The 72,089-nt window shown below is 40.1% G+C and overlaps 1 protein-coding gene across 1 annotated transcript; it reads left to right on the plus strand.

The window, feature by feature from the left end:
• The first annotated feature begins 1,200 nt into the window (after positions 1-1,200).
• Positions 1,201-28,338, plus strand: mfng (MFNG O-fucosylpeptide 3-beta-N-acetylglucosaminyltransferase). The gene is made up of 8 exons (XM_080518100.1): positions 1,201-1,808; positions 10,767-10,812; positions 11,974-12,076; positions 16,010-16,163; positions 21,835-21,920; positions 24,241-24,406; positions 24,487-24,572; positions 27,360-28,338. The coding sequence occupies exons 1-8, from the start codon at positions 1,449-1,451 to the stop codon at positions 27,409-27,411; spliced, it is 1,053 nt and encodes a 350-aa protein (XP_080374226.1). The 5' UTR covers positions 1,201-1,448; the 3' UTR covers positions 27,412-28,338.
• The last annotated feature ends 43,751 nt before the right edge of the window (positions 28,339-72,089 follow it).

Here is a 72,089-nt window from a genome sequence, read left to right on the forward strand (position 1 = left end):
AGAACCGCTTAATGGAAGAGCACCCCCATTTTTCAAAGATGTGGAGCATACAAAGAAAGAACAAACCTCACTAATTGGGGGCCTGCCCTGGAATTAAAAAAAAAAAAAAAATAGACTTTCAATGGTGCCTTCTAATGAATTGTGGACTACGAAGTGCTACTATACAAAGTAAATATCAAATACATTTCTCTTCAGGGGCCACATACAGTCCAGTTTCATCTTGAGTGGGCTGAACTGGTAAAATATTGCTATAACAACCTTTAACTTTACACTTGAAAGTTTTGTTGTGGCACAGTATATGTGACAACATTATCATTTTGCAAGATCAAACCGCTTGTACTGAAAATGACTACAATCTCACCATTAACAATATCTCACAGTGGGAAAACCCACTGTGAGATAACTTTCATCAGGCTCAAAACTGCTGTTCATACCACAAATGCATGTTCCTAACAGAATAGAAAAAAAAAAGAAAAAAAATCCAAAGCAGAAGGTTTAACAAACTGATTCACACTCTTTTGATGTGGAACTCCACATTGTCATCAGGTTTGTCTTAATGATCAATAAAATGGATCGAAGTCAGGGGTGTCAAACATTTTAGTGCAGGGTTCACATAAAAGACCAATTTCATCTGGCTCAGTAAAATAGTACCTCAGAAACCTTTAAATCTTAAGTTTCTTGTGGTGCATAGTATATGCAATAAACATTTTTTTTATATTTTTTACAAAACCAAACAATTACTTGAAATAACTACAGTCTCAACATAAAGCTAGTTTTGGCCAAAGGACCTTATGTTTTTTTTTTCTCCTTGTAAGAAACAAAAAACAAACAAAAAAAAGACAAAGTGAAAAGACAAATCTGATGGTCCATGTAGAGAAATGCAAGCAGAGGGAGAACTTGCAAAATCTGCACCTGAACCTGGCTATTAGCTGAGGTATTTGCAATGTGAGCCAATAACCAGCAGATTTCCAATAAAGCATAAAAAAGTGAAGAGTGAATTTGGCTACATCCAATACACCACACTCACCTTAGGTGCTCATTCTAACTCTCCAAATTAGACTTAAATCAGGTGGTTGGGTGTTATTTGTTTTGAAAGAGCTGCAGGAACTCCGTTGACGTGGTTTTTACTATGTGACACTAATGACAATCAGTGTGGGCTGAGCTGCTGCCACTGAGGCTGAGTTATAGATCTTAGTGCTGGTGACTTTTACGCAGAAATTGAGAGAAAATGCGTCTCCTTAAGCCCGGCAGATTTATCCAAACTACCTTTATTTATGACTAAAATAATGATAATAATCGTTCTAAACTGGCGAGATTTCTTAGATCGATTAACAACGAACTGTAACTTAGAAATAAAGACGGAAGCGGAACCGCTATAAGTAGAAATGAGGAGAGCAAAGGCGAGTTTTTAAAGCGGATTTAACTTTTTTTTTTTTTTTTTAACTACAATGTATACGAGATGGATTCGTCGGAAGTTTCCCGTGTTGATTTTCACCTTCTTCATTATTCTCTACGTGGATTTCCAGCTGCGCACCAGCAGCCTTAACAAACTGGTTGTGGTGAAGCAGCCACCGTCCTCCGGCGCGCTCCTCCGCTCCATCGGCAATCCTTCGTCCACCTCCGGGGGCGATGGAAACGATGCGCATTTTACGCACGGGGACCGGGGCCCCCTTGTAAGTGTCGCCCCGGTCACACAGCCTAAATTGAAGCAAGAGGACATCTACATCGCCGTAAAAACCACCGGCAGGTTCCACCAGACGCGACTGACACTGCTTTTGGAGACTTGGATCTCCAGGACCAAAACGCATGTGAGTGGTTTTTTTTTTAACGCCAACGTCCATCTTCTGGACTCATTCCAAACCTGCAAAAAACAAAACAGACAACCAAAAGAAACCAACCCTCATATTTACAGCAGAATATAATTAAATATAAAATAAAATACATTGATTTATTAGAGGGAACGTTTGCACACCCAGGGGAGCTTCACATCCATAACGTCAGCCGTTAATATTTAGAGTACTGATACAAATAAACTTTTTAACTGCCCACTTTGTGTATTAATCTCTTCATCTGGCTTCTGTTATGCAATTCATATTTGTGGCTTCATTATCAGGTCTCCTCTTGGTTCCCCTGTTCTCTTAAACATGTTTTTTTTTTTTTATTATTTGTTTTCTTTCCCCTGTTTCTTTAAGTAGCAAGAGCTTTAAAAAAAAATTTCATTAAAGCAAGTCCAAGGATATAAATGAATCCAACATTTTCTGTTCAAATTACTTCATGAGAAGTTGATGCTTTTGCACAATAATTATTATTTTATGAGAATTGGATGGCGCTGCAGATTAGGGATGGTGCCCTCTTTCAATCTCAGCCCCTGGTTTGAGGATACTCAGGCTCCCTTTACAGAACACTGTTTTCAAGTGAAAACGCAACTTTTTGAAAATGTTTGGACTACGTGTCCTGATGGATTACTGCGCAGGTTCACCATGGTAGTAAATAGTCCTTCTGCACATGTGCCAGGAGATAGACTCTCCGGTCGTCAACAGAATCAATAAATGCATAAAACCCAAAGATCAAAAAATGAAGGCAAGTTCGACAAATTCTACAGGCGACTTAATGCAAACTTGCTTAATAATTGCAATCACATTTATGAACATGAGGAGACTGAGACAAGTTATAACAAAGATTGATCAGAGGAAGAAACATGCACCAATAAGTAAATCTGTGGATGTTCATTAGTTTTGAAAGTCAGTGAACATATCTCTGATTATTTTCTCAATGTGTTTCTTTATATATTTGAATGAAGTGGTTCTTTGTCAATCACCTGTTGGATTTTGTACATCTGGGTTTTTATTGACTTTCATTAACTGCTGCTATTAGACTGAGGGGTGTGTTTTAAATATTTAAAGTGTGATTTTATTATCATTTACATTTTTTGATTGATTAGTCATTCACAATTCAGTGAAATGAACATTGTCAAACATGCACAGTTTATATAAGGGACTGGCACAATCAAATACACCCAAAATGAGGACTTTCTTTAATGCAAGAACATTAAAGTTAGTATATTTCAGGTGCCACATACCACCCAATTTCATCTTGAGTTACCGGATCGGTAAAATAGTGCAACTTTAACCTTTAGATTTAACTTTGAAGTTTTTCTTTGTTGTGGCACAGAGTATACCTGATGAAAATGAGTACAGTCTCAACATGAAGCCAATTTTAATGAAACCTCAAGTTGCAAAATACAGTGAAATGTCAAAAAAATGTTTCCTGTAGATGCTGAATTAAGCACGTTGTTACAACTTCACCCTGACGGCATGACTTTGAGGCTTGTTTGAGAGCTACTGTTAAGAAATTTGTTTAAAAAAAACCTCAATGTTTTCTTCGAGACTCTTAAAGATTTTTACGTGGTGGTTTGGTGGACTGGATCGAAAATGGTTGAGTTTAAGAAGATTCCCTCATAGATACTTTCAGGCTCAGAATCTCTGAATTAACAGCTTTCATACTGAGTGCTGTGTGTCTGATCTACTGATTTTCCGTCTGTCTTTGGAATTGCCTCAGGATTTAATAATGGTTTGATCATTTATTCAAATAAAAGAAGGTGGGGTAAAAAAAAACCTGTAAGAAAGCCTTGAATGTTACTTTAACAGCTCTTACTGCACATAATCCAAGACAAGAGGATCAGGTGTAGGAACAGAGACAGTACAAGCATGTTAATCCAGTGTTTACACTTGCTTTAATAGCAGGAACGACAGTTTGAAGATCTGCTGAAGAAAATCTGTCTTTTCCATCTGTCTCTCTCATTGACATTTAACTTATCTGTGAGGCTTTGCGGAATCAAGATACACATTGTCTGTCAAAAGCATGATTTGGCTTTTTCTTCAGCGTCTTTGATCTGAATATCCCAACCTGGCCAGTGCAATCAGTTATGAGTTGATCTCTGGATCAATAAATCTGAAATGTTGTGAGCGTGAGTGAGAGAGTGAATGTTAGATCACTAGAAATAACACCCATCAAAAAATGATGAAATGTGTATTGTGAATTGTGTGGATGCTTTAGTTCTTGACAGAACCCCAGTCTTGGATCGCCTAACTTCATTTCTGCTTCACGTGGCTGAGAGTTTGCTTATTTTAATGAAAAAGATTAATCTCAGAGTGAAAGAGGAACATATCTGAAAGTCTCTTCCTCTTTCACAGCAAAAACACGCACGTGTTCCTTTTCGATTCCTCTGTAACTCGGTCAGCTGATATATTTAAGGCACAAAGTTAAGGCGATATTCAAAGATCTGAACACATGAGTAAAGATGGAAGTATATACCAAATGCACACACACACACACACACACACACACACACACACACACACACACACACACACACACACACACACACACACACACACACACACACACACACACACACACACACACACACACACACACACACACACACACACACACACACACACACACACACACACACACAGGAAGCAGTGCAGGCAGGTTGTCTGGGCCGAGGGGAAACAGCCGCCGTGCTGCGACTCTTTCAACAATACTGAAACGGAAGCTGCTCATAGAACAGGAAGCGGAGAAGTTGATTGCAGAATTTCATCTCACTTACATAAACACCCACAACACGGTCAAGAAAAGGTTTTTCATTGTTACAAAATATGGCATCTCATGTCTTCGCGGCTTGTAACAGGACAGAAACTGTATGTGCTTCATGCAAAATGTATTTTGTTGATATCCGACATGATCACCTCACTTTGAACTTCCTCCTATAATTCTCTGTTGCTGATGAGATATGATCTGACACCCGAAGAAACATTTAAATCATGCTGATAGGTTAAAAGTTGGCCACTTGTAATGCAAATGTCATCATCATTGCGCCAACAGATTTAACTCTAACTATTTTATCTTCGTCTACCAATATATTTAGCATGTTGGCATGCTACAATATATTGCAGGAAAGGTCTCATGTTATGCAAAATTCACTTGATGATTATTTTCCAACAGTGATGTGTCCTCATAGCGGGTGTACGAGGCCCCAGAAGTGAAGAAAGTCTGTCACGTCTCTCACTTGCTTGCTCCAGTTTTTTAGCGAACGTGTGCTCACACAGGCAAATTGGACATTTTCCCTTTATGACATCATGTGGGGAAATAACCACTCCCTCTGGTAATGGATACTCACTTTGACCCTCCTACAAGTAAATGAAAACTTATAAAGATTATCGATATGAATAAATACATTCTGTATCATATGAAAATCTAACAGTAACAGTGAGAAGGCGCTGGTTCAAATCCAGCTGGGGCCTTTCTGTGTGCATGGGTTTCCTCTGGGTTCTGTGGTTTCCTCCCACAGTTGCCAAAAACATGTACCGTGGGTCCTTGAGCAAGACCCTCTGTCCCAACCAGCTCCCCCCTGAGGGCGTCTCTGTATGGCTGCTCCAGATGGGTCATCCGTTCAAGACACAGAAAAAGCCTGTCCTCATTAGAGCTCAGTAGAGGGACTTTTAGACTGGATGAAATTCAGGACCAAAGCTGGATTTGGAAAAATACAATGTTGTTGGACCTCTGACACCTGTGTGAAATTGTTGAAAAACTAAATAATATGGGACCCCTTTATTTTAGCTGCTAAAATTCACATAAATCTTGCAGTAGATGTGCTTGAATTGAACTTTTTTCTTTTTCTCACAGTGGTTAAAATTCTTGTTAAAGATTTTACGGCACTCAATGTTGAAACATTTCATGTCAAGGTGGCGCCTTCCTCTGCTGACATGGTTCTATGGCGATAGTTAGAGCTGTGAAGGCTGTTCTTACTGCCGTTTTAGATAACGTTCTGAGTGAAACTTTCGCTTTCTGACTATTTGCTGAAATCCCTCAAACTTTTCTGGCAGAGTTAAGGAGCACGAACGTCTCTGAGCAGTTATCTCCAGCGAACAGCCTCTTCTGAATAATGGTATGTCAGAGTTATGGCTCTGCTGGATGTCCCACCTCCTAAAGTCACTGCAGGACTCCACAGTTTGGCACAGTTCATCAGGAAGAGTTGATCAATACCTGTCAAGAAGAATTTCATTTGATTCTGTATTTCGTTTGACAAATGGCACTTCAATTTCTTAAAAAAAAAACCCAAAACAAGCAAACAAGTGAAATCCTCAACATGTTTTCACTTGTTTTATGAGATGAGGAGAGACATGTTAATTATTTTCCCTCTACTTCTGCAGAATAAAAAGGAATAACATTGATTTAAGAAGCACTATTTATCTTTGTCGTGTTAAACATTCTTGTCGGTCCAATATCAGTGACAGCAACAATTGCAAATTCATATTGCAATTGTATTTGCAATTTGTAGTTAGCATGTTGGACCACAAGTTGGTGTTGTTGTTACTGCTATTGCCCATCTATATGGAGCACTTTCAAAAAGTTGCATTTTCCCATTTCAAGGGAGATGAAGTCAGAGAATGTTAGAAAAGTTGCATTTTAATAGAGTCTAAGAGTCTAAGAGTTTTGCCTTGGGAGTTGCTTTCAAAAAGTTGCCTTTTCAGTGGCTCTGAACACCTTTATTGTGTAACGAAACACCCAAAATGCAACGAAAGTTTTCCGTTTTCATTTGAAAACGTTGTCATATCAACAGGGTCTTAGTTTCTTGTTCAAGATCACTTCAGCATATGTACATGGCAAGATTGGGGATCAAACCTGCAACCTTATGATTGTACGACAACATTGCTTTACCACATCAACCAGAAAGAAAAATTGGTTTAAAAGGTTGAATTCGATGACCTGCTGGGTTTCAGTCGGCAGAGCCGATTGTCTTCCATTTCCAAGGTTGGCGGTTTCATCGCCCATCTTTCAGTTCATGTGTTCTGCTTCTTTCAGTGGCCAGTATCGTTTGGCCTTTAATTTCGATGTGGTTTTCTCGTTCAGGGTGTATGACATGTTGCATTGCTGGAGAAGTTGGAATAGCCAGAGCGTGGGCTGGTTGAAGACTTGTAGAGTGTTGGTTGAGCTGTGTAGTAACATTGAGACGTGGCCCGAGGGGAGCGACTGTCCATACTCCTGGAGGGGTTGTGAGACCAACGAGATGAAATACAGTTGAAACTCGATTCCCACCTGATAACCAAAGAGATCTTTTTATAGAGTACAAGCTTCTTGTGTCGGTTCAGTGTCCCCTTTAAACCACGTGTACCGCCAACAAACAAGTAATAAAATCTTCTTAAGTAAGAAAAGTTTAAGATTTTTCTTTTTGCTTTCGACAGAGTTACGTACAAGAAGCAGAACCTCAGAAATCACAAAAATATTGATCAGATTCCTTATTGAGATATATAGCAGTCATTTTCTGTAACAGGGTCGTACAAATCTCACTTAATAGCCCATTAACAGTGTAAAAAACAAGTCGAGATTTATACATCCCTGCCCGACCTCCATGAAACGTCCTCGCAAACTCTGTTTACGAGCCGCGACGATCTTCGGCGCCGCCATTTTAGTTCCTCAGCGCGGGTTGGCTGATTTCAGTGTCGGCAGTTTCGTCTGAGTTATGGCCAGAGGAGAGGAAACTAATTGCGACGGCGCCTTCCTTCTCGAGGGGATTTAGTGGCGTAGGTGGCAGCAGTTGTCGTGGTGATAGTGGAGAGGAGGCTTGATCCAGGTATCTCATTACTCGTCCTTAAATGATGGAAAGACGACATGGAGGGGGCGAGGAAAAGGGTCCTTTGGGAGGACGAGTGAAGGAGGGAAGAGCGCTGTCGTTATTGAAATGACCAGAGTGAAGATTTAGAGGGTGTTTAGTGTCAGTGTGTGAGTATGAGAGAGTATGAAGGCTTGATGAATCACCTGAATTAGTGCAATGAAACAATAATTACAGCTCGAAATGCAGACGAGAGAACATTTTCAGTATAAGTCACTCAGCGACTTAGAGAGACACACAGAGCGTGGTGCCGACATATTTATTCAAACACGCACATCGGGAAACCTCAATACATCCAGAATAGACCATTTCCCCATGGTCCGATTCTAACGCTGGTTTGTTCATTGTACCGTGTGAGGGACTGGGTGTCCTGACTACTTTCTATTGGAGAAGCTTTAGGTTTTTGTGCCACTGGAGCTTTTCTGTGGGATCACACAATACAGAGCAGGTGGGGCTAATTATACACATCAATAAACATTAGGTTGCGAATGATGTGTCTCTCCTCTGACTGTTTAAGTGACACCAATCATTGTGAACCAGTTAGACCCCACATCCGTCTCACCAGAACAGCTTGACTTTGCTTATATTTCTTGCTCTCAAGAAGTAACTTCTCAGAGTCAAGTCACTAAACGTTAGAGCACTAATTGGCCTTCTACCCAACACCATCCCTGATGAGAATCCCCCAAGTGAATTCAGAGCCCCATTGAGGGTATTCCGGATGACGCATTCATGATGCTTTGGTCATCCCAAGAGATGTCACGTATCGTTGTGTTCATTTGAGTTAAGGATCTCTCTCGAGTTGAGCTTCCACATATTGAATGACCTGGTGGCCCTACATAACCCCACCATATAAACTATTTATCTCTGTACTATTAAGTATTTCGTTCAAATCTCTTCATGATTGCTTAAAATCTAAGACACACAATGTGTCATTTACTTCAAATTTGCTGCTATAATTCTCTTCAATTCTGTTTATAAAAGTGCCTGATCACAATTTGGCTCCTTGACAACAGTGACCATGTTGACTTTAGGGGGAAATCAGCAGATTTTTCTAACTGTGCATTATATGACAATCTGAAGGACACACACACACACACACACACACACACACACACACACACACACACACACACACACACACACACACACACACACACACACACACACACACACACACACACACACACACACACACACACACACACACACACCTGGAGAAACCAGTATATTTGCTGCTCTCTTGTGGCCACAGTGAGAAAAACTTCAAGTTTTTTCTTTTCTTACATACCATATTTCATTCATTCATCCTCTATACTGCTTTTAGATCGTGAGAGGCTGGAGTAACTAGAGGAAACCCACACACACGTAGCCAGTAACATGCAAACTCCTCACAGAAATCTATTTGACCCCATGCGATTCTTGCTGTGAGGCGAGAGCACTGATCACTGCACCACCTGCAGCCTCTTACACACTGAAGTGTCAACATATTTAAATTGACCATGCAAAATAAACTGATACTTTTATGTATTTCATGAAAGAGTTTAGCAGATTGAGCAGATTGTCCTTTTATAGTCTCATATATGTTGAAGCCCAGATTAGTATTCTCTGTTGCACAAAGCCGACAACAGTCATTCCAAAAAACACAATTTGATTTGATTTGAAAACAGTTGATGGACATGTAAATTATTAACAATGTAACAAAGTAACCATGTACAAATGGAAAATATTCTGCAAATACATGAAAAGACGAGACAAACAAGTGCTGGACATTATTGTAAGTGAGTAATAGGCAAGATAATGCGATTATAGAATATCAGTGAAGTGGTAAAATTAAAGTTTCTTTTTACAAGCAATTTTCAAACATATTGAATGAAATATATGTGATTGAATTAGATATACATGATTGGAATCCCTTGGGATTTGCTTTTTTTTTTTTAACAGAGTCTTCAGTCAGACACATCTCTTATGTCATGTAAGCACACACGCGTCATTTAGTGTTTGCTTTACGGTGGGAAAATCCTTCCCTCACATTCCATATGCAAACTCAAACAAGACTATCTTCCCTGTCAAAGGTGACATCTATATAAAGCTCATCAACAGACTCATGGCACATGTATCATCTCCCTTTTATTCCCCTGTCATGTCCGACTCTGAGGTCACGAAGTGCTTTACTGGCAGAGAGAATCGAACACAGCGCGGTGCAGCTCGAGGGAACCCCGTGGACAAGGAATGTGATGCAAGAGTTGCTCCTCCACGCCCCTTGTGCATGGCTCCCTGGTGTCAGTGACTCATGTGCTGCAAAGATGCAAGCGGAAGGTGCAAGAGGAGGTTTTTCTGCTCTGCTTGGAAAATTTAAAAATAGATCTTCAGGGAGGAGGAACAACAAAAAAAAAACCAAAGAGCTTGAAGCATCTTTCCAAATAAATCTGACAATATTAGATTACTATCCTTTGTTGTTTATTGTCCAATAGTGTTATGATTAGCAGCTGTCATCACGCAATTAATCTTACAATCTGCCACTACTAGGTACTGAAATTATTTTTGCTTAATGACATAGCTTGTGGAAAAAATAATCACATTTTTTGAGCTCCATGGATTCATTTACAATCTCAAACCACCAGATGTCACTATCTATCTATCTATCTATCTATCTTTCTATCTATCTATCTATCTATCTATCTATCTATCTATCTATCTATCTATCTATACTCCTTTGACCATAAGTGTGTGCGTGTGCGTGCACGTGGTGTGTGTGTGTGTGTGTGTGTGTGTGTGTGTCTGTGTGTGTGCGCGTATGTGCGTGTGGTGACTCATTGTTTTAGCTCACAGCGGGAAACCTTGTTTTTGTCACATTCAATTTGCTCCCTCCAAAATGATATTGATCCCACGAGTGCATGATGCACGGGTGTGTATTTTCATCAATGTGTGTGTTTGTGAATGTGTCTGTCTGTGTGTGTGTGTGTGTGCGTGTTCCTTCCCTAATGAGTGAGCTTTCAGCACAATTTGTTACAGATGTGGAGAAGGCGACGGATGCAGCATAATCAAAACCAGTGTTCGTTAAATCCAATTATTTTTCTTTTGTTTGCAGACGTTCATTTTCACAGACACGGAGGATGAGGACTTAAGTTCTGAAGGTAAGCAGCAAACTCAAATCTCATTCACAGAATGAATGAGTCTGTTTGTCACATTTAGATGAGGATTAAAATGACCAACAGAGTGCAGACGCATCCTTTTTGGTTCCCTTTTTTTGATGATTGAAAGTGGACACAATCACCTTTTCCTTGTGCTTTAGAATGTGAGATATTTTTTCTCTATATTCTTTTCATGTTCATATTCATGTCCCTAAACTGTGGCTGGCTTAAGAACAACAGACCTGAGACAGTTAAGAGTTTACACAATTATTTATTTAACAAAGACATTCTCACCACATGTGCACTTTCAAAACTTTGTTTTTGCGTTTTCTTTTCAGAAAAGTTTTGCGTTTACACGGCAGCATTTTGAAAATGCGTTTTTCCACGGGAATGGCAGAAACAACCTGTGAAGACCTGTGGCAGTAATCAAGCCTACGAGTTTGTGATGTTTTTCAGGTGGTGATAGTGAAATTTAGTAATATGTTTTGTTTTTGCATTGTGTGTTGTTGATTGATAAAATGTAGTCATGCGATACCAACTAAAAAGTGCTCCAGTGCACATGAGCTGTGAACACTTTAGGAATATATCTGCTTGTGTGCTCTCAGATATGTGGTGATTTGGGCCTCAAACATTCCTCCGTGCATACTGTTGGTGCAAATCAGCATTCTGAATGCAATGCGGCTCTAAATGATGCTGTTACAGATTGACCACTCAACGTTTATGGTAAAATTGGAAGCATTTGATTTTCGATTCAAACAGGCTTCTCATTCCAGCTTGCCAAATGCACAACTGATGAGCGGTCAATTTAAACTCAGACTGGAGGTTGGACGTTATTACCCCACATCAGTGAAAATGGTGGCGGGTGAATGGGAGCAATAACTTGCAGTCAGGGTCCAAAATGTCATGAATGACGTGACCAGAAGAATCAAAGCAATTATAACTCGATTAACTTGTTTTTAGTTTTTTTCGGATTCGTCCCTTTCATGGGTTGGTTTGTCACGCCAAAATCACACATTCTATTTCCACTTGTTCATTAAGAAGCTGCTATGTAGAAAGAGGCCTATAAAAACACATACCGGTATTCATTATTTTATGAAACCAAACCATCTTCAACAACTGTGGGTATAAACGGAATGAAATCTCTCTTTTTCTTCCTCTCTCCAGGTTATAACATGGTGGTAACAGACTGCCAGTCAGACCACAGTCAGCAGGCTCTGTCCTGCAAGATGTCTGCAGAGTATGACGGTTTCATGGCCTCCAACAAGAGGTGAGACAGATAACGGTTCACATGTCACACCGTCAACTCTGAATTATAGATCGGATTAAGATTCTAAGCTTGAATGATACAGTGAACCCGGTGGTTCCACAGCAGCAGGGAGAGCAGAAAGCTATGGAGGAAGTGTTTGGTGATTGAGGATTATCTTATCATGTCGACATCGTGTTCATTGACCAAAGGTTTTACTTGAAAGGACATGGTAAAAGATTTAAGAAATCATTCACAAGTAATTCATAATGGACAACTATCGATGAGTTTTGTCCATCCATGCAAACTTCTATACCTTTTTATGGTGTTATCACCCGAAAATCTGATTTTTTCCTTGTTAAAACATGCATATTAGTGTTGGACCTCAGTTGAAACTTCACTCTTTGTTTAAACCAGAATCGTCCACAACAGTGCGCACGCGCAGTAGCAGCATCTCAGAAAAGTGGCGTTTTCCCCATTTCCACAGAGGTGGAGTTTGGAGCATCTTTGGAAAAAAAGAAAATCCTCTGTTTTCACGAAGTAGGAGCGTTTTCGAAAAGTTCCACCTTAGGAGCCACATCTGGTGTCACTGCTGTCAATTAAGGACAGGAAATCAAGACTACGGTTCACACAGGTTCACCAGAACTGGAAAATATAACGACCAGTTTACAGGGCAACATTTCAATGCGTTTTCATTTCAGAAAGTTTGCGTATTTATATGGCAATACCATATAGCATTGACAGGGAGACAGAGTTTAAATGTTTTCAAAAAGCTCAGTTCTCAGTAGCAGTCTTGTTATCGGACACCAAAAACGCAAGAGAACTTTTGAATTTTCACTTGGAAATGTGTAAATGGGGCATTCATCCTCATTATAATCAAATCCACTCATCTCATATTCTTGCCTCTATTTCACTGGATGGGTTTTCTTCTCCAGTGCGATAATATTAGGATTAGAAGGCAATATTGGCAGCAGTTGTTGAAAAAACTAAGTTTAATTGATTTTGATCATACCAACCCTCTGTTTTTCCCCAGACATAGACTTGAGCTGACAACACCAGCTTTCGAAAAACTATATTTGGCAATATGTTTTATATTTCTTTAATCAATGCAAAAATACAACAACAACAAAAATAAGCTAATGCAACTCATCAGCTTGCATTTGGCGTGTGACAAACATGTTTAGGATTATTAGGATGGGAGAGAAAATGAAAGTGTCTTTTCAATTTGATGCCAAGGACCACTCAGAAATCTCCCAGTAGCAGTGAAGTCTCCCTGAAGAGGGAAACGGGGCTGTTTGGTTTGGAAGGAGGCCGTTCATGTTGTTGGGCTGCCATTAATGCGAGGCAGCTCTCCAGTTCGCTATCAGCAGCTTTTGAAATTTGGACTCTGATGTCGACAGTGGAGCTGAGTTTGCTTTGGAGTGAGGCCCTGACATCATATCCAGCCATTAGGACGGCAGAAGAAATCAAACAGCTCTCTCACACACACAGTAAAATACATTGAGAATTGCTATAAGGACAAAAGGATATACGGAGAATAAAAAGGAGCATCAAGCTGTGATAAAACATTCAAAATCTTTATCTCAGAACCTTCCGATGTGAGCACTGTCTTCTGTATTTTGCACTACAGGTAACTTGTGCCTTTTATTCCAGACCAAACTGTGAGGGCACTTTTTGCCGACTGCATATTTCAGCGCTCTCCATAGGCGTGTAAAAGGATTCGGATCAGAGCTCAGAAAAGCCCTCACATTAACGCAACACATACTTGGGTGATTTCAGCTGTTGTGTTTGAGGTTGTTTCTCTTTTGGCTTGTGACTTAGAAGGAGCTCTCCCATTTCTGGCCGCCACATTTCACTCCAAGGATTCCTGCACAGCCTTGAGACTTTCATTTCGTCCCGCACTGATTTAAGCCACCCTCTGCCAGATGCATCAAAACAGCCCCGAAACATAACCGACGCCTCCTCCCCATGTTACACAGCAGGTGCAGTGCTCTTTTCTTGGAAAGCTTCCTCTCTCATGTCTGGGACTAGAGCCGATGTGACTCGCCAAAAAGCTCCAGCTTTGTCTTGTCTGTCCAAGGACATTCTCCCAGGAGCACTGTGGCTCCTCATTATGCATTTAAACTATTTCCATTCTGCCATTTTTTGCCCTATGTTTCTCTTTCTTGTAGGAAACCTGCTGTCACACAAGGCTCTGATGATGACCTTGGAGTTTGAGCTCGCATCTCTTCAGAGGTTTCCATGAGCTCTTGGCTTGATATGATTCCTTGCTCCCAGTTTTGTTGCTACAATCTCAAGGACTGAAATAAAAATAAAGCCTCCTGGGGATGATCGTGTAGCCTTTTACCAATAACATGCTTGTCGAGCTCATTCCCCCCAATCTCCTTAGACAGCTCACTTTCCTTTCTCCGAACCACTGTGTTACACACAATGTCACTGTAATCCAGTTATATATAATCTTTTATGTGTTGCCAACAAACCCTACCAGACAATTTAAGATTATTTTATGGTATAAGCAATGATTCCTCTATTTTCACCTTTTCTCTGCATTATTCTATGACATACAATCCTAAGGCCATCTGAGTATGCTTGACATAATCGCTTCCATTCCCACTTGCTTTGGCAAGCTCAATGAGCTGTAGGAACACCAACCAAGTTGCCCTTGACTGTCTCCATACTTCACAAGACCTGTATGACTTGCAGGCGCTCGGCGTGGTTTTAATACATCCCTATCTCCTGAATTTAATGGCTGCGTTTACAAGATGGACCGTCTCTTAGTAGACTCTGCCTGCTAAATCAAGCTCTTGCTTTGTGTTTGTTGGGTTTCAAGAGGTGAAGACTGATGTCAAGGAAACACAAACAGCAGGAGATGAGTTAATACACAGGCTTTTCTATTCAATTCCTTCCTGAACTGATTACGTTCAGATTCTATGAAGCATCTGACTCTGACAGGCCAATCTATGTTGTAAGGTACAAGCAGTGCGTTTTGAGTAATTTGTGTGATGAGTAGTGCTGCACAGCTGGTGCAGCAAAATTACTTTAATTTATTTCAAAGAACATAACTTAATTATTGATGTGTTGTATTTGAGAAAGAATACAACATTTATTTGTACTAAGTAAAACACACGCTTGAGCAAAGATGTATTCAAAACCACATGCTAAAGACATTTATTCCACTCTATAATCGCACTTTGAACCCGATCTTATCATGAGATTGTTAATGTTTATCATGTATCTTTCTTTTGCCATTTTGAAAACAATGTTTTTTGTTTTATTTTTGGTTACAGGGAATCAGCAGCAACACTGGAAATGATATAGGTAGAATGTAGGGTCATTAGTGGGTGTTGTTGTTTGTTGTTGTAATGAAACCACACATGCATGCGTGCAAGGGACAATACGCTATAAACATTAACAATGGTGTGTACACAGACATTCTTATGAACAGACGATGAAGTTGGGATTGTTATTACGGCGACTCTCAACTACAAAATCGCTGTTCTAGTATGTGTCGGAGCGGGGCGGGGTGGGAGGGTATGCTATTGAAAACTGCACCGAGGCCCAAATCTGTCACATGGCAGAAAGTATGGCTAAAATGTAGGCAGGTTGTGAATGAGAATATGGACTGGGAGACAAGATACTCTGGAGACAAACGTTGTTATTGCCCATCTACTTGTGCAATGGAAGAACTTTCTCCTATGGCTGCAGTGGGCATGCACAGTAGCAGTGTTTTCATAAGGTTGCGTTTTCTAACAGGATATGGTACGTTTTCAAAAAGTTCCATCTTGGGAATGATTTTCATAAAATTGTACTTTTAGTGTCTTCGAGCACAGTTTTCATTGTAAAGGGACACACAAAACACTATGGAAGTTTACCATTTTCACTTGAAAACTCTTTAATTCATAGACATTTACAGTTTTACTACATCCCATTTCTCTCCTTCCCTCTGTTGCTCCTCAGGTGGTTTTGTCATGTGGACGATGACAACTATGTGAACCCGGAGGCTCTTCTCGCCCTGCTCTCGGCCTTCCCCCAGGATAGCGACATCTATGTGGGCAAGCCAAGTCTAGACAAGCCCATCACTGCCCACGAACTGCTGGAAGGCAATGCAACGGTACTATATTACCAAGCTCATTTCCTTCAACATATTTGTGGGATGCTCAACTTCAAGAACTTAAGCTTGGTTGATTTTTATTTTATTTTTTTTGTATTTGGGTAATTTATGGCTAACCCTAACCCTTTTACCACAATAGCACACTTTCAAGCGAAAACACATCTTTTTTGCATGGAATTGTTTGAAATGCTGAAAACAATGCAGTTAGTACACAATGCTGTGAGTTGGCGCTGTTGGTTGTACTTGTATTGAAACTACACACGCATGCTCGCAGAGAACAATATGCCATAAACATTAACAATGGTGAGAACAGAGACATTTGTATGGACAGATGAGTAAGTTGGATTACTATTACAGGTGACTCCTAATGATTAAACTACCAAGTCCCAGGAGAATATGGACGGTGAGTCTTAACACTCTGGAGGCAAACATTGTTGTCATTAATTATTAAGCTCTTCATTTGTCTCAAACACAATTATACGCCCTGTGATGTGCAGTGAAATGTTTTTAGCACCTGTTCCAGACTGTAATACAAATATAATAATAAAAATTGAAACATTATTTCACATATTATTCCCCAATAATAGGGAAGGTGAGCTGGGTTTTGACCATCGTGAGACAGATTAGTTTGACCATACTAATGTTGTGTTACAGTAGTAATCCTGCCATGTTCAGCAGGTGGCCAGCCTGAGGGAAGAAGCTCCTCATTCTTTCTGTGTTTGCCTTCAGGCAGTGGTGACGGCAGCAGAGAGAACAGTCTGTGGCTGAGGTGGGAGGGCTAAGTCACAATTGTCCTGGCCTTCGTCTATCCACACGTACATGTGCAGAAGAAGTACTTAATATGGCTGTGGTGCACATGTGCCGTAGCAGCGTTTCAGAAGACTTGCATTCTCCCCAGTTTACACGGTGTAGGAGGGGTTTTCAAAACATTCCACCTCAGGAGCCACTTCCAAAAAGCTGTGTTTTCAGTGGCTCTGACAACTGTTGTCATGTAAATCAACACTCAAAATGCAATGAACGTTTTCTGTTTTTACCTGAAATTGGAGCCTCAGTCTTTTGACTCATTTTGTCTCATATACCTGTACATTGATAATAGAAATTCAGAAAACAGCATCACAACATTGGTTTCAGAAAAGTTTTTCTACTTGTCTCTTACTTTACTCCTTCATTTAATGCCTCTGTTTATCAGTCCAATCAATTCTTCCGTTTTTCCTTCGTCTTCCCCTTCTGGCTTCTGCTATGCTAAAGACGCGAATGAACAGTAAAAACTGGGCTCCTATTGGTTTTATGCCGCAATGTTGCTCTGGCAGGTTAACCACTCAAAATCCATACTTTACGCTCTTTTCTATTTTCGGTCTCATCACTGCTGAAGAAGCCATAAAGAGGAGCGTAGTTAGTAAATGTGTGTGGATGGATGTATGTGGAACGTCTCTATGACTTTTTTGTTCACAAGAATCAATGACTGATTAAGTTTCTTGGTGGGATATTGAATGGTAATCAGACTGACACACACACACACACACACACACACACACACACACACACACACACACACACACACACACACACACACACACACACACACACACACACACACACACACACACACACACACACACACACACACACACACACACACACACAGTTGTATTGACTTCCCTATGTCACAACCATTACATGTCATTCTGCACTTCATGTTCAGTTACAGCAACTTCAAAACATTCAGGTCTCATTCAAGAATAGCAATTACTCTTCTATTAAATACTCCATTAAAATAGTAGTTTAGTATTTGCTCAGGGAGATTAAATGCTGAAGGGATTTTTGCAGATTGTTCCAATACCACTGTGCAGTGTGTTTTTTTTTTTTTTTTTTACCAGGTTCTGAGTGAATTTTGGAGACTTTGAACAGGACCAGATGTGATGAGTGAGATTTGTACCCACTTTCTGGCTGGAGACATGAGGCGGCACAGATAAGAGGGTTGCTTACTCAGTACGGCCTTGTAGATATATGCAAGCCAGTGCAGTGTCTCCTGATCCGGCAGAGGCCACAGGAGCAGGTCATAAAGATCACGGTGGCAGGAATTTGCGATAGAACAATGAGCACTGTGAAAGACTTTGCAGAGCTGATGAAGCTGCATCCATGTAAATGATGTGAAGACAATCTGTTATCTCCACATAGTTTTAGGCAATGAGCCATCCAGCAGTCATTTGGACAGTGGCGCCTGGTAATGCATTTCTTAGGTGGGGCTCTTCAGTATTATTCGATTTCAGCCAATACAGTGTGTTTATAAATCACATTATAACAATCCTGCCTTTTTTAGATCAAGAGAAGCCCCCAGTGATGAAACCTAGTCCTTTTAAACAGCTAGTGAATAGAGAGCATTTATTAAGATTCTTTTATTAACATACTTAATTAGTCCCTATTAGAAAATGAATGGGTTTTGGAGATGGTTTACTTGAAATGATAGTTCGTCTGAGTTTTGGAAAAAACAAAAGGTATATCAGGTGTATTTTCAAAACAACATATCAATTCATCGTTCACAGCTTTCTTGAATTCTTTGAAAGAAACCTCAAAAAAGAAGTGAAAAATAAACAGCTTTTTTTATGCTCTTAGATTTTCAGTCATTAATAAATATGAGCGTATCTAAGCATTTATAAACATTAACAAACCTGGGCACATTTGCAAAATTCTTAACACATTTCTGTCTGAATTTAAAAATAACTCTAATGGAGAAAGTTAAACCTGATCTGCAGCTTTTCAGCCAAATTTCTCCTTTCAAATGGTAAATTATAAGAGATGTGACAGAGTTAATAATCAGAGACTCACCGCTTGTTGTCTTCATCTCAACATCTCATAGAAACACACAAGAACTTTGAGCCAATCACTGCCCCAAGTCTTGGACATGAAATGACGCTGATTGGTTTAGTGTTGTGTCAGTCACTATGGTGTAGATCAGTAATTGGTGAGATCGCTTCTAGAGTGAGAGAGAGAACTCAAGAAATCCTTTATTTAATTGAAGATTATCTGGTGAAAATGAAGGGAATACAGTTCAGGACCCATTGTTAGTTCATTGGCATAAACAGATTTTGTCAGTATTACAATTTATTCATATATTCTATAGTTTAAAAAAAAATCCTTTCACTTTCTCCGGGGGAGGCGGCGTCCCGTGTTATTTATAAAATTTGGAGGTGCGCAAAGGGAAAAATTTCCACGCGAGGGTTGTGCCTGTTAAAACGATGTAACTCATCCATGTCAAGCATATAACAAGCTTTACTCGCCTTCATCTTCGTGATCATTTTCATCCTATCATGCCTGAACTCACAGGCATGAATCAAAGTGTGAATTGCTCCCAAGAATTTGCCTTTTGAATACACATGCAGTCATGCACAGGTGCATGCGTACATGCATGGTGTCATTGAGCCCCCAGAATTAATGCAGCTATTGAGCTGAAGTGCATCCTGATTCCCGTAAAGAGCTATGAATGGTGAACAATCACCATCCTCCCCCTCTCTCTCACAACTCTCTCCATCTCCCCCATTTCACAGTCTTCTCTGTGATTACACTCATTTACAGTGACAAATGGATCTTTATTAATCTTGGCTTCCTGTCTCCTCTTTTTTGCACTCTCTTCTTCCCTTCCTCCATCCCTCTGTTGCTGCTTTTTGGATGGAGAAAACAAAAACAGGCAAGATAAACCTCCAACGTCAGGCTCCTCTTTGTCTCCTCGGCTCATTTTCTTACATCTCACTGCCTATCTTTTTCGATTTCCTGTCACTGTCGCAAGGAGAATGAGGAGGAGGGGGTGAGGGGGAGAAAGCAAAGGAATGGGAAGAAAAGGGTTAGAAGGAAACAAATAACCGGAGAGACTTTTAAAAGAAGGAGCCAAATGAAAGACGATAAGAAAAGGGAGGAGTGACAGGAAGGAAAGAAAATTTAATTCAAGAGATTTAGGGAAGCCAGTGGCCTCTCAACCAACAAGGGAGGAAAACAATCTCGAGGAAGGTAAAAGGAAAGGAGGAAAGAGAAGTCCAGAGGTGCAAAAGCAATTAAAAGAAAAAAGGAAAGGATAACATAAAGTTGAGAAATAAAGAGGGGAAAACAAACATAGAAAATAGTCATCCTCGAAGAAATGGGGAAAAAAAAAAAGGCAAAATGTACAGCTATATTTTTGGGTGAAGGCCAGAAACATCCCTGCTTATACTAATAAGTTGTGTTGTCACAGCTCCTGCTGTACATTTAAAGTCTTTATCTGTTTTCTGTGGTGAGCACAAAGACGAAATACAATATGTTTCTGGTGTAACAAATCTCTACACTTTGTACAACAGGGGCAGCTTGATAAATCGAGGGGTTTGGAGATAAAGACATTGTATTCATAAGAAGCTGCTTTAGAAAAAGGCAGAACAATGAATTAAGATACGACGAAGAGATTTGGTCACTTAGTTTGATGCATGTTTGCGTTCTTAATTATTTTATGCGCACTTATCATTTTATTGTATGTGTTGGTTGATTTGTACATGGATAAGACATTTCTTTTCAGTCTGAAAAGTCTGATTTCCTCTCAGTCCCAGAACTAGATGCCCTTTGTAGATACAATATACTACACAGAAACCGCAAGGGCTCATTTCAATGGAATCTGATTTTTATACTCTTTGGACTTCAACCCCACCGTCTTCACTGTCAGTCCAAAGTTTAGCCCCATCGTCCAAACCTAACCCATTCTGTGGGCCTAGCAAAATGCTACACTTCTCAGGTCACATAAAGATGGTCTATTATTTAAACCACAATTACTATGCAAAAAAAAACCCCAAACTCCATTCTTCTTTTACTGTTGGACATGACTGATTGAATATCTGCTTTGACTTTAATGGCACCATCGTCTTTCTGTGAACTTCCTTTGATAATATGTTTTCATTGCCACCTTTGTGAAAACCTGAGCATTAGTAGATACACCTACCTTGGCAATGATTACTTTGCCAACTTTGATCAGACTGGACAGAGATTTGTGGATTAACTGCTGATGCTGCTGAAAGAAGCTGAACTCTCCATTATTGGCCTCCATTATACCAAACAATTGCTGTGGGAGTCTGTTACATACTAAGGCCTGTTTACATGACAATGTTTTCAAGTGAAAATGGAAAACTGTCATTGCATTTTGGTTGTCCGTTGATGCAACAATGGTGCTTGGAAGTCACGAAAAGCACAATTTTTCCAAAATGCTCAGACTCCATCTCTGTGACTTGCAGTCCACATTCACCAGAAACTTGGTAGCTTGATAATTGAGAATCACACATAATAGCAATTGATCTTCATCATTTTTCTCTACAAATCTCTGTGTACTCTTCATTGTTTATGTTTGTAGCATATTGTTCTCTGTGCACGTGTGTGCGTTTCGTTACAAAAACAACCAACAGTAGCAACTTGTGGCCTGCAACTCCATTGTGTGGTGCAACACTACACTGCAGATGGTGCTCAGTAATGTCAAACAACCACAGCAAGTTACCAATGTAGGATTTTTATACTCAACTGACTGATGCATAAAGTGTATTGTTGGAAAAATATTACGTTAAAAACTTTCTTTTATTTTTATTTGGTGGAATTTGTTTGTGTTTTTTGCATTTATGTGAATTTGTCCTTTAATATTTGTCCGTGTGTGTTTGTGTGTGTCTGTCAGAGGGAGGTGCGGTTCTGGTTTGCCACAGGAGGAGCAGGCTTCTGTCTCAGTCGAAGGCTGGCGGACAAGATGGCGCCATGGGCAAGGTATTTACTGTATATCAAACTACCCTTCTCTTTCACAACTCAAAGTCGTTCAGACTTTAATGTTGCACACTTGTTTCTTAAGCACTTCTGTTTACACAAATTTGAATAATGCTCACATATTGCCCTCATGTTGGCTACTTGCTACTAACGTACACCAGAAATACGTGAGCCATGCAGTCACAGGTTGCTACAGTCTTACTTCAATAATCCAATACCTTTATTACCAAGATCCGTGTCGTGCGTGATGTGATAACCATCTGTGATCAAGTGGTCCAGATGCGGTAACAGATTATAAACCGAGAGGTGTTTTAAGCAACATAATTTATGCATGGGCCAGCAGGAAGGTATATGAAAAGGCCTTAACGAGGGCTTGACAATGTATGAAAAAAACCCCAACAAACTGTGAAGGAGACAAGTACGGGACAGAAGTGATGACTGAAGTGAAGCAGTTTTCAAAATAAAATTCAATGCTGACTAATGGAAATGTCAATGTACATTTTCAAAAGAAAAGTTTTTATTCTCTTTGTGGCCCAGTACCAAATGATCCATGTACTGGTACCGGTTCGGTGGTTGGGGCCCTCTGATGCAAGGACCACTCTATGGTTACATGCACAAACCTATTGTGATCCAATTAAAAGGTTAAAAGGAATAACACGCTCTTGCTGAAGATGCTATACATGTAGCATTGTAAGGTTGATTATGCACTGCAACTTAGACATTTTTCTCATTTATTTCTGTAACAACTTGTAAGACAACCAAGTTGGATTTTCATACTGGGTGACTCGCAACTATAAAATTATAAATCCCCAGGAGAATGTGGACTGAGAGTCATGACGCTCGCCAAGATGCATATATTGAACACGATAAATGAACAATAAACAATTAAAGTACTAATAAGATCAAATGATAAAAGTTTTATTGAATTAAAAAGCAAGATGTGAAAATCAAACAGGATGAAAATAAAACTCTAATTACTTAGAAAGGAGAAAATGATGAGAGATATGGAGTAATTAATCTCCCCAAACAAACTAACTTGGGTTTTTTTTTTTTTTTGCCTACAGTATATTAAACAGAACAGACAGATAACTGGAATCATTGTAGAGGGAGAAAATATTTCATCCTCACAAATCGAGGGCTAAATCATGGCCGAGAGAGAAGGTGGCTGATTTACTTAAGAGGATTAATTGTAGGAATGTGTCTGATTTCAATTAACAGGCAAGCACTTGACACAGTAATACAGTGTTCAGAATGGCCATCATCCTCTCACTACTTCTAAAAGGCAAAATTTGCACATTTTGGAAGATGCAATCCTGCTCAATTATTTGTAGAGAAACCCAAAGTGTTCCAGTCCTTAACTTCATTGTTAAATAATTTAATCTTTAGCGAGTGAAAAAGAAACACAATGACAAAACTGGATTTTATAACATCTCACTTGCAGGATTGCCATCTCACTTTCAAGCTCAACAAGGTGCAAACTCAGTTGAAAGTGTCATTTTTCAACTAAAATACCCAATGGCAAAACTAAATGGCTTAAAAAGAAAGATGCTGATGCAGTGTTAAAAGTGATGAATCACCATTCTTTTAAAAAGTAGATTTTGTGTCTTTGCGAGTTTGTGTTTATACTGCTCTCAAGGAACTGAGACTAATGGCCGCTCCGGGCTACGTGGCGAGGAATCAATCCCCCCCAAAATTACGACAATATTTGATAAAGGTCAGCAGCAAAGTATGTGTAATAAATGGTGATGGGATAAAAAAAAGCGTGCAAAATCACCAGATATGTCCCTCAAGGGGAACAGTCAGGTAGGTTTAGAGCTGTTTTGCAAAAGCTTTCTGGCTAAAGAAGTCAGGATGCACCGATACTCATACCAATATCAGGTCAAATACTGCATGGAGCACTCGGACCATCACCAACTGCAGGTCGATTAGAGAGGAAAAACAACGTCAGCGGTTTGGAGATAATTTGATATTAATGACTATGACAAAAAGAAGATAGACTGTAAAGTAGGTTCTGACAAAATATCAAGAGGAGGGGAAAGACTGTTTGTACAATACCAGCAACTTAATCACCAGAGACTTTTGGACCAGCAGAGTTAACCCGATGTTGCCCAGTGGATCACGAGGATTTTACTCTAAGCCTTTACTATATATATATATATATACACACACTAAACTATATACTATATATATATACTAAACATGATTAAACTATGACTGATAAGACTCATTAACAGTGAGAGTTCGGCCCATCATCTACAGTCCTTTTGTGTAGGTATTCGCCACACAATGCCCTAAGTTTTGACGCAGCATTTATATGTTTTAGTGGATTTCGCTTTGAGGAGACATCAGCTGCCATCCGTCTACCTGATGACTGTACGGTGGGCTTCATCGTGGGAAGGAGACTCGGTATCTCCATGGTCCACTGTCCTTTATTCCACTCCCACCTGGAAAACTTGCTGCTCATTAGCCACAGGAGCATCCCGCAACAGGTAGCGACATACACATGAAATGTACGCGCACACAAAATATCCACTTATCCTGACGGCTGTGAGCATTTTCCCTTCGTCAGGTGACGCTGAGCTATGGGCTGTTCGAGAACAAGATGAACAGCATCGAGGTGAAAGGAAGCTTTTCCAAGGAGGATGACCCCTCCAGGTTGGCCTTACACTCCATTAATTCGTAAATGAGGGGATGTAAATGAGGTATCGTCGCTCAGTGTGTATCATGTCATTGATATCTACTCAAGCTTCAGTCAGCAGCTGCGTGGCGTCGTGGTTGGTGCACAAAGCGGCAGATGTGTGGGTGTGAAATGATCCTCATTCATATGATTAGGAAGGTGTCATTTCACAAGGAGGCACCCTTCAGTCAGTATTGCTCACTGTATCCTACACAATGATACTATTCAGGTTTGGAAAACCACACAATAGAACCATAAACAGGCAAAATAAACCCAATAAATAGAATGAAGCTCATTCTCACAAAACAAAACTGATTCTAGAATAGTTTGAGGACCGCCAAATAAGTTTGAGGTGTTGACTCGGCTTCCAAATCTCCAATATCTAAATTGATTTGAGCATTTGAAGGATGTGCGTGATAGATGAGACCAATCAGAGCTGTTCTGTTCAGCAAAAGTTGGATCTACCCAACAGTAGCTATTGGTCATAATGTTCTGGTGGATTGTTGTGTATGACTGGCCACAGGCGCTTCTTTGGGAAGTGATTTCCCTCTGCGTTGCGTGATAAGATGCATGCTTGCTGCTGGCATTTCATTTTGAGATCCCTCACTCGCAGCTTTGCTTCTCACATGATCTGAGATGAAGACATGACAGCTCGAGTTCATCCTGCTTCTCTCCACTCTGAGAGATAAAAGCTATTTCATGTTACACATTTGAACTACAGATGCATTTGTGTTTTCAATCTTTCCCCAGATTCATCTGTAAGATCTTATCCGTACAGTGGAGTTTCAACTAGCTCCCACCTTCAAGTTCCTCAAGTTCAGCATCATAGCAGTTTTAAAGCAGTGTGTCAAATGTTTGGCTGATCATAAAAAAATATATGTCAAATATGTGTAGATATACATGTCAAAAAGAGTTTTCTCCATTATTGGCTCCTCCCCATGGGTCCAATCTAGATTTCTGTAAAGCAGGAATTTGTATGAAGGTTATAAAAGAAGGCAACTACTTTAAGTTTCAAACTAAGGCCCCGTTTGCATGTGCTTCAATTAAAAATGCATTGTTTTTATTTGCGCTTCCATTTCAAAAATGTTTTGTATTCAAAAATCAGATCTACTTGTTCTACATTTTCATATGTCTTGTGTTATATACGTTTGGCATAAATAAATGCCCTAAGCTATATATATATATATCTCGTCATAAGACTCAGATTAAATGGTAGGTATGAGTATCATATTCTACTTCTGAATTGAAACTTGAGCTCTAATTTGAATAAGAATGGAGAAATTCCCTTTCTAATATTCTAAACCTGTACCTGGATTTAATGAGTGACTGAATTGATGAGAGACAATGACATGCTACAAAAGGGCCAAATCCTTCATCCCTAGTAATTAGGTGCTGTTTGACAGTAAAAAAAAAAAAAAAGCCTCTACAGTGTCTCAGGACAAGGATTTAAAGTGACCGAATACTCAACATTTCTTATTTGCACCATTACAAACCATCAGCTTTCATTTAAAAAGCTCATGTTCAATATCCTCGCCGAAGGTGAAAGAATCATAACGAAACCCTAAATATTCCATTAATATGAAACTGCTGTTTTAAATCTATATACTTCATGGTCTAAGACAGTCTTGGCGGGCTATTTTTAGCTGCTGAAGCTTTATGCTGTGCCACTGCTGTTGCTGATAGAGGACAGTACAAAGTCACAGATAACTTAATGTCACTGTAAGCACACACTGCAACCAACAAGATGTCTGAGTACACTGCGTGTATTACGTCATGAATGGATTTGAAACAACAGCACAGATTTGGTGATTGTTTTTTTAGAAAGATGAAATTCACCTTATTTTACCTGTGTGATTCTGTACGATTGCATCAGCAAGACTGTATTTAATTTTCTTCTATTTAATTATCTTAATTTTGTTTATCTATTCATGTCATCTTCCGGATGACTAGTTTTAGTTGCAGGTTGAAACAGTCCTAAAAAAAAAAGCCATCCTCAGGAATTCCTTTTTAAAAATGGAATATTTTACAAACACACAGTTCATACTTCATCATCAGTCAATTTGATAGATGTTGTTGGACTTTGGCCATAAGTGTCTTTAAAAGATGACAGCCTTACATTACATCCGTCAAGACTGAATTGCAGGAAAATGGAAAGTAAGTTCCATCCATCCATCCATCCATGTTCTATACCACTTTGCCCTGTTTAGGATTTTGAGGACAAAACCAGAGGACCTTGAGAAAGCCCAGGCTCAAGCCAGACCTTCTCAGAACCATCTGTCAGTTACGTAACAGTGTAAACCACTATATCATTGCGTCTTAATCTTTTACATTAGACTTTATTGTTGAAATACAAAATAGAGAAGGTGGCTCTTCCCCTTGTCCCGCGTTTCTTCTCCAGTGTGTGACAGCTGAGCCTTGCTGTTCTAACCAACATGTTCACCTCTTTGTCTCTGAGACACAGACCAGGCAGGGAGCTCGACTGTGGTTGGCAGCAATTTCCACACTTGAGTGTGATCATTACCATCATTATGGTCATTACCATGGATTAGATGACGCCCATTATGTCATTTGGCTTTGTCAGACATTTTTGCTCTCTGCTGAGATTAGGGTTTTAGCACAAAACAACAATGATGAACCACAGAGATTCTGCGGAAAGCATTAAGCCTGACCTCAGTACTACCCTGGGAATTAACTCTTTGATATATTACAAGCTGAGGCTACCAAGGGGCTTTTGAATGATGTGTCGTTGCTTTTGCTGTCCACAGGTTCAAGACTGTCCACTGCATGCTGTATCCATTCACCAGCTGGTGTCCCTGAGAGCGGCTCCAGCCAGACTTATGAAGACATACTGCTGCTTTTTAAACACAATCAAGGACATTTTTGCCAGAGAAAATAATGTCAACACTGACAATCAGTCACTTGCAGCACGGGATGTATGAAGGACTTTAAATATGGTATTAATAAAAATTAATTTTTTCATCTGTGTTGAAATTTTACCCTTAAGCTGTGATTCTTGATATGTGATGAAAGTTTAATTTCAGTTGAAGTATTTCATCTGCAAGATTGACAGATTTTGTATGAATGAAGCCACTTTTGTGCATTTGGTGGCACTTTTGTTTGTCTGATGTGTTTACTATTCAATCAATTGTTACATTAAAGAATATTACTAACTACCTTTAAGTTAAATTAAATTTTACTGGTTTCTCCTGAGAATTTATGTTGTTTTTTGAAAAAAACCCAAAACAACCTGTTTTGAGCATGATACAAGCAATGTTTTCTAAAATATCAACAATGAACTGAGAAATAAAAAAAACAACCCTTCTCAGAGAGGTTGACTCTTTTGCATATGAAGCAATAATTCAAGCTACAATAGCTTGATCTGTTGGATTGGACTACGAATTACAACTCTCGCTCATTGAAGGTGAAAACGCTCAGATTCTGTGTCGACAGGGAAAAACACTTGGTATTTGAAATCTTTTGGACTTTGTGTCCATGGAAACAAGGGAAAATGCAATAGCAGCTGCAATAAATAGATGCCCTGCACAGCTGCGACTAGGCCTCCAGAGAGTTATGCCACTCTGGAAGCCACCATTGTTGTTACTCTCCATCTACTCAGGGATGTGCAGAGGAACTTCCTCATCACGGCCGTGGGGCGCCGATGCAGTGTTCCAGAAAAGACAAAGCGTTTTTGAGAATTTGCATTTTCTCCCATTTCCATGGAGATGAAGTCAAAACATTTGTGAAAAGTTGTGTATTCAGTGGTGACATGGTTTAAGCTCTTTATACAGCGGCCTGATGTTTAAAAACTCCGGCTGCAGATGATTAAAGTTCCTGGAAGTCGCTCGGGTGTCACTGAGGTCCAGCCTGCTGGAATCCTCTTTTGTTTATATTGACCCAAAAAAGGTTTGCTTTCTGTATTTGCGGCCGTCAAGGAGTCGTTGTCCTGCGAAATCTGCACACAAGCCAAGGGTCTCCTCCAACATCTATCCAAACCTGCTGTCCTCCCTACCTCTTCTGCATCCCTTCTTCCCTCCACCCCTCCATCTGTCGTGTCCACCACCCCCAATTCTGTTTACTCATTCTCGCTTGCAATTATTCTGCTCCTCCTCACACATGTCTGGGAGTAAAATCAACTCCGCTCATCTTGTTTAGCTCAGATGAATTTTCTTTAGTTGTCGATAAGGCCACATTTTTCAGAGAAAAAAATAAAGAATCACATCTGACAGGTGTGAAAAAAAATCTTCCCTCATGCTTGGATTTGCATGCAAATCTCATTAAGCCGGCTCGACCGGGTTCAGAATACCAATGCCTCCATCCTGTGCGCGCAATCCGACGTTAGCAGGGGGATCGAGAGGCAGAGGCCATGTATCGAGTACCAGCGGAGAGATGACGCCGCGCTGCCGGCCACCGATAGGTTGTTTGTTTCGTGTGAATAGAGACGTGAGGAATACTGATACGAGCCAAACTCATCTGGGACTGACCTTCTTGTGGAATGCTCAGAAAGCTGATTGTGAAAAAAAAAAAAACAAGCGGGAATGGTCATGTGGTTCCTAACGCACTTACAGCGAGGATGCGGAAACCAATCTGGAGGGGAGTAAATAACATGAGCGTTTCCGAAAGTTCACTGCAAATGTACAATTTCCCTCTTGCAGATAGAGAATGAAAAATTCTAAATAGTCACGCGTTTCAAAGTGTTTCTGCTTTGATAAATTGGATATGAAATAAAAAAAACTAGCATTCACATGAGGTGTGACCAAAGGGAGATCAAAATAGATGTCAGGGGGAGTCATGAAAAGAACGCATGAATCAAAGATGATTTGATACTTTCTTGGGAGGATAAGATAAAGATACAAACAGTAAATAAAGACATGAGGATCTATTTGACTTCCTACACTGGACTGATCCAAGTGGATCAACTCTGAGGGGGAAATCTGTTGAAAGTGTTTTGTCTAATTAGGCATTAATTTGAAAACAGTACTTGGTAGCTGTATAGCTTTATATTAAGATGTTTAATTGCTTGATATATTGTATTTCTTTTATTTCTTTGTAAAACAATGTGATTTGTGTCTGAATAGCACGCCTCGTATTGAAGCAGTTTTAAATATTTATATTGTATTGTACTGTTTGGTAATTATATTTACACAACAGTGGTTGGCACCATTAGTGCATACCAAGTGGGAAACTGGCATGGTGACCAGGTTCAAAATCTCTATCAGGATGTGTTGGTTATTTTGTGCTCTACTAGACATTTTATGTCCTGTTTAAAAGTCAAAACTGAAAACTTTTATTACGCTTAGAGTGTCCATTATTACACATAAACTAAAGTAAAATGCAAATTTTTCAACTTTTCAAAAATGCACTGACTCCACTGTCTGTTTCCACTTGTATTAACTTGTCTGAAATGCTGCTACTGCTCATGCGCACAACGGTTGTAGGTATATGATCTACACACGTGTGAGTAGTGATCCAACTTGATCATCTGTCCATACTGATATCCTTGTACTCGCCATTGGTAGTATTTAATACGTTTGTTCTCTGCATGCATGTGTGTGTCGTTTCATTACCAAAAAAAACCTCAACAGCACCAACTCGTGGCCTGGCATGCTAACTTTGTTTTCAGAGCTTCTGCTGTTTTCATGTAAACCCAAAACATTTCTGAAAAGACAACACCTGAAATGTTATTGTTTAAATGAGGCTTTAACGAAACCTTTCTGTATTCCAATAAAATGATGGAAGACATCATCTTAAGCGATGTAGACATCTCTGTGTTATATTCAAGTCGAAGACAAAATGTGTATTTCTCATGCGAAAATATTCTTCTTAAGTTATGGAAAATAGCCTCGGGTAAATCGTATCAAGGTAGTATTTTTGGAGGTATTTTGCACCCTTCAAAATGGGCTTGTGGAGAGATTCACCCTCCCTTTTCCCCCAGCAACTTTTAATGAAGTCCTGTTTTTTAATTGATTCAATTACAATCACTTCATCTGATAAAACTACATGGCAATTTAATTTGTGTATGAAGTGGAATGTGATTAACTCAGTCTTAATAGAGTTATGACGTCCTGTAATGAGCAGCAAAACCATATGTGCAGCAACATATTTGAGTTCTTCACTCTCAACACACTTGTACGTAACAAAGGTGCTTTGTGTTTTGATTTTATTTACCTGGTCAGAAGAGTTATGCTTTTACTCATTATGTCACATCTGGAAGATTTAATGGATATAAATGTGGCGCTTGGAGATCAGATAAAGATGAAGATCATATAAAATATTACAGAAACCCTAACACACACAAAAACAAAGAGATTTAATGTGATAGACACAATTCCACATCAGATTAAACCAAATCCAGTTTCAGAATTTCTGCCATTTCTGTGTAAATGGACATAGTTTTCAAAATGTTGTAAACATTATTATTATTGTCCATCTACATGCACATGTGCACAAGAACTATGTATTAAGGCTGTGATGTGCATGTAGCAGGAGCAAATTTTCAAAAATGTTTCTTTTCCTGGTTTTACATGGAGGTGGATCAGAGTGTTTTTGAAATGTTCCACATTGGGAGCAGTTTTCCAAAAGTTGCATTTTCCATGGCTCTGAGCACCGTTGTCACGTAAACCGACACACAAAATGCAGCTAAAGTTTTCTGTTTTCACTTGAACACATTGTTGTGTAATTAGGCCACAGTGAAAATGAACAATTCCTTGATGAATAAAGGGTAATATGCTCAAAGGTATTCTTAAAAATCCTCTTGTTATTCCAAAACAAGCAGTAGGACTCTTTTGGACTTTTCCGTCCATCCAATATACTTGTTTTAATGTTAAGGCAGCTGTAGACTGCTCTGGCTACCATTGTCCAAAAGGTTTTTTTTACACCTTGAACAGGTCACCTGCCCATCACAGAGTTAATCATCCACATAAAAAAAACCCAACCCAAAACATTAAAGTCTGTGTAAAGCAAATTCATGAATATGGTTGTAAATATACTCCTTATGTTCATTCATTGTTATCATACTAACCAAATGAATTACGTAATGTATTCCACAACTAAAGCAGCAAAACAGAATTGTTTTTATATGAGGTGCAATGATGATTAACAAACAATAGAATGAAAGAAAGCCCTGTTTGGTAAATTATAAATTTTTCATCACAATACTTCTTGGCAATCATTCTGCTTACATTGGCAAGCTTTACTATTTCCCTTTGAAATGATTCTATGTTTGTAAGGAACATACATTTCTCAGATGAGCAGCAGAGTATGTAACTATGAAAAACATGCCAAGCCTTCTCTGCCATTGCCAAACAGCTTCTCCTTGCTGACTCTCAGACGACTGTTGTTTCAGGCTTCTGGTATCTACTGATGCTGAAAATCAAGTCTCTGATAGGCTGATAGGGTTGAATACTCTAACCCCCACAACACTTTGCTGACCAGTTTGGACATGCAGTTCAAGCAAAGAGGACGAACATAACCGCTTTGGCTGAGTTGTGATGAATAATGAGTTGAAACATAACCTTACACAAGTTGTGTAGACCTGAATCTTCAAATAAAATGAATAAACTGGTTATTCCAGTGCACCTGTTCTTTGTATGGAGGCTTTAAAACATTGCCCTTTTGATAGCTTGATGAAAGCTTTGTCACACACAGCATGGACGCCTCTTTTCTATTCACACACGCAGAGCTCTTGGCTTGTCCAAGAGTGTGAAAATCATATGATTGTGTCCTCCTCCCCTTGTGGTTTTTATCTTTGTCTTTTGAACAGCGGATTTATGGCCTTCACTCACCGTAAACAGGGCTAAGTGTGGTACCACAAGACCGGGTCAATTGGAGGCAGTGTTACAGCTGTCAGAGGAGCGTTGACTCTCATCTCCTCTGTCCATCACATTAAATTGATGTGGCCCTGTGAAAGGACAGTGAGGCAGAAGAAATGTCTGGTAAGAAAGGAGAGAGAACAGGAGCGACAAGTGGGGAGAATTCAAGTCAGAATAAAGACACTAATCTATTGACGGAAGAAATTTGGTGTCAATTTACGGTACTTTCTGGACTATGCAGCTGAGAAAAATGTTGCACCTGTCAAAGAATGGATTGCAACTTTCTTTATCTGGAGACAATGTCCTTGCTCTGTCAGTGAAAAGCGGTAATCATGGAGGTTTTATGGAATTACTGTAGCAGCATTCTCTTGCCATACAGCGACATCTCGTGACCACAGATGGTATACTCAGGTATATTGTGATACATGTCTTCATGCCCAGACAAACAACCAAAAAAGGACTTATAATCAGGATAACATGGTAATCAATCAATCACAAGGACATATTGTACACTATAAGAGGCAATAGTGCAGAACTGTAGGCCCATTGGGTGTTTCAGAGCAATAAAACTGACTTTATTCAACATTTAATGAAACTCTTTTCTGATATCATGCAGGTCAGTTTGGTTAATATAAGCAATGATTAAAAAATGTACAATAACTTGTTGTGTGTAGTATTTGCCTTTCTACCACTTCAGTGTCTCTCTTTTAGACGCTCTCTCTCCCTAAAACTCTTTTCTTGGGATTGTCTGTTATCTTCAGGCCTGCCTCTCTTGCTATTCCTCAACATCGCTCCCTTTCATCTCTCCATTTCACCTCCTGAGTTCTGTTTCGTGCATTTCCATCTTTTGTTTTTAAGCATGGCTGGTTTGGTTGTTCACCATCCTGCTGCCAAGATCCCTGCGTATCTACGCTTCAGCATCTTTCCGATCCCACCTGTGCCGAGTTTAATGGAAAGACGTCGGGCATGGCGGCTGTGACAGAAATGCCAACTGTAATTTCTTCTGTGTGTTTTGTGTGACAGAAGACAGATGTGCAGAGATGGAAGAGAGAAAAAGCTCCACTTGTTTACGGCAACTCAGGTTTGCCTCTCTCCAGCAAGCTAAAGAATCAGAAGATTAATATGCCAGTTGACAAACACTTTTTTTGTTTTGATACCAAGAAAAACATTGACAGAATCTAATCTTGACCAAGACTAGATTCTGAACCAAAGTAATCTGACATTATGTCAGGTCCTCTTCTGTGTGAATTGTCTCTGTTTGCCCCTGTACGTCTCACCTCACATTTCCAATTATCTCTCTTCCTTGTGTCAATCACCCTGATGTGTCTCGTTAACTCCCAGTGCAAATTAACTCCCCCTCCCCATGTATCTTTACCAGATTGTCGTCGTCTCCTGCATCTCGATGTCCTGTGTCCTCTGTGTTTCAGTTGTGTGTCTGTTTTTGTCTTTTGGACCCTCAGCTTGTTTTTGGACTTCTGCTTGGATCACCCCCCTGGACTCCTTCACCTGGTCCTGTGAGACTGTAGATAAATCCTTTTTTTTCAACCTGATTCCCTGTGTAAGAGTCCACATTTGGGTCCCATCCTGGCCCGTGACAAAACAATCTGGCCAATGTTGACCCAGCAGACTCAGACCTGGTGCACAAAACTGCAAGAAATGTTTTGGTAGTGTTCAGTTTCTAGTCATAATGAGCAATTTAGCACAAAAATTGGCAGTGACGTTGTGAACTTCAGCTTCGGATTCAAGCCAGCAGGCTACATTCACAAATTTGCTTCCTGCACATTGTAGTCAATAATATAATAGAGGTGTGCAAAATGTTGTGGACGGCACCAAAACCAAAATACTTTGCCTTGCTTCAGGGCAGCGTGTCTAGTTCACTCTTGAATTTAACAGCTTCTCCAATAAAGTCCACATCTACAACACCATCATATGGATCACATGTGGAGATTCTTAAAGATTCCCCAAGATGCAGTTGAGCAAACCAATCAAGACACTCATATTTCCCTTTGTGTTCTGTGTACATCAGGCGACACAGAAGGTCTGCTTAGGTGGTTCGTGGTGATGCACAGCTTTTACGAATCATATGGAGGATTTGGACTTTACTTTGATCAAATAATCCACCATCACTGGTTAGTGCACCTTGTTTTCAAAGTGGAAATGATAAACTATACGTGATGATTTTTACAGCAAATTAGTGCTACGTTGAAAAGGTGCTAAAACGTTTAGAAATGAAAATAAATGGTCAAAGAGTGCTACTATTTCAACATAGTCTGAGGTAGACTCAAACATTCTTCGCATGATTGCTGGAGCTCAAACGTTCCGAGAGTTATCGGATGGGAACCTTTTAGTGCAGATGGGTAAAATATGGGTGCAAATGAAAGGTTGAAATGTGTTTCATTTGCCAAACTCTGTGGGGCTGATCTACTAAAGAGCAGCGTAAACAGTATATATTCAATGCAGAAGGTGATTGAACACAGATGCCCAACCACACATACTTAGACTTTATTCTTAACATTGAATTTCGATTTCATTCTTGATATTTCGGCTTTTTTCTCAAAGAGCATGATGGAAGAAAAAAAAAAAAAAACTACTTTCTTTCATTTTTTTCTCATGAGGGGCCATAATATTCTTCCATGTAAATGAGACCCTGCATAGTGTTGAGGTCTTTTGGAGGATCAAAGCTCCAAGGTCTGCATTTATTTGTACATTTTCTTTCTTAAACTTAAAATCTCGCTTTTAAAAACACGTCACTAAGCCATCGTGCTTGACATTTGTCCTTTTCCAAGCGGTGCAATCCCAAACTGCAGCTCATCATTAATCGAATTCACAGCAAAGTGCTCTGCCTTGACTTGCATTTACAAGACAAGTAAAGGTTTTTCGGGGCTTTTTGAATCCAGTCATTGTTGTCAGGGAGTACCACCTGCGACAGGGTCAAAAAGAGAGACATTTTGAAAGGTGAAGGTGGAATCAAGGGAGGAGGGCCTCAGCTGGGAGGTGGAGAGAAGTCCCTGAAACAGATGGCGGGGGGGGGGGGGGGGGTACACAGAGAATTCTTCTGTCATTTACGAGAGGCCCGCAACGAAAGTAACTCCAAGCTTACCGCCGGCAGCCACCGAGAGGCAGCAGCCTGCCAACAAACACCCAACGACTAAACCCGTGAGAGAGAGAAGAGGCTGGATCCAGACGCTCAGTGAGGGGAATGTAAATTTGAGGCGCTTGTGGTCCCCCTGTTCTGGTGCGCGAACAGGCAGTGTGTGTGTGTGTGTGGGGTTCTCGTACGTGCTTGTCTGCACCGTCACATGGTCACGGTCGGCTCCGGTGTGATCGCTGGATTGGATAAATTCAGAGACTGATCACCAGTGACGGGTGGGAAATGGAGGGAGTGAATTTTCTGAAGATTTACCCATGTGGCTCGGGTGGGGAAACGAGGTAGGAGCGGGGAGATGAGAGGGTGGAGATTGACAGAAACATGCAGAAAAATGGAAAAATCAGACAAAGACGGGATAGAAATGATGAAAAGATGGAAGACAATAGAAAACAGGGTGAGAGAAAGAGAGCCCTCACAGATGTTTGTCTCAGTTGGTTGTAAATACTTTCAATCCCCCCCCCCCCACCCTAAAATAACTGTTTATATGTCATTTCAGTCTGGCCTCTCCTTTAGGTGAACTCCAACTGGAGAAGACGGGTCAAGCTGTGCTATTATGTGCCTGCTCATACTGCACGCATCCTCTCCCAACATCCCCATTTAGCATCGAGAGGCAGGAAAGTATTCAACGCTCGAGCCAATTTCAGATTTCATTTCAGCTCAAATTAATCCAGGGGCGGGAGAGTCTAATAGAAAACACTCAGAACCTGCAGGATTTTCAAGGATTAGCCTCTCCGTTCCTGTTTTGCTCCGCCAGCTTCCACCTGAGTGGTGCTCGACCGCCAGAGCCCAGACTTACATGGCGCCATTGGCAGCAGCTCTCATCCAAGATTGGATTGGAGGAAAAAAAAAATAGACCAACTGCTATTCAATTTTTTTTTAAGTATTCCATTTTCACTTGGGATTACCTTATGTTTTTTGGTTTTTTTTCTTGATTTTGATGAACTTGCATGAAGCATTACAGTTTTCATGGAGTCTCCACATGTTCTTCACGGCTGTACTTCCTTTACTATTTCTCAGTCGCTCACCTTAAATGGGTTTTCATCGGATAATCACTGAGGTCAATTCTTCTCTACATGGAACACTCTATCTTAGCACATTTTGAGGTTTAACTCATAGGGCATTGATTTAGTAACACACGAATTTTAAGTGTACGAGTGAAAACTAATAATGTAATAATGGACCATTCACAGCAGCACAGTGTATTATCTGCATATGGAATAAAAATTAGTCTTAGTGGCATTCAATAAGTACAAACCTTTTTTGTTTTCACTTGAAAATGTTGTTGTGTAAATAGGGTCTAAAATACAAAATGAGATGTAAAACTATGCAGTTGTAAATGTTATAAATACCATGAAGGATGCTCTACTTCTTGTAATTATTCCATTGTTGGGTTAGTTCAGTAATTCGCTTTTATTTGTGGTGGCAGTGGTGGTGGGATTTTCACACATGCAGCCATTTCACCTCGAATCTGGTGAAGTGACTGCAGAGATGAGCTGACTCATCTGGGCAGCCAGATGTCAGCAGTTCATGGCTACCAAGGTGACCAGATGCTGAGCGTCATGCCAGGAGCCATCTTAACTGCTGTTGGTGACGTCACATCTGTACCAAAAAAGTTGTATTTTTAGGCCATATCCACACCAGCCAAAAAGATCTTTTTTCTCCCTGGAGTTCTCTCAAAACAAATTCTGTCCACACCTGACATTGAACATAAGCCTTCAGGGCATGTAGTACATATGCAAGGCCTTTAGGGGCACTGTGACTCACCAAATACACAAAAAACAATAAAGAAGGCAGAAATCCTCCGAGTCAGTAGCTTCTGCAGCTCGACTGGAGCATGCAGTCCTTGACTGTTGTGTTTATTATGACACTGTCGATATAATTTTTCCACTGATGATCGACTTTGCCGTCCACACCTCACAGCTGAGCCGGGGTTTTAGAATTTCCCCACCCTGGAACCTGTGTTTAAAAAACCCCGTTGACCCGATTAAATAAATAAATAGACAGACAGACAGACAAATAAATAAATTAATAATAATAATAATTAATAAATTAAAAGTAACTGCATTTAGCTGAGTTCAATGGGTTTCAGGTAAAGTTTGCATCCTGTCGTTGCTGCACTGTGATGATTTTGATTGAATGTGGGCCTCATTATCTATTTATCACCTATCACAGTGATGTTACCAGTGTTGGATAGTCTTTCCAGTCAGAAGAAGAGTATCAATGATGCATTTCTAGAAGGCCACAGGCCTACTGGGATGAATTCAAGTGCATGTTTCTAAGTGGAGTCTGTCCTGTTGCGGAGTCGTCTACCAATTTTGAGTATCTTGTTTTCTGAGAAACAAACGATCTAACAGCAGGTGAGGCCTAACCTACGCAAAAATGTATTGCGCACCATTAACTTCAGAGAAGAGTCAATGATATCAGAACTGCACATTTTGTGATTTATTGGTTTGGAACCCCATCAAAATGTTCAGAAAAACCCCATAGAAACAGTGAGAGAGAAAAATTGAAATTTCTGACAGTATCATGTTAACATCCCGTACTGTGACCTATGTTCCTGTTTATGTTTAATGAGACGTATGCATTGAACCATATTGAGGCACGTATCATACCATTACTTTCTTGATGTTCTCGAGCTACGTTTGTTCAGGTTAAACGTAAGAAGTCAAGTCAAATTAGTGCACTTTCATGATAATTTATTTGAAATAGTTGACCAGTTAATCTGAACTGACATCTACTTTACAATGAAACTATAATATTTTGTATGCTTTGTGACTTGACGTCTTTCTTGAGTAGTTTTGTCCTATTTTGTTCAATGAAACCATTGATATGATGTTATAAGAGCAGGAACATGCAAGTTTGATAAGTCTGTGTCACTCTGGAGGTAGTAGTGTTAGGTGGAGGTGGAGGTGGAGGTGGTTGGGTTTCCTATCTAATGTACAGGAATAAAATGAACAGCGAAATCATGGCGTCATACAAAAAAACCAGCGGTCATGTGAACATGCCTGAGCGCACTCGTATGCTCACAAATAAGTTGGCAGGTGGTGGAGCAGCGAGTCAGTGAGGCATGAACACACACACACACACACACACACACACACACACACACACACACACACACACACACACACACACACACACACACACACACACACACACACACACACACACACACACACACACACACACTTATAAATCCCCCATCCTCTTCCACAGTAACACTCACAATCTCTGCCATGTCTCCAGATTGTTTTGCATCCTCTGGCTCACTCGCTGCCCCCTCCCGTCTAATCTCTCTTGACATTTTTTTTCCTTCTTCCCCCTGAAGGTGCTTCGCCCCATTCCAGCCCTGCAGATGCCAGAATTGCTCTTGGGAGTCCCACTCGGCTCTCAGGTTGTGCAGAGGGGGGAACAAAGCATCTGGATATGTGGAAGACGGTCCTGAGGATCGCTGATGGAGTTTGGGGTCATATGGGTCTGCATATGCTATCAATCCTGCTACAAGACGCTGGATTATACAGTCAGCCTGGTACACAGAGGAGCAAGTGTTCTCTATTTCTAGAGCTGGTACAGGAGAGGTAATACGCAAAGTAACTGATGTGCTCAAAATGACCTCCTTGGTTAGTATATTGTTGTACATGATTGTGAGACAGTGGATAACTTCAGTAAGGTAAAAACCAGCATACTCCTGTATCTCATGCGGCGACAGCAGAAACATTTCTCCAGAGTTTATCACTGGGATGTCAGCCGGTCCCTCGAGATATATACTGGATGTTGTGTTGGGAAGACAAGCAGGGAATTGCAAAGCAGATTTTGTGAGCAGAAGACCAACATCAGGCGCAGAGATGAAAGGCTTCCCACAGCAAGACCCCAAAGTGCCACTGGGCAAGGCTGTGAGCTGGAGACTGGGAGAGTTTACCACGAAGAGGACGGAATGATAAACGGCAAGAGTAAAGTCTTGAGTAGAAATGTCAGAAACTTACTGTTTTATTCTGGCAGGACAGACCAAAACCACATTTTACTGTAGATTTGGAGACAAATTTGGTTACAGGTAAATGATTTGTCGCTCTATGACCCATTTTTTTTAAAGAAGCGACTCATTGTCTGGAAAATATGGTAGTTTAAACAACAAATCTATTTCTGAATATATTCTTTAAAAGTACGAACCCAAAAAACAGTAGATGAAGATCCTTTTCTTCACCCTTAAATGAAAGCCTTGCAATGACCAAACTCTTCTCGCCAGACACTTGAAGCTCATATTTAATTCATGTGTAACAACAGACGACGGCAGTTTTTTGTAAGGTCTCTGCATCCGTCAGCCCTCGTGTGTCTCACCTCACATTTTCAATTATCTTATCGTGTTCTTCCCCTGCTCAGCACTCATGTGCAGCACCTGTGGTCTCCCTGCCTTCCCTCTGTATTTAAACCCCTCTCTCTCTGTTGTCTATGTTTGCTCGTCTTGTCTTTTCTTTTTCCTCTGCGTTTCCTGGACTATTTCATCAATAAACTCTGTTTTTATGGAAACCTGTGAGTCTGCACTTGGGTCCAGCCTCACACATCTTGTCATTTTAAGGCATTTTGTGCTCCTCATTCTGCTGCTATAACAACTTCTTCTTCTACTCTTGCTTAGTTTCATGCATAGTGAGCTTTAACTGTGGAATTGTTTTTTTTGTTATTGAAATTGCAGGATAAACCGCTTTAGTTGTGGTGGGGAGAAACGCATTATAGTTTTGACATCAAATTACAATGAAATACATTTTTTACATCAAGTCGAGGCCAGAGCTGCAATGACGATTCCTCATTCCTCAGAAGTGTTGTAAGTAGTGCAAATGACGCCCATAAAGACATCAAGGCCTCAAGATAGGCTTCAATATCTGAGTTACATTTTACTGGCATTTTAGGTGAAAAATCAACTTTCATTTTGTGGACAAAATGTGGACAAAATTCATTTTACCTCATCCAATTATCTCCCAGACTAAACAAAACCACGAACTTCCATGCTTAACTGGTCACAAGTTGATTCCAATAAAATGTCAACAGATGTCCACATTTCTGTCATGGGGCAAAAACAAAATGCTGGTGAATTTTGCTGTAAAAAAAAATCCAAACATAAATATGGTTTAATCAAGGTTATTTTGCTGTAGCCAATAATAACCGGTATATTAAAAATTGTGGATATACAAGTTTTTGTGTGTGTAAACATTGTGTAAATGTATTGAAACACAACTAAGGGGGAGATATAATAAGAATAATCTTCTCTTCTGCTCCTTTTCGTTCAAAATGTGTTTTACTGGAAGTTTTGATATGCAGACTGTTTATTTTTATTTTATTGTATTTTGTTTTTACTTTTGAATGAAATGAAGAATTACAAACAAACAAAATTGTCAATGCCAATTTTGTCACTCCACCTTCAACCCAATGAGTGAACATTGTTTTTCTTTGAGTGTCAGGGAGCAGCATAATAAAATGTTTAATAAGACATGTGGTCAACTATTTCAACACCCAGTGAGCCAAAATAAAATGTTTTTCAATTAACTTTTACAGTGAAAAGTACAAATAAAAAAAATATTGTCATCCAAAAACTGTGATTTTTGAAAGTGGTGACACGTGACAGGATTTCAAACACAAATAGCAATCTATGCATAAATAAATCCAGCACAGGAGCCTCTTATACTGCCATATCAAGCACGGCACCAGAGGAATGAGTTTTGGAACTTCCTCAATGGAAGAGTCCAAGAACCTTTTTTTTTTACATCGCCTGTTAGTCATGAACTGTGTAGGGCAACGAAACTACGTGATGAGAATAAAGTCTTGGTTTGTGTAGAAATACCTGCACTTTTGGTGCCAAATTACTTGAAAATGAATGTTGACTGGATTCCCCAAGTTGGACTTTAACCCTTGTTTCTTGGAGTGAAGGTCCTGTGCACATTCCATTCATTTGCTCCATCCTTTCTTCTTTGAACTGCACTGCTCTTATTACCTGACACACTGCATTACACCTATTCCTCCTTTTCTCTTGTTGTAATTACAGGTGAAGACAACTCACCTCACCGTAATGCTTTATTCATCTGTCTTCAGGCATAACAACCATTTCTCTGGTTCAGAGCCCACTCGCTTTTTAAAATAGGAAGATTAGGAATTCATTGTGTGCATGGCTAACTTGGGTGGCACAATATAACCACCAATCAGCCACAACATTATGAACATGAAGTAATGAATAGCACTGATTATCATATTACCACGAGGAATGTGGTCGAGTGAAGATAACGGTCAAATTGTAATGTCAAGAAAAATGGGTCAGAGCATTTAAAAAAAAAAATGGATGGGGTGTACCTGATCTGCAGAGGATCCAAATATATGAAAGTGGTCTAAAGATATAAATAATATTTGCTGAATAACAGCAAAGCAGCAACAGGGTCATTGGTGGCCAAGGCACATAAAGGCAGGTAGTCCCACAGTCTGAGGTCCTGTTTACACAACATTTTCGAGTGAAAACGGAAAGCTTTTGTTGTGCTTAGGTGTCTGTTTATACAACAGCGGTGCTCGGTGCCACTGAAAAATCAACTTTCTGAAGAGAGCTTACTAACTTAGTGCGCAGGTGATAAGTGCGTGGTCTGTGCTTACTCTGCTTACTTGGCACTTTCCCAGTTCTACTGTCCAACGAGCACGCAGAACTCACGTCAACCAGACCGAGTAAGCACTTGCTCCCCGGTTGCAACACACGTGCGCACTGATTTCTGCGTGGATGAAACCACCACCGCCTGTGTCAGCGTCCTCGTTGCCCATCCCGTATCTTTTTTTTCTTCTTTTTCCCTCTCCCGAAACTTTTTTTCCTCCTCTCCCTTATCAAGGCAGGTAATACCATCTGGTGGCAGCAGCAGCTGGGACTTCTGGAGAAAACCCTCAGAAGGTCGCCCTATATATCCCCCCAATAGTGGAGGAAATTTTGTATGGCTTTCCTCCATGAAAAGATTAGACCTCTATGTTTTGGCAAATGAAACACATTTCAACCCTTAATCTGCATACATTTTACACGAATCTGCAGTATAAGGTTTCCATCCCTAAACTCTAGTAGCTTTCCAGATCCAGCGATCATTCAAAGAACATTTGAGTCTACCTCAAATAGCGTTGAAGTAGCAGCACCCACTCGTGGCCCTACAGGAAAACTACACTCTTTTCAACATTTCTGCCATTTCATTTGTTTTCAATACATTGTTGTGTAAACGAGGTCTATGCCTCAGCAGACCAAGGTTGTTTTGACAGCTAAAGTAAGGCTACTCAAAATTAATCAGGCAGTTAGAATGTTTTGGCCTATCTGAACTTGTATAAAGCAGACCTATTTGACATAAAACAAGTATCATGTTCAATAAAACAAGCTGTTGACATTTTGTGGAATGCTCTGTACAGTTAAAAGTTGCTTTATTCCTCTTTTATGGAGAGGTGCTGTGCAGGCTGTTCATTTTACTCTAAATTCCCGATAGTCACATTCTCTTTTAACTTGAAATCACAACCCGAGTTAATCCTCAGGAGCCGCATCACATTGTCTGGAACGACAGAAAAATTGTGGCCTGTCAAAAACATAGAAATTGGGCAGATCAGGTGCAAGTGTCTTCTAAATCTTCAAGACAGAGTACATGGAATAGAATTCCAGAACTGTGTTATCGATCAGTAAAATTACAAGAAAGCCACGAGGGTGCTCAGATCTCACAGACGTTCAATGAATGATGAAGAGCGTGTGAAAATTCTATGAAAGGTACTGAAGCAGGCGTTAGACAAGAAATAATTTTCATCAGATCCAGCCACTAATTGTGACATGACATTTTTAGCTTTGTGTTTTATGTAAAAAATAATGATTATTATTTGTGGTCATACATTTTTTTATTCTAGTTATTTTTTGGACACCTGTAGGATTAATTTATTTCTTCTAAGCTGCTTCACATTTATTGCCTTTGAAACACTATGTGATGCCTTTCAGGTGGCAACAATAAAGTAAGAGACTGGGTAATGTTTTCCTTCTATAGGCTACTTAGCCATTATGATTCATGAACCATAATGTGCTAGGTTTGATGTCTTTCAATTCTGAAACAGGCTGCAGGAGCACATTGGATGCTTAATATAGCTTTAAGTATAATGCCTGCGAGCATGATGTTCACATAAATTAATGGTTGTAACACGTTGAATACTTTCGCCGCTGTTCAGGACCAAATCTGTCTCGCGGTCCAACAACAGAAAGTACAATAAAATGTAGGCGAGGGTTGTGAAGGACTCAGATATCGAGTGAAGAACATGGAAGGGCTGGTATCCAGAATTTTGCGAATGAGTCCAGTTTTGTTAATATTTAAAAATGTTTAGATATGCTCATATTTATTAATTACTGAAAATGTAAGAGCTTACTAAAGCACAGTTTATGTTGCAAGTTGAGGCACAATTCTAAATTGCTTTGAAAGATAGGTTGATGTGTTGGTGAAAATCTGCCCAAGGTTGGCTTTGGTTTTCATTAAAGTCATTTCAAGTATACCAGCCCCAAAACACATTAACTTTCTGAAAGAGACCAATGAAGCTTCTGCTTGTATTTGTTTACAAGTACGTTAATAAAAGTGTCATGTTAATAAGTGCTCTCTTTTCACTATCTGTTTACAAGTACAATGGTGCTCATCAATGGGGGCCTCCCTCGACCTATAAGAGGCAAGATAGCTGTAGTGTGGTTTATAAATGCACTGTTATTAAATTACGTTAATACTGGCTGAAATTGAAGAATAATGAAGACCCGAGGACATTTACTGCTAGCCGGCAATGATGTTCAGTGAGCACGATTTTTCTTTGTAGATCCAAAACAACCCACAAGAATTGTCAATCGTGGACAAGAATCATAAACGAAAAGGAAAACCATTCAGCTCAACATTAGCACTCAGTTCAAAAGCCTGCATCTCTGATGGTGTAGGCCGGCATTACTGCTGACGGCGTGGGCAGCTTGCTCATCTAAAAAGGCTCCATCAATGCTGACAAGAATCTATATACAAACGTTATTTCAGGCCAGACCGTCATAATTTAGCAGGACAATGCTGGATCCCAAACTGCGTCTGTGTGCCTTGACAGTGGAGGATTCTGAACTGGGTGTTTGCTGTCCACATCTTTTACCAAATGATAACATCTGGCACAACATCAACGCCCATGATTACTGATCAGACAAGAATGGAACCACTTCAGAAACTGGTCTTGTCACACTCCTGATATTTACAAACTGATTTTGGAAGAAGGGATGTTTCATCCAAATTTTAAAATAACATCTATGTTCTCTGTTCAATATAATGTGTGCTATATACGAATATAAATCAGTGCACCCTGCCTTTATTTACACTTTGCACATTGTCCAAGTCTTTTAGGAATTTTGCATTGGGGATGATATTACAGAAGATGTGGTGCAGGCACTGCTATGTTTAATTAAACAGATAAATATTGAGGCGAAATGCTGTGTTTTGCATCCCCAGAGAGGTGGGATGCTGGAGCTGGGCTCAGTTTCACTGCGTGTTTTGTTTATCTTCGCCAATAATCCTGCTGAGCAAGGCAGAGATTTGTCACTCTCTGTAGTGAAGCAGCTGTGGTATGGTGGTGGCGACTCAAGTCGAGGGATTGCTTTCTGAGGTGGGGTTTCCAAGTGAGAACATTAGTGTGTATGTTCTGAAAAGAAAAGGTTGGCGTGTGCTGATCCCGAAAAGAATAAGTTTAAAACTCTTGAGAAATTGCAGGATTAATAAAACACACTCACATCACATTACGACGCCAGCGTGTGAAGTAGCCCGTGGTCAACCAGCTGTCAATCTATTTCTCGTCAGAAAGAAAGAAGTGGACAGACGCAACCAGAGACCAAGATCAGCTGTCTGCTAATCTCTGGGTGAGACGCAACTAGAGGCTGGGATCAAGAAGGAGCGAATCTGCCTGTCTGCCTCTCGTCTTGCCTCACTGCTGTTACCATGGTGACGGGCTGAGCCCAGGAGTGCAGTGCCTGAGATGCTCTTCGTATTCCCTTGCTCTATCCCTCTCTACAGCCCCCCCCTCTTTCTCTCTCTCCTATCTTGACCCACCCTTCCTTCACCTCCTTCACTTCCTCACTCCAGCATTCTAATTCCCCCCAGCTTCACCATTTTTTTCTTGTCAACCCCCCATATTCCCAACTATTCACTTTATTGCTCCTCTTTACCACATAATGGCCAAACCTGCTCTCTTATCTCATTTTCTTCTGCTTGATTTCCCTACTTTTTGACCAACCTCTCAGCCTAAAGAGATTTGATCTTCAAGTTCTTGATTACACTTTAAACAATGCATTTGATTTCTCTTGAATCACGAAAACCAGTTGTACAAGATCCATTCTGCATTCATGTGAGCCATTAAACTTTTGACTTGCCACTTCAGTTCACTTCAACTTTAAATAGTGCCAAATACAACAAAGTCATTTCAAGTCACCTTTAGAGAGAAAAACAATTCTGCATGAGCACAATTGACTGTAGAAAGGAAAAACTCCCATTTTTATACACAGAAACCTGCAGAACCAGACTAAGAAGTGGCTTCTTTTGTGATTTTGTTTTAGGCCAACAGTGATACAGATCTATTTTGCTGACCTTTGCTTTACTGGGTTTGACTGATTAGTCAACAGGCCAGACCTGAACCACATAGTAAATTGTAGAAATGGGGATGAGAAAATAATAAAATAAATAAATAACAAATTGGGTTGAGAGACACCAGAGACACACTCAAAGCAGTTTCTGCTTTAACAACACCTCAGCACATCCTCTGGCTGATCACGGAGCAAAAAGAGCATAATTGAACAGATTTTCAGCGGGGGTTCAAACACGTTTCACTTGAGGGACCGCAAAAAAACTCCAGACTGAATTGAGTCGGCCAGACCAGAATAACAACATCATCAAATGTTTCCATCAGTTATAGCCTAGAAACAGTTTGAAGGAATATAAGTACATTTTGAGGAATAGGGTTAAAGTTAGGGTTCTCTGGACCAAATGTCATCAACATATAATAAACAAAGCTCACTTTATTTCAGGGCCACTGCAACTGTTCTGCTGTCTGTGTTAAGTTTCATATATGGGCTGGCAAAGTAAAGCTCAAGTAATTTCTTTGAAAGCAATCACAGGAAGCATCTCTGGTGATTCAAAGCAAAGAAACAGGTAATTTACCTCGTATTTGGCCTGGAGAGAATCCTTTTTTTTTTTTTTTTTGCCTATTTGTCCACCACATCCAACCCTGAAGCGAACACCAAGAACCTGAGGAGGACATGAAAACAAAAAGAATGTCACACTACCATTGCATACATGTGTGATGATATACCCATGCAATAATTGAAACATACTCGCTCCCATCCACATCTGAATGAGTTCCTCTTTTGCTGCACGATCTCCGTTTCCTCAGTCGTCCCTTGATTAAAATTGTTCATGGTGTTAGTTTGAATGCACAGCATTCTGCCAATTATAATGAGTAGAAGACATCAGTACGATTGAGACAAAACAATATGGTCAATAGTACCTTGACCTGTCATTTTAAAGTCAAGTTAAATAGCTTTACACAAGAACTTTCCCCTCGGTCGAGCAGGTTTTCTTCAGAAGCTCATTGAAATTTACGCAGACACCATTAGATGTTTGATAGAATAATAGCTCATGTTTAACCACTGTTGGGAAATCACAGCCAAATCTCTGGCTGATGTCAGGATCTACAATATCCCAAAACGTTTGAAGAAATGTTCAAAGGAGAGTGATCTTGAAATATTGACCTTTAATCAACATTTTAAACAACTATATACTCGACTGAGGCACTTGCCTAAAACTACATTCTATTAAACATTCACGCTCATATTTCAGATTCGTGGCAGTTGTGTGTTTTTCCTCTTCTGCATCTCTTGCCAAATGCATGGATAATTTGTCTTCCCAAGCCTGCACAGGTTTGATGTGGATGCATTCTCGATAAAGTGGGCACGAGAACACATCTGGGTATTTCCTGTATTCGCATTGAGATACGTGCTTAAAATTGGATGAGTACTCATTCCAGCAGCCTCTTGGTCATCTTTCTGTTCTCCTCTGTCATCTCTGGCATACAATTAATGCCTCCTTTAATAAGCCAAACCGACTCTCAATTGGGACAATCAGGAAAGGCTGGGCTAAACCAAAAGTCCAAGGGTGTTTGCACCACCCAAAATGTAAAATTTACCAAATCTCTCCATTATAAATGCACAAAACAAATAAACTCAAATTATATATAGCACATTTGTGTTGCCGTTCACTAATTCTCCACCATATATACACTGTATATAGACAAGCAAATGTACAAACTTTGCACCACTACACACAGTGGACTGAGCTATCTGCCTTCAGACAGGTGAAATCCTGTGTCTTCAGCAGCAAGCTCTACAGAGAAAAGTCTGATGGAGCAGGAGCATGAAGTGTGTGTGGTAAGTTGTGCCACAGTTTTGCCCCCATTCAGACTGAAAACTGCCCTTTTTAGGCCATGAGATGAACCTTGAGAAAAGGCCCAAGAAAATTTGTTTTGTTTCCATGTCTGGGCACTACTTTTTAAATGCTTTTTTGTGTAGACTATACCCTTATGGACTTTGGATTAAAAGTTTGTCTGCAGTATATCCTGCAGTTTTGTTTCTAAAGATGATGTCAGTTAGCACTTTGATGGCTGCAAATCCTGGTTTATTTGTGATCATATTGAATTTGGTGTGATCAATTTAGGCAAAAGCGGGGTTAGAATTTGTCCAAATGAGTAGTAGTGGTCTTTTGTGTATTTGTTTATTCTCTGTACAGAAATTATACCTTTTATAGGAAGTATATTTTAAAGATGTTTTCCGGTGGAGTAACTTTAAGGGACTTCGTAGACGCTACGCACTCCCCTATGTGTACTGCTAGATGCATTAGTACACTGGTGCCTTTGTCAATGGTTGTTTTGGACAAGCCATAATCTTTAACACCAGTCTGCCCTTGAGAAGTTCAGATGGGCCCAAATCCCTGAGTCATGTTAGTTTTCATCGATTTAGGGGGAGAAAATGCTTGGTTATGGTCCACAAGCAATGTTCAAAATAAAAGATCAACATTGGATGAGGTGTATTAGTGTGGGACAAGAGATTTAATGTTATCTCTTCGATAATCCTGTTTTTGTGTTCAGTCTTTATCCTCTTCTCATCTCATATTTTGTCTCTCACCTGCCAGTCTCAGACTACTCCCCCTTTCTAAACCCACCTCTGCTTCCCACACTCAGACTTCCACTGCTGCTTATTTTCACTGCTATTCGTCTTCTTCCCTCCTCTGCGGAGCAGCTGAAGGTTCCTATCGACTGTCCCTCCAGCGCTCCACAAATTAAAGCATATTTCATCCGCTGAGGAATCTACAATGACCCAATAAACTGCGGGGCTTCGCTGGTGCTGCTTCTGCTTACACTGAATGTCTTTATATGCGTGTGAATGCGTGGGCTGGTGCATGTAGGATTACATTTCAGTTGCATGCCTCTGGGTCGAACAAGCTATCATTCCAATGCAGAATAAGGCAATTTGAAAACAAGTGTCTCGTCCCTTTGTCCCATGCTTTTTTTTTTTACTCTCCCTTTTCTCTTGTTTGCTCATTTTCTCTTTTGCTGTTACTACTTTCCACCTCTGATTCCCTTGTACTCCACCCTCTTTCTCATTTCGCCTAAAGGAAGTTGCTTTAACAGCTCCCCTACAGGGTTTACCCAGACCGCTTCACTGACACGCTCCCCTCCTCCTTTCTAGTTTAATGCCTTGTTCCTTTATGTCGATTCTTTGTTCTTCTCTTTTCCTTCCATATTTCAGTTTAATTAGACTTTTCTTCTTTTTCTTCTCTTTTCTGTACCCTTTTTCATAGTCCCTTATCTTCCCACGTCCCTCTTCCAATACAAGACCTTATGGTACCTCTGTACTTTCTTTTTGAAGTGTTGCAAGGCGTCAAAGGCAGCCGGACTTGCTCTGAGGTTTTGAAATGTTTCGTCAGTTATTCTCCTGGATGTTGGGATGATTCTGCTTTTAATTCACTGAATGATTGCTTTTTTGACACAATACTGCTTTCTTTTCTTTGACGAGGATTATGGCATAACAACAGAAACACAACATTTTTGTTGTTACTTTTTACTTCCCTGGTGTTTTGTCTGTGTAATGGCCATTTGAATAAATAGAAATCTACTTGATAGCATAATCTAAAACTCTGTGACACATCAATCAAACAGTTATCACAATTGGTTGAGTAGTTTTCTTGCACTTCCCAAAATCGTTTTCTGCATGTACAGTCTATTAGCTCATGTTGACAAGTTTGACTCCTTGTGGGAGCTCAGAAGCTGGAGATAACAGTGAGATTCTTCGTCGTCCTTCATGCTGGTAAATGGTTCACGTTAATACTAAAATGTAGACTCAACAATGTAGACAGTCTGCTGCTCACCTTTACATTTATGTGAATATATTAATGCATTTTCAGCAGCGTTATAATGAAACACCAATGCAAATCATTTCAAGTGCTATCCAACAACAACATGCATCTTCATTATTTAAAGTTATGAGTAAAGAAAAGTCCTTATTGGTTCATTTCATATTACTTCTATATGTTTCTTTGGCTCATGAATTCATTTTGCATGAATACCACTAAGCAGTATCAAGCCCAGCTTACATGACAACATTTTCAAGTGAAAAGGCAAAACTGTTGTTGTGCTTTAGTGTGATCGTTTACACAACAGTGGTGCTTGGTGCCACTGAAAACATACTTTTCGAATACGGCTTCTAAGGTGGAACTTTATGAAAACATTGATTTGGTCTCCATGGAAATGAGGGGGGGGGAAACGCAACTTTTTTAAAAAAACGCTGCTCCTGTGAATGTGCGCTGTGGCCTTAGTAAATGGTTCTTCTCCACATGCACTAGTAGATGGACAATAACAAAAATGTTTGCCTCCACAGTGTCATGACTTCCAGTCCATATTCTAGTGGGACTTGAAACGTTGTGTAAATGAGGCCTCCAGGAGCAAAATGACACACTGCTACAAAGTAAATACAACACAATTGCATTTCCCTCACAAGCTTGATTGTGATCGTTCAAGAGGCTGTCAATAGAACCAGTGTTAATTTTTTTGCTTTCTTACTTTAATAAACAAATAGTGACCAAATAGTTAAAATGGTGAATTGATTTTTCTTCTATGTCCTTCTTTAGATTGTTAGTTCCATTCACCCATTATAACATTGATTGGTTAAACAAAAAGTGTTCATTGCTCCTACAATGTTTTTATTCAAGTGGAACTCAATCAGTCATGTTGTAAACATGACATCAATTCTTCCAAGAACCAGATCGATCTAATTTGACACTAAATCAATGGTATTTATGTCGGATAATGGTCCAGCAGGACAAACATGAATGATTTTCCATTTTAGAACATATTTTATTTGTCCTTGTTCCTGGTGACACTGGAATTCACCATCTCAGCCGATCACACAATAGTTTCTGTAATAAGCAGAATGCAGATTAATAGTCGTCAATCAAATACCCAAACTGGATGCTCAGGGGATCTTTTTTCGGCTGGTCTCTAACCCTCAACCTGTTTGACACGGGTGACCCTACAAGTCCAAATAACATGCACTGGGGTATCCTTGAGCAAGACCCTCGCCCCCCCCCCCCCCCCCAGCTCTCCAGGACAAACTAGAAAAAGAGATTGCTAATCTCAATGTGGTTCTCCTGGCAAAATAAAGGTGCAAACAAAGTAGTATATTACTGCTGTCGATACAGCTCAGGGGGCACGAGATGCGTAAACCATCCATGACAGATGGTGACTCCGTAGGGATGCACTGACAATGGTCAGATAGGTCATTTTAAAACTAATTAAAATAACTTTGTTAGAGGCTCAGGACTTATACTAATTGATCTGGTCATCTTTGTAAATGAGGTGAACCAACCCATTAATTGACTGTGCAAGCTATGAATGCAGCCCTGAGAGGACGTGACCTCTCATGACCGTAGTGGTCATACAACTCAGTGAAGCAAAAAAAATTGTGTTTGGAGGAGAGTTGGTTGGAAGGGTCAATTAAACTAGACCTTCACCCGAGAAAACACATGTAAGGGTCCATTTGAAAGATGACATTAGATCACAAATTATAGAAATAAGGTATTTGATTTGAATTGTAGAAACCACTTAAAAGCCAATATTAAAACACAGGCGGATATAAGAGTACAGTTTGGAATGTGTACAGGCATGCAGTTAGACAATGTTGAGGGTGCAAGACCATGTAATGGTTTACAATCCATAGCGATGCGCGATATTGGATACATGTCATACCTGATATGGTGATATTTTTTAAACTATATTGTGCAGCTTACCGATGCTGATACCAATATAGTCCGGGGTTGACAGATGCGACGATGCCAAAATCATGTGTCCACAGGATCCGTCAACTTCCTGCTTTCCATTCATTGTCTATGTGAAACGTGCCACAGTACATTCTGGGCGATGTCCGACACATCGGAAAACTTTGGTAAAACATTTCAACTCACTGTCGTGGAACCAAAGCGAGGACAGATTCTTTAATTGCTTAACTTATTTCTCACCTGAAATGTTTTGATGAGTACTTTTCCTTGAATTGCTTTAGTATAAGAGGGAACTTTTGTGACTGAGGCTCAATGTTGTGTTCAACTCTATGAACAGACACCACCAACTAATACACTCATTTGCAGTGAGCTGGAACGTGTATGTGTGTGTGTGTGGCACGCAGCGTGCTCAGTTCCTAAGGCAGTGCGAAGCCTCCATGTTGCAGGACAAGCAAAGCCTCTTTTCATATGCAATTTATTTCCATGTAAGAAAAAAAGCCCTTGTCAACACGTACCAGACGGTCATCAGGTGAAGATGTCTCTCTTTTTCACCCGAACAGCTCAGCACGCTCATTGCATGCTCATGGTGTGCTCTCACTGGTTTGGCCAAAAGAAAAACAAATTGGCATAAGACCATCAGTGCTTTAAGCCGGTGCCCGTGTTTATTTTTATAGTATTTATCAAGAGATACCGATGTTGTTCCAATATCATTGTGCATCCCTACTTTAAAGTATAGCTACACTGTGACCTTGACTTCACTTTATGAGAACTTGTTTTTTTTTTTTTACTAATTGCAGCCTATCGACGGACTTTTTTTTAGCAGACCAGTACAAACTGTATTGTAATAGCCCACATGATAAAACACAAGAGCTTTTTTGTATCAGCCAAAAAAAAGCAGACATGTAATTTTGACATTATTCTCTTCACGGAAAATAAACAAAAAACAAAACCTCAAAACTGTTTATATGTGGATTAAAACTCAAGTTGAATAAAAACAACCAAGTTTTTCATTACTGATCATATTTGCAGACCAAATTTGTTGTAGTGTCACGCAAATCAGTGAATTTTTGCCAAGTATTACATTGTCTGTCTACTTTTCTGTTTATTATGCAAAATCAGGAAATGCAATTGATTAGATTTGAAAACATAATTTCCCAAAAAAGGTACATTTTCTATCTGGTTATCAATGATGGCACCGTCATGATTACTTTGCTTCGGGTGAGGTGTCATCATATCCGTTTTTAGGGACTCAAGGAAAGTAGATGATTCCACAGACTAGTTAACAATGTCTCATAAATCCTCATACAAATTGTCTGTAACGTCGTAGGGCTTGGATCCCGAGAGCAGCGAGATGACTTCATCTGCAAAATGGTTGTGCCGAGTTCCGCTGTATTAATTTTTATTAAAAGAGGTTAGAGTTCCCGATGAATAGTTAACAGATTTGATGTCTGGGTTAACTGGACTTTTTGCAATGTCAGCTTGAATGTTGATTTTCTTCTGGAAATAGGAGCCAAAGTCATCTCATTGTGATTTTGATACAGGGCCGAGCTGCATATGGGACTATGGAGGATTTAAAAGGCAATCAATTGAGGAAAATAAAACTCTTGGATTATGCCTGTTTTCATTTATGACACCAGAAAAGCAGCAACGTGTCGCACACTGCAGGCCTTTGTTATAGGCCAATAAGAATTGCATGAAAATGTAATAAATTTAAAGTTTGCCTTTTCTCTGAATTTGCTCTGCTCTACGACACCCCCACCCCCCATCAATAACGGTTTACTCATTACTCCAGGGTGTCACTGCTGTGACACACCTATTTTTTTCTTGATTTGATGGTTACCACAATCCTAATGTCTGACTCTGCCGTCAGATTAAAGTGATTCTCTATTTCATTCATTTAATTTATAGTCGAACCAAGCGCAAGTACAGGTAGATTGCACAGGTCAGCCTAGGGCCCTGTGTACACAACCTTTTGAGTCAAAATGCATTCTTTGTTTCAGAAAAGCATTGCCACAGTAAAGTTATGACGATTATATCGATTTTCAGGGCAAAGGCAGAAACACTGAAAACAATGCAGTTGGCATGCAAAGCCATGACTTGGCAGTGTTGGTTGTTTTTGTAATAAAACCTCACACACAGAGAACGACATGCTATAAAAATTAACAATGGCGGTACACGGACAGTCGTACGGACAGATGATGAAGTTGTATTGCTATTCCGGGTGACTGTCAACTATAAAACTACCAAGTCCCAGGAGAATATGAACTGCGAGTGAACTCAGGATGGCTAGGAATTTATACGATTTTTGATTTGTTCTTTATTGATTCTCTTATCAATTTTCATTTGGAAATGAAACCTGCAGTATTATCGGAGGATGTGCTAACAGTGTCGCTGCTGCTGGGTTGGAAGTATCCACTTTGCAAGTATTGCAAGTTGCCCTGTTGTCACCCTTTCTTGTGCAATATAAGCAAACTTTCGAGCATCTGTGCAGCTTGGGTGCCATGCGTGCTTCTTATGAATGACGTTGCCACGCACGTTTCATAACTTGCGGACAGCTATTCAATGAGTGGTGACGTCATTCGAGCCCACTGGAATCGATGAGGGAAACGTTTCCAAGAAATTGAAACACTTGAACCCGCCAACTCTGAATCTGGTTTCTGCAAAGGTTTCTCCCTGTTGGAGGGAGTTTTTCCTTTTCACAGTCGCAAATATACCTGCTTGCTCATGTGGATATGTTGGGTTTTTCTATTTTCTCTGTAAAAGCACCTAGGAATGACTGTATTGCATTTAAAACAATTTTGATAAAAAAAAAAAAAAAAGACACACTTGAACCCGCATCTCATCAAGAAGCGGTTTTCGGTTCTCATTTCTAGTCATGACACTCTGGAGTCTGTCAATGTTGATATTGTCCATCCACTTGCACATGTGCAGAAGAACTGTTTAATACCGGCGTGGTGCTCATAAGCAATAGTAGCATTTCCGAAAAGTTGCATTTTCCCGTTTTTCCATTGAGATGGAGCACTTTCAAATAGCTGTGTTTTTAGTGTTTCCCAGCATCGTTGTTGCACTTTAGTCTTTTCACCATGAGTCTCTTGCAGCTCTCTCTATGCTGATTAAATTAATACTATTGTTCACATGAAGTGGTGATATAAGCCAACAGAGGCTACATCTATGTTTTGTGAGAGCACAGAAATCAAGTATGTAATTTCAGTATCTGAATTTCATGAGCGTACATATTCATTGACCATTGGATGTATATAATTGAAAACCATAGTTTTGTCAAGGGATTTATCCTACAGCCTTGACTTGAATAGTCATTGAATTTCAGATTTGGTATTATGTTCTCTATCAAGTATTTAGTATTTTTATGCTCCACTGGTTGAATAGCTTGGCCATGCAGAGGTACCTGAACATTTTGCTCAGGCACTCATTGTTAGATTCAATATTCCTACTGCTCACATGATGGAAAATAATGTAATTTGCAATAATAGAAGTGATAATATAATTATCAATCACCTGAAATGAACATAATTATAGACTTAATTTCTCCCACTCTCATCCAGACGCACAAGGTCAGAACGCAAAAGTCATTAACTAAATGTCTAGCGCTGTGTCTCATCACAGGGCCGCTTGTGGAAATTAAATGTTTTGCAATATATAAACGAATACACAGTCAGTGTCAGGGCCATCACTGTAAAGATAAAGCTTCATGTTAAAGAAACCTGGAGTGCTGCGGTATCCTCCGCCACCAGCTCGAGAGCCCGTAAGAGTCTTGACTTTTATAAAGCACCTCCGAGGGACCGCCACGGCGAATTCCACCGGTGCGACACCGTGTCAGCATTAATGGGACCTGAGAGTGCTCTGCGCCACAGCTCCCGAGAAAGCTTATAAAATATTACACAACACTTGGGGCAAAATGAGAAGGTGTCCCGCTTCGGAGAGCCGCACAATAGCATCCAGTGGTATTACCCGCAGATGAAATTACTGGAGTGCTTTCATTGACTGTGGTTTTGACATCAGTCCAAACAATTTGGCATCATTTGTTGATATCCTTTCTTATTCCTGCCTCCCATATTTTATGAGATCATTTTGTGGTATTTGTGTATAAGTAAACGGACAAAACCAAAAAGATCACCTGACTCCACACTTCTTTTTTTTCACAATTTTTTTTATTAGGTTTTTCAACAGACAAATTCTAAGCATCACAACAAGGAGAGAAAGAAACGGGGGATAAAAAAACAACAATTTACAATCAGTGCCAAACAGTTACAGGAATAAAGATAAAAGGGTACATAGGAGTAGGCAAAACACTGACAGCTTGACATAATGTCTATAAAATAAGGTAAAGTGTCTTTAGTTTAACCCACCACCCCCCAGCCCACCCGGTATTGGCCAACAGAAATCGACACAGCACAACATAACGCGCACACATACATACACACACACACAATCTTAGACAATAAAAAAATAAAAAAATAAAATAAAATAAAATAAAATAAAAATAATAAAAATAAATAAACAAAAATAGTAATAAAATAAAGTAAAAACAAATTAACAATAATAATAATAATGGTAAAAGGAACGGAGAGAGAGACATCTCAAGAGGTCACATTGCTAACTACAGGGTTTAGGTCAATATTTTTCACATGACTCAGCAGGGGATTCCAGATCTCCCGAAAGGTTCCGAGAGATCCCTTCAAAGAATATCGGAGCTTCTCAAGACGGACACAGGCTAAGACCTCCCGGACCCACCTAATGTGTAAAGGAGGGGCGGCTTGCTTCCATTTAAGAAGAATGGCCCGTCGGGCCAGGAGAGTAGTAAAAGCTACAAGATGTTTTGCTGCAGAAGACAAGTCAGGAGACTGAGACAGGCCAAAAAGAGCAGTCAGTGGATCAGGGAGAACAGGGGTAGCAAGAATTTGGCTGAGGGTCTCAAATATGTCAGACCAAAATTTGGTCAACCCAGGACAGGTCCAAAACATATGCACATGGTTGGCTGGGGTTTGGTTGCATCTATTGCATGCACTGCTTTTACCTGGGAATATCTTAGCCAGTTTCTCATTGGTGTAGTGTGCTTTATGAAGAACCTTACATTGCAATAAGCCATGTCTGGCACAGATGGACGAGGAGTGCGTTAGGTGGAGAATCTTATTCCATTGCTCAGTTGAAATAGAGATACCCAGATCACATCCCCAGGACTCTCTAAGAGAGATTACAGGTGAAGGGTTCAGAGAATCGATTCTACCTGAAACAACTGAGATGATTCGCCTATGGTTTGGTGAGAGTAGAATAAACTGGTCAATTCCAGATTCGGGGGGACGATTGGGGAAATGAGGGAACAGCCCCTGCACAAAATGTCTAATCTGGAAATAACGAAAAAGATGGCTACTGGGTAAGTTAAATTTAGCGGAGAGTGAAGAAAATGAAAGGAAGATCCCACCTTCATACAAATTGTCAAGGGTTACAAGGCCCTTAGTCGACCAGACACGGTAAGCAGAGTCTGTAAGAGAAGGAGGGAATGAAGAGTTATTCAGAATAGGTACATGCAGCGAGGCTCTGTGCAGGCCGTAATGTTTGCGAAATTGGAGCCAGATCTTAATGGTGTGTAAAACCACTGGGTTGTCAGTACTGTGGGAGGTTGGGGTGGGGAGTTGTGAGCAGATCACAGACGCAGGGGAGTACCTGAGTGAAGAAACTTCCATTTGGACCCATACTGGGGAATCAAGAGCGGAATGATAGCTCAACCAATATGGCAGCTTCACAATATTACAGGCCCAATAAAATGTGCGGAAATTTGGCAGGGCAAAGCCACCTTCTGATTTAGCTAACTGGAGTGTCAATCTCTTAATACGAGCGGGCCCGCCATCCCAAATAAAGGCACCGAACATTTGATCCAACTTAGTAAAAAAGGCTTTGTTAATCAGGAGAGGGACATGTTGAAAGAGGTACAAAAATTTTGGTAGCGCTACCATTTTAATCAGATTGATGCGACCGGCGACTGACAAGGGGAGTGAAGCCCACCGGGAGATATCTAGTTTGCACCTCTCAAGCTGTGGTTGAAAATTCTTAATAAAAAGGCTTTTAAAAGAAGTGGAAATGAATATTCCTAAATATTTGAGGCCGTCCAAAGCTATTTTAAAAGGAAAGGCTGTCAGTGAGAGGGCTCTGGCTGAAGCATTAACAGGGAGAAGTTCACTCTTTTGTAAATTGAGTTTATAGCCTGATAGCTGGCCAAATTGATTTAAAATGTCAAGTATTGCGCGAAGGGAAGAAAGAGGGTTGGAGACGTATAAAAGGAGATCGTCTGCATATAGTGACAATTTATGTGTCAGGCCATGTCGTATAATACCTTCAAATTTGGCATCGCTACGAAGCCAGATGGCTAAGGGCTCTATGGCTAAGTTAAATAACAGGGGAGAGAGAGGGCACCCCTGGCGTGTTCCTCGCTGAAGCAGGAAAGGTCGAGACAGGGTACTGTTAGTTCGAACAGATGCACATGGGGATGTGTAGAGAAGCCGGACCCAGGAGATAAAGTTTGGATGGAACCCGAATTTATCCAAAATATAGAACAGATATTTCCACTCCACCCTATCGAAGGCTTTCTCTGCATCTAGTGATACAATTACCTCTGGAGAGTGTGATGGGGTTGTATACAGAACATTGAAAAGCCTCCTGGTGTTAGAGTAAGAGTGTCTGCCCTGAATGAAACCCGTCTGATCAGGTGAGATGACCGTTGTCATCACCCGCTGGAGACGAATAGCTAAAATTTTGGAAAGTATTTTTAGATCAACATTTAACAAAGAAATTGGCCTATAGCTGCCACAGCAAATTGGGTTCTTATCTTTTTTAAGCAGTAGTGATATTGAAGCTTGTGAAAAGGTGTCGGGTAATTTACCTGTGAAAAAAGAATCATTATAAACTCTGGTTAGTATTGGGACGAGCAGGGTAGAAAAGGCTTTATAGAATTCGGACCCAAAGCCATCTGGGCCTGGTGACTTTCCACTCTGCATCGATTGAATGGCAGTTTGAATCTCTAAGGGGGAGATGGCACGACCCATTTCTTCCGCCACGGAGTTGTCAATTTTAGGGTAATTAAGTAATGAGAGAGGGCTAGAAGACAGAGACAGACCAGAACTGCATTCAGAAGTATAAAGTTTGGAGTAATATTCATGGAAAGCTAAGTTGATATCAATTGGGTCGCACACCACAGTCCCAGAGGACGCCGTGATTTTAGTTATCAGCCTGGAGGCCTCCACAGCTCTAGCCTGGTGTGCCAGAAGCTTCCCTGCCCTGTCACCATGCTCAAAAAACAGTTGTTTTGTTTGCCTCAGCTGTTTTTCTGCCCTATGTGAGGTCAATATATCATATTCTGCCTGCAATAAAACACGTTTATTGTACATGTCTGGGGTGGGGGAAGATGCGTAAAGCATATCAATATTCGCTAACTCGACCTCAATCGCCTGCAATCTTGCCCTCTCACCCCTTCTCAACCGAGCAATGTAGGAGATTGTCTGGCCTCGGATTACAGCCTTAAGGGCCTCCCAAAGCGTTGCATCGGAGACATCAGTTGTATCATTGAACTCAAGGTAAGACTTAATTTGCTCACCCATAAAATGTTTAAACTCTTTATCAGCCAAATTCTGTGAGGGAAATATCCAGGGCCCTGGGGAGAGTCTGGGAGTGGGAAAATAAATGTCTAAGGAGATAGGAGCATGGTCAGACACTGCTATAGGATGATATTCACAGGCCCTGATCTGGTGCAATAGTTTATTGTCCATTAGAAAAAAGTCTATCCTGGAGAAGGTATGATGAACATGTGAGAAGAAAGAGTACATTTTAATGTCAGGATTCCTAAATCTCCAGGGGTCTGAGAGACCTAGCTGTGTCATGTGGAATTTTAGCATGCTGGCTGCTTTAGAGAGTGAAAGGTTGCCAGGGTGGGATTTGTCTAAACTGACATTCTGAACTAAGTTGAAGTCACCTCCAATCAGTAAATGGTGGTTGTCTAAATTAGGGATTTTAGAAAAAAAGATAGGAAAGAATTTATCATCATCCCAAGTTGGTGCATAGATACAAGCCAGAATAACTGGGAGGTTCTGCAGTGTGCCTGTCACAATAACATAGCGTCCATCTGTGTCAGAAATAGTTGAAGAATGATCAAACATGACATTTTTAGAGATAATGATAGCCGCGCCCCTCGACCTATCCGAAAACCTTGAGTGAAATATGTGACTCATCCAAGACCTTTTGGCCCGGGAGACCTCCGATGATTTGAGGTGGGTTTCCTGTAGAAAAATAATGTCTCCTTTAAGTTCTCTTATACGTGTCAGTACCTTATTTATTTTGGTCGGCCTGTTCATGCCTTTTGTGTTCCAGGAAATCAAGCGAAGTCCGTCACCCGGCTGAGTCATGGAGATAGACTAAAGATAATAGTAATGAGGTGCTCTCTGTTGTTCCACTTCTGAGAAGGATGTGAAAAAAAAATAAAAATAAAAAAAATAAAAACAACAACAAACAAACAAAAAAACACAACAACAAACTGAAAAAAGACATACAAACGCTCACACTCCTGATTATGGCCAAATCAACACTCAAATCTCCATACAAACCATATCTGAGCCACATAGCTCAAGACTTCCAGGCATCTGACGAATCTAAGATCTCGCTTACCTGATTATAGAAAAAACAAAACAATAGCTAAACAAAGCCCCTTTAAAATACAATAAACTAGTATGTGGGACATTGATGAAAAAGAAGAAGAAAAAAATAAAAACTTAAGACAAAAAAGACCAAATATTGATTGAAGTATTCAGTTTTAACATTAATAGCTATCAAAACGTAGATGTAAGGGGAAAAGTAAGAAAATAATAATAAATAAGTAAATATATATATATATAAGAGGAATCATATAACATTGTCACTGAACTGGGTAACATGAATAACAATAACATGAAAAATAACAAGATAAGTTGAACAAAAGGCCAACGTAAACAGTATTTAAAGCTGTAAACAGGGATTGTAAAAGTCTAAATAATCCCCAACGTAATAAACAAAACAGGTCCCTGAGAGAGAAAATAAAAAATATAATTATATAATATAAAATGCGTAAACTCACACGCTGCTGGAACAGAACGAGTAACAGTGTTACCTCAGTCATGAAGGGTTGCCACCTCCGTCAGAGTGTTATCCGCATCAGGCTTAACATCAGTGTAGCAACCCAATCATTACATTAAGTAAATAAGGCACAGCAAACGCAACACTTCGTAAGAGGTAAATAAAATAAAGTCAATCATTATCGGGACGAAAGGAAGCGATGAATTGTTTCGCTTCCTCGACTGAGGAAAGCCTCTTCTTACCCCCCTCCGTGGTCGTAATGGTTAGCCGAGCAGGGAAGAGCAAAGCTGGTTTCAGGCCGAGTTTATAAAGTTCCGAAAGCACCTCACGGTACCTGCTGCGCTGTTCCATTATCTCCGGAGCGTAATCCTCGTAGATGGCAATCGGCGATCCCTGATATTGTAGTTTGCCTCTCCTGGTCCTGGCCTCCCGTATAATTTTGTCCTTCTGCTGGTAGCGGTGCAGCCGCACAATGACGGGCCTCGGCCTTTCCCCCGGTTTAGGCTTTGCAGTTAGCGCTCTATGCGCACGGTCCAGTTCGGGTGGTGCGGGAAGGATATCGGGTCCCAGAACCTCAGCAAGCAGTTCAGCAAAGAAGGTAGACGGCCGGGGCCCCTCAATGGATTCCGGAATACCGACAATTCGGACATTATTACGGCGGCTACGTGACTCCAGGTCAGTGACTTTAGCCTGTAGCTTAGCATTGCTATCCCGTAACGTGGTGAACTGTGACTCCAGAGCCTCGAGGCGCTCGTCATGTAGGGCAGAATTCGACTCCAACGTATTTATTTGTTGGGTTTGTTCCGTTACAGCAGCCTCAATGCGACCAAGCTTAGTCTCAAAAGTCGCAAATGTCGCCCTTATTTCCGTGAGAATGGCAGCCTTATGCTCCTCAAGAAGGGATGCTATCGAGGCCATGCTAATATCGGCTCCACTGGATTCGGAGGGGTCTGTTTTAGTAGTTGTGTCCTTCTTCCCTTGTCTGTTCGCCTTCGATGCCATATTTACGCTGGATACTGCAACAACGTTACCATCCACTTACATTATACTTTTATTGAAGATAGGGGTTGTTTAGAAGGGTAAATGAGAAGAGCCACAGGAGCGAGATCCAGTCCACGTCTACTCCATTCCACTCGCTCACCGGAAGTCCTCCACACTTCTGTCATTCCACGGAGGTTTGCATGTGTTTTATGGGGTGCAAGCTTAATATTTTAATTTAATCCTGCAGCACTCCTCTAAAGGCAGCAGCAGGCAGCCTTTTTTCATTAAAAAACCCCCATCAGGCTCACAGTGTGCTGCCTGACCTGCGCTGAATGGGCAGAGTTTCAAAGTTAGCAGATTTTTGAATATTTCCAAGCTTTTAGCCATTAAAGAGCCACAGATTGGGTGGAATCAAAGCATAATAATAAACCAAATTCCCAAAAGGCTGGGAGAATGTTTTGAATGTGGAAAAAAAAAACCAGGATGCAATGATTCACAAATCTCGTAATAGTCCTATTTCACTCTGAACAAAATATACACAACATAAAACACAGCTTGAAAATGTTGCTATTATGGTGACTCAACTATAAAACTACCAGGTCCGAGGAGAATATGGGTTGGTAGTCAGGACATCATCAAACTCTCTATTGTTGTTCTTGTCCATTTACTCGTGCATGTGCAGAAGAACTATTTACTATGGCCGCGGTTGCAGCATTTCAGAAAAGTTGCAGTTCCCTCTATTTCCACGGTGAGTTGCCGTTTTCACAAAGTTGCACCTTGGGAGCCATTTTCAAAGAGTTTCATTTTCAGTGGCTCCAAGCACCATTTTTGTGTAAACAGACAAGCAAAAATTGCAGGGTAAAGATTTGAGTTTTCACTTGCAAACATTGTTGTGTAATCAGGGCTTATGTCTCTAAACATTTGTAGAAATTATATAAAAGTTATGAGTACCTGGACAAGTACACCATCCGCAGTTGATAATACCATCCAAGTCAAACCATCTGAGGAAATGAATGTACGTGAGAGTCAAGTGAAGGTGGATATTTATAGGCCGTTACTCTCAGACCTTCAGGCTGCACTGCACTAAGAACAGGAATGAGTCTGTACTGAAAACCACTGCATGGAGTCAGGAACCCTTCGAATTCATTGTCTGAGAACACAATTCACAATCATAAGGTAAAAAGGTATCATGCAGCGAAAAATCCACAGTTTAGAATAATTGCAAACATAAAGGAATTGTAATAGTTTTGTGCTGATACGGGAAACGGGTTTGAAAAACGTCCTGATCAATGTATACTTGTGTAGGGAACAGAGCCAAACAAAGACTACTGCACCTTTGAGCCTTCTTTGCATGTTTCAAGTCAAAATGGCAAACCGCCATAATGTTTTGGGTTTACACAAAACCTTTGCTTGGAACCATTGGAAACACAACTTTTTGAAAACAGTTTGCAAGATGGAACTTTTCAAAAATGCATTTGGACTCCATCTCTATGGAAACGGAGCAAAACACAACTTTATGAAAATGCTCTGACTCCGTCTCAATGTCAAGAGGGGAAAACGTAGCTTTTCGGAAACATTTCTACTGCACATGTGCACCTCAGCCACGGTAAATAAAACTTCTGCACATGTAGAAAATATCAACTGTGTGTGTGTTTTCAGTACAAAAACGACTAATGGCGCCAAATCACAGCTTTACACGCTAACTCCATCGTTTTCGGTGTTTCTGTAATTTTTCTGTAAACTGACAATTTTCAAAACGTTGCCGTGGAATTGCAAAACATTTCTGAAACAAAAACGCTAAAACCTTGCATTTTCATTTGAAACCTTGCCATGGAAACAGGGCAACAACAAAATGCTTTCACGTTACTTAAGATTCAACTAGTAATACTGTATTGTTTAGTAAAAATGATGAACACAGAATTCTGAACACTGCTTTCCATCAAACTGTTGTGGTGAATGTCATCTTTGCCCACAGAAACTTTACTGCCCTACCTTTTCTCCTGTTTTCCCCCCTTACGGCTTATTTTCTATCAGCATGAGCAGAGCAATATTTGGACAGCCCCTGGCCTCTGCTGATTGGTTGATTCATGGTTTCTTGAGCTGGTAATTGGATGATGACAGTCGGCTGGACCACTGGAGAGCAATGATTGATCACTCGTAGGGCTCCAAGTTTCTGTAGCTAAGATCTGTTGTGATAGTGTGTGTGTGCGCGCCTTGAAGCATGTTACCCCACCAGAAGCTTTTCTTTGGTAAAATACCTCAGGGAAAGAGGGATGTATGCGAGTTTTTTTTGCACCCGGCGTCTCTCGCAGCTACTGATGCATACATATCTACACCTGAGCGGCCGTGTGCAACGTGTGCAGGAGACTAACATGAGAAGAATCTCTACCCGAGTTCAGCGGCTCAGGCTTTGATTGGCAGGTGGTGTCATCTGTGTGCCAAGCTCCTATTCCCGGGGGATCGTCGGTAAGCGAACCACAGGTTGGGGGAGGCAAAAGCTTTCAATACGGTTTCCAGTGAGCTTGAAGGTGTTTAGTGGAAAAAAAAGCCATCCTCTGTAGACACATCTGGAAGTCTTATTGACTCAAGAAGAGCACGACAAGGACAATCTACTTTTATACATGCAGAAATATACACCGAAGCAGCCTTTAGTGTGTGTGTATGTGCGTGTGGTGCGTCATTCATCACACATGATGCCTATAACCGACATGCAGTCCAAGGAGCAACACGAGAGCCATGATGGAGCCGAGTGCCCCGGGGTCTCCATGCAGCCGTGCACACACCACACAGATGTGTACAGTGCTGGATGTAAATCATCTGCCTCAACACTGAAGTAAACGGGGAGAAGTAATTTCTCACAAATTGTGCATTGCTATTAAATCTTCTCTCATATTATGTAGTTTACAAAGTGAATTTTGCATCTCATGGGGCCTTCAAGTAAACAGTTTAATGTATTTCTAACAATGATGTGTGTCCCTTTGCCTCTGGATGAGTCCCCAGAAGTCTGTCATCGCCGTCACTTGCTTACTCCACATTTTAGCAAACGTGTACTCATACAGGCGATTCAGTGATTTTCTCCTCATGATGTCATGCAGGGAAATAACCACTCCCTCTGTTAGTGGTTGCTCATTTGACCCTGCAATTTCTAAAAACTACCAAGTTGAAAATGTTGTCATGCATTTTCAGACACCTGAGACTGTTAGCTTTCAGAAAATATATGGTAGCGTTTGGCCACCCAGATGGTACCATATTGGCCTCTCGCCCATGGACTACTATATAAATGGGAGAAACACAGCCTTTCGAAAACACTGTAATTCCATCCTGGACTTGCACTCCACCATTGAATGCCAGAAAATGTGTTTATTCTAGCTGTAACAGTTTCAAATAACCTGCAGTGAAGCTGTGTTTGTCATGTATATTGCAGTCACATTGTCCACTTCAATAGAACCAATATTGACTACATTTCCCCCCCAATGCTTATAGAACTTATATTGGAGGCTTATTTTGTAGCATGTCTATTATTTTGGCATATGCACCTGATATAACACTATATATGAAATACAGCAACCTGAAAAATGTGATTACTTCTCTCAAGGTAAATGGATTTAACTTATATAGTGCTTTTCCACTTGAGCAGTCTCCTATGCACTTTACATTGTTAATCACATTCACCCATTCACACACAAGGCGGCTGCTCAGTCCATTAATTTGGGGGCTCAGTTACTCAGTCGAATATACTTGTTGGGTTTTTTTTGATCACTTGGTTTTAACTGTGTTTTAACATGTTTATTATGGGCAGTGAAATTAGATGTCCTGAGATGACGCCTGTTGTCCGCAGCTATTGAGTCACAAGATAAATTGCATGTCCACTTGTATCCAATGCAGATCGAACGCCCACTACATATTGCAGACCAACTGTCTTATTACCCCTCAAGCTTACACTTAACCACCCCAGTATCAGTGCAAAAAAAAAGCAGATTAATCGGGTATTTTGTCACTTCATGTTATAGCTTTGGGTTACTGGTATGAGTCACTGAAGAAATCAATAGATGGGGTACACTTGTGTAATAGATCTGGGTCCACCACAAGTCAACGCAGCAGCTGAGAGCTCAGTGAGAAGTTGTCTTACATTTTAATGAGGCATCAGCTTGTTAACATGACCTCATTCTACCACTAACAAAAACAATTCAGGAGCACACAATGATGAGAACTACAACCCCGTCACCTACAAACCATATAATTTTCTATTTACTTTTTTTTTTGGGGGGGGGGGGGGGTCTGAACACCCTGGGTCTGAACACCTGCTCAGTTTCACCCTGATCAATGTTCAACTTAATGGGCTCAGAAGACAAATTGAGCCCTGTGGTTCACGCAGTATCGAGCCACAATGGCAGCACACCTGTGTGGTTTCTATCTCTCCCGGCTTTTGGCTCTGGTAGTTCAGTACAGGGACAGCAGAATCGAATAACACTGGGAGGCTGCCACAGATGCGACACTGGTGAACGAATGGAGTTGACCACAGCATGATAATTGGGTGCTGTAGTCTGTGACTGGGTCACTATTGACTACATTAGCAAATGGATTAGCAATGAGAATGCTGGAGAACTGAGACTTATTATATCTGGTTTAGACTGAAGACCAATTATTTATTTTATTTATATATATATTTTTTTTAAAGCAAGCAGAGGGCTATCGCTGTTTGCCCGTATATCCAACATAAATGTACATATATAGTTACATGAAGTTGCTGATTTTATTTTTTAGGCATGTGCTATTCAAACATTTTGTGCGATCACATACATAACCAGTATGCCTATATACATATACCAACAGGTATTCAAAAATATATACACCATTTACTGATAATAAATAAGTAAATTATAGCTTATGAAAATATAGTTACACAAAATAAATAATTCTATGTTTAAGTACACACACAAACACACACACGCACACGCGCGCATATATACACTTATACACGCACACATTGTATATCTGATTAACATGCATGAAAAAGAGTAGGAAGAAGTAAACTTGTCAAATCTTACCTCTTCTCCAATATTTAATAATTATCTTTCTGTATTAAGAATAGTTGCTGAAGAGTTAGAAGGGTAAGAAACCAGGAGATAAATATCAACATCTAAATGTACATTTGAATTATTAATCTGAATTCCTAAGGTCCAGCAGTATTATTGAGTTATCATTACTTTATGTAGTTGTTAGAGCACTTGCCTCATGGCGAGAAGATCATGGGTTCAAATACCGGCTTTTATCATGGAAAAAAAAATTAGATCCCTCAAGAACAAGGTTTACAGAGACAAACCTGCTCTTTAACACTTCAAAGACTAAGAAACGTGGATAGACTTCAGGAAGAAGTAAAACGCCTGCACCAGTGGGACCTGTGTAGTGGACTTCAGCCTCCTGGGAGTCCACATTGAGCGGGGGGTCTGACCCGGAGCATGAACACCTCTCAGCTGCTGGAAAAGGTCCCAGCTGAGACTGGACTTCCTGAGGGTGCGGAGAAGGAACAACATCGCCCAGAGACTGCTGGTGTCCCTTTTATCTGTGCTCCATAGAGACCATCCATACATACTGTCTGCACAGCGGCTCAGAGGAAAGCTCTCCAGAGGGTCATGAAACGCAGCCCATATGATTGTCAGCTGCCCTCTCCTCCCATTGGAGAACATACAAGATAAAACGGAGAACACTCCCTCCCAAAGTCACAGATACCAAGGCCTACTTGAGAGTGATCAAGCCATCCAACTCTGAATCCTCAAATCTGATCGAAATGCCAGGTAAAGATGAATAATTCAGTGGACTAATGGAAATCAAGTATGTATTAATCATGCATAAAAAAAATGCCTGCAATACAGCTGATCTGATGACAGGGATCCAACAGAAAACTCAGAAAGCAAAAATCCATAAATGTCCACAAATATCTCATCCACATTTATGCAAGTAATTAGAAAACACTGAGCTTAATATTTAAACCCAGAAATCTGGAAAAACAGATACACAAATAGAAAAGAAATATTGTATTAAGCCCTTGAGGACAGTCATCCCTGAGGGTTTCTATTTTTTGTTTGCTAACCCGGTTATCCAGGGGTTTCCATATTTTTTTTGTATTGTATCTTGTTAGAAAGCTTGTTTTCTCTACATAATGAATATTATGTTCATTTTATGATTAAAAAAAAACAACAACCCCTGAAGCAGTAAGCATTGATACTGTGAAAAAATTTTTTTTTTCCATTTCTGTAGCTCCAATACATCATTAATATAGGCCTTCTTGTGCTCATTTGATTCATAATAATCCACTAAATAAGAATATCACAACATATTATCCATCCAGTACTCTAGTGTTGGCATTTTGTTATGTATAATCACAGAAAATCAACTCAAAGTTAATCCCTTGGGAGGGCTGCATGTATCTCTCTGTGAATATTCCCTTCAATGAGAATGATTTGCAGCTCTTGCATAGCTTTAACAACGCAAGTGCCAGAACAGACATTTTTTTTTAGTAGATTATTTATACTGATGTTTGATAAATCAAAGATGCAAGTTAATGTATTCCGTTCAGGTCAGTTGATAACTTTGCTCATCAGTTTTATGATCTGTCTTTTCCAATTTTTTTTCCTGTTGTCCTGAATTTCATAATTTTCTTCATGTTTCTTGTTTTATTTTACTTTTGCAGGGTCTGCACATCCTTTGCCATGAAAGCAGATTGAAATAATTTTCATTTATTATTCAAGGTAAAAACCGTTTCAATTGAAGATAAACTAGTTTTAATGAAAGTGGACTACTGGATATGAACATGTTGCTGCTAGGGATTTACCAGAACATTTTTAAAAGCTGTGTGGAAGGTGCCTTGTTGCATGAATCATGTCTTCTAGCTGCTCTTCCACCTTTTTATAACAAGGATGCAAAAATTATGCATTTTTGCTTGAAACATTGTCATGTCAACAAGGTCTAAAGCAGGAAATGGATGAGATGGAAAGCGAGCACTGTGACAGGCTCCACTTGTGTCCCAGCTGGAAACACTTAAGCCTCCTTAGAGCAGCAGTCGAAGCAGGATCTAAGGGCAGAGAAGGGAATATTGCAGGGTTGCTACAGTAGGCCACTGACAGTAAATATGAAGGTGTTTGAGGAGTCCTGGAGAATTGTTCCACTGTGGTTCCTCAGGAGTGTGAAGGTATGTCGATAACTTGTCGCACTTTTCTGTCAGGTGAAAGCTTTTAAAATAGACATATGGAGAGATATGCTGTCACCCCTTGCAGCTTTTCAGAATTTGTTTGGACTAATAACAGGTTTCACTGTGTAAAAAAAAAAAAAGAGAGAGAAATGCACTCATTGTTTTTGATCTATCTCCCTTTACTGTTTTTGACAAAGCAAAACTTGGTGGTTTAAGCTCACACACTGTCAAAGCCAAGTATACCTGTTTACATCGGTAATTATTTTCCTTTAAAAATAAATGTGTCCATTTGACTGTTATATAATCAAATATTGTGTTCATAGATAATGATCCTCACTCACAAGCTTTGTAGATCACTGACACAAATGGCCGGCCAAGACTCATCAATTATTGGCCACTTGCCAAGTGTACCAAAAGCTTCAATAGAACAAGAATAGGTGAGAGGCATCAACTTGTGGGTGAAATTTTGAAACGGAGACAAATTAATCACCAACAAAGCCAACTGCCCTTCATAACTCCCAGGCTGTCAGAGCTGTAGCAGAAAGGCTGATTTCCACTGAACACCTGTGTAATGTGTCTGAAACACTTCAGCCCGCTGTTGTTTGAGCGAGATTGTACAAGTGGCCGAATGTCCGTTTTAAGTCCATATTCTGAAATGACTTGAAAGCAATTTGTACAATTTTCAGCAAGTTCGGTTAGCTCTACGCTCTTTTAAAGCTGGTATTACCGTACACAATGATGTCATGTTCCAACAGTTTCTTAAGTATTTTGGCAGTGTTTGGTGTTATTCCAAGGACGTAGTATTTTTGAACAACTAATTGCGCGGCACTGATTCATTACAACAAGGCGTTACATTACAATTAGTCCACGAGCCTGGCATTGCTGATATAAAGTTCTGAATCTGTTACTTGAACTGAATGTATTCCATTTTATTAGCCCGTTTAAGGTTAGATGAGACATTACACACACAAAGATATGAAAGCCTTGCCGTGCTAGGGATCACTGGTCATTCCTTTAAATGTTGCACCAGGTCACCACCATGATACTCCAAGAGCCATGTTCAGTTGTGTGTGAATGGGTGATTGTCACTGATCAAATGAGGTTGTTTTAGACTGCTGAGTATCATAATGCAACCAAATAATAAAAGAAATATCGAACACAAAACCTACACATGTTAAAGATTTCTATACTTTGTTGTGTTATTTAGGGAAACATTTACAAATTCCTTTAAAAAGCTTTCAAACCCTTAGGTAGTTGACTCAGTTTTAATTTGTTTGCAATTAAACAATCTCCATAATTAATCCACAATTCATTCAAATGAAGCCATGCAAATGAGAAAAGATGATGTACAATTTGTCACTTGGTTATGGATTCTGCTGCGCTTCAAGAGTAACGACTCTGTTTTTGCAGACAGTGATTGGCTCACTTTCATTTATTGCATTGATGAAACTTGTGTGCATGTGCAGGTGTTGATTGTTTTTTTTCCTCTTCAACATTGTCTTGAGAGTATGCATATTTCAGCTCGGAGGGAGGCGTCAGTCATGGCGAAGGGAGGCGAGCCAACTGCAGCCACCAGCTGTCATTTGGATCCTTTGAAGTGAAGGCGAAACACACATCTTAGTTTAATGATGGCATGTGCAGTTTTCCCTGGAGCCACCCGATTTATTTCCCCACAATCTCTTTTTGTCGAGATGTTTCTGTTTCCAGTGCCAAATCAACTGAATGAGTGAGTTTGTCCCCCCCCTCTCCCACCAGTGCTGTTTTCTTTGAAGCTCCTCTGCACTATTAAAAGGATAACCACCTATGTTTGATGTAATATTTCAGCAGGTTATAGTTATTGTACTAAATTTTGGATGATTCTACCTCATATTGGGCTTAAATCAGTGTTTTTGAATTATTTTAGTCCAAACTAAATAATTAATATTTTCATATTGAGACAGAGCGCAGGCGGGATAGTAAATAATAGTCACTCCAAAGATTGTGGTGTCCAGTTGATGTGGATCACTGTAACGTGCTTGGGCTAATGATGGTTTTATGTAATCAGAAGCCATGCATGATAGATGTGAGGGCTGTGCACTCAGAGCACAGCTTTGTAACTGTCATTCTATCAGGAATACATTGAATTACTCTCACTCACTAGATTAATAATCCAGTCTTAAAGACAAAAACAATAAGGGTAATGTATTGGTATCTTTGCTATTAACTATGAAGGATTTCTCCCAGGTCTTAATTATGGCATCTGTCGGACACCTCGGTGTTTTTGCTTGTTCAAGTACCAGTAAAAGTGATTTGTGGAGCCTGGTGGTGCCTCCATGCATCTGGGGAGTGGTTCCAAAGTGCTGCTGCGTAATGTCTCCGTCCTTCCAATATTAGTGTTTCGGGTAATACAGCACGCCTTTCTCATAGACATCTACCATCCCATATGGAGTGAATGGAGCTGCGGGGGTAATGACTGAAGAACTGTGAATTACTTATGCAGTCTGTGCATCGCCAGAACCAAAATGCCTGAGTGAATCTTTACTGACTGGTGTCAATAAATGATGGGTTTTATGTTGTGTGTATGAATTAACATGATGGGTTACCAGCATATCTGTGGTAATGATGATCATGCTGGAATGAAGGAGGTACATTTAATATTCTACTGCCCACTGTTACTGAAATGTTTTGTGGTGATACCCTGGGCAAGTCACCATTTTAAATTAAACATGATTATTAAACTTCAATCCACCTGGAGCAGCCATATATTTTTTTTTTGTTTGAGATTAGACTAGACAGCTACTGAATGATCAATATTCTCCTGCTATTTGTAAGAAAGTCCAAGAGTGGACTTAATGAATGGTTGCACTAATGTTTCGCAGCACTGTTATAATTACAGTATATATATTCTAAGTTACTTATCATAA

The sequence above is a fragment of the Blennius ocellaris genome, assembly GCF_963422515.1.
Source record: "Blennius ocellaris genome assembly, chromosome: 3".
Classification (NCBI taxonomy): Eukaryota; Metazoa; Chordata; class Actinopteri; order Blenniiformes; family Blenniidae; genus Blennius; species Blennius ocellaris.

Excerpts from the sequence above, each read along its gene's own strand:
- mfng (XM_080518100.1), top strand. The coding sequence starts at position 1,449 with ATGTATACGAGATGGATTCGTCGGAAGTTTCCCGTGTTGATTTTCACC. Across the intron at positions 12,077-16,009 it reads TTCATGGCCTCCAACAAGAG|GTGGTTTTGTCATGTGGACG; the intron begins GTGAGACAGATA and ends GTTGCTCCTCAG. Across the intron at positions 21,921-24,240 it reads AAGATGGCGCCATGGGCAAG|TGGATTTCGCTTTGAGGAGA; the intron begins GTATTTACTGTA and ends TATATGTTTTAG.